The sequence below is a fragment of the Dermacentor andersoni genome, chromosome 11 (assembly GCF_023375885.2).
Source record: "Dermacentor andersoni chromosome 11, qqDerAnde1_hic_scaffold, whole genome shotgun sequence".
Classification (NCBI taxonomy): domain Eukaryota; kingdom Metazoa; phylum Arthropoda; class Arachnida; order Ixodida; family Ixodidae; genus Dermacentor; species Dermacentor andersoni.
In genome coordinates this window covers 109,295,079-109,350,350 of record NC_092824.1, presented here as the reverse complement: position 1 = coordinate 109,350,350, position 55,272 = coordinate 109,295,079, and the positions used below count along the sequence as shown (strand labels likewise).

General features: G+C 47.7%; 2 protein-coding genes and 1 pseudogene across 4 annotated transcripts; 1 reads left to right on the top strand and 2 right to left on the bottom strand.

Moving 5' to 3' along the window:
- Positions 1-1,669: 1,669 nt before the first annotated feature.
- LOC126539454 (uncharacterized) lies at positions 1,670-17,298 on the bottom strand. 3 transcript variants are annotated; one of them, XM_050186301.3, is made up of 5 exons: positions 16,923-17,298; positions 8,984-10,049; positions 6,252-6,352; positions 5,832-5,922; positions 1,670-1,944 (listed from the first exon to the last, which is right to left on the bottom strand). In XM_050186301.3, exons 2-5 carry the CDS (start codon positions 9,898-9,900, stop codon positions 1,818-1,820), a joined length of 1,236 nt encoding a protein of 411 aa, XP_050042258.1. In that variant the 5' UTR covers positions 9,901-10,049; positions 16,923-17,298; the 3' UTR covers positions 1,670-1,817. The 3 variants fall into 3 exon arrangements, with proteins under 3 accessions (XP_050042258.1, XP_054931368.1, XP_050042257.1); XM_055075393.2 differs by lacking the exon at positions 16,923-17,298 and adding an exon at positions 12,283-13,268; XM_050186300.3 differs by lacking the exon at positions 16,923-17,298 and adding an exon at positions 11,720-11,907.
- A 2,728-nt stretch (positions 17,299-20,026) lies between these two features.
- On the bottom strand, positions 20,027-48,178 carry LOC126539608 (neprilysin-1-like). Its single transcript, XM_072285238.1, has 6 exons — positions 47,747-48,178; positions 43,398-43,527; positions 31,222-31,408; positions 25,224-25,527; positions 22,977-24,083; positions 20,027-21,021 (listed from the first exon to the last, which is right to left on the bottom strand). The coding sequence occupies exons 1-6, from the start codon at positions 48,028-48,030 to the stop codon at positions 20,667-20,669; spliced, it is 2,367 nt and encodes a 788-aa protein (XP_072141339.1). The 5' UTR covers positions 48,031-48,178; the 3' UTR covers positions 20,027-20,666.
- Positions 26,254-26,434, top strand: LOC126539657 (U2 spliceosomal RNA; annotated as a pseudogene).
- Positions 48,179-55,272: the final 7,094 nt, after the last annotated feature.

The following is a 55,272-nucleotide window of genomic DNA, read 5'->3' as shown; positions in this document are numbered from 1 at the left end:
GGAGCCAATGTTAAGCCAAGGAGGTTATACATAACCATAGAGTTTCCTACAAAATTACTAGAGGGAACTCTGGCGCTGCAGTCGTTGTCCTACCATGGGAATGATGGGAAGTACATGGATTTGTCTGATCTTCGTGCTTGTGGATTCAGACGTTCTTGTGGCTTTGTATATTAAGCTACATAAATCTTATTGTATATTTCAGCGCAATCTATATTCTTCGAAGTGCGGAAGACGCCGGGAACGCGCACAATTGCTATTAATTGCAACGATTGAGCTTGTCTATGTGCCCAAATCGAAACGCGCCAAGCGTCTCAAAGCACTGGCATGCCCGCGATAAATTCATAAGTGCGTTTCATTCGCTTGTCGATACATGCATCCGTGGCTTAAAGGTTTCAATATCAGGCTTCTGTACTAGAGTCCCTGTGTTCGAATCCTGCCGTCGGGCAACTTTAATGATGTTTATTTAATTATTTATTACGCAATAAACTGATGAAAATGACGAGTTTACAAAGCCACAAAGCCGTTTAAAGCCAAAAGAACGAAGTTTAGGCAAATCCATGTACCATAATTCCAATGCTGGGACAACCGCTCCCATTGTAGCTCACGTAGACACTAGCGCCAGAGTTCCCTCTAGTAATTTTGTAGGAAACTCTATGTACATAACCTCCTTGGCGGGGAGCCCGTCGGTACGGGTGTGAGCGCCACTAATTAGACGTGGCTCGGTTGCGCTAGCTGCGCTATGTTGCACGTAGACCCCTACTTTCATGTACAACAATGGACCCTCGAAAGTATCGAGCAGGCGATATTCAAAAAATTCCCCAGACAACTTAAAAAGGACCCGCAACCCGTATTTTGCTCCAGGTGGGACGTATTTTACAGGTTATAGACGCTCCTTCGCGTCTCTAGCTTAAATGCTACACTTAACTAGCCGATATTTATATAAATCACGTATGCTAATTACAGTAGTGAACAGTAAGGTATGGTATTCTGTGAGCTTATGTGATCAGAATGTTGGTGCTGCGTTATGCCAGATCGCTAGACCATAGCCAATAGTCGCTTGAACACGCACTGCGATCGTACTTTATTTACACCGCGTAGCCTATACCCACCGTATGCATAACTTGCGTATTCCAAGAAGGTATTACAAGGAAACAGTAATATCAACCAGTAGTGAAAATACGTGCGCGCTGGTGAGGCACATCTTAATGATAGGTATGGTGACCGAGCAAAAGGTTTGGCATGTTACTACAGGTTTAATATACAGTGCAGCAAGAGATCAAAGGACGAGAGAAGAGGAAATCATGCATACGCATCCACTCGCACAAAAAAAGGGGGGGGGGGGCAGCAGTTTAGGCTTCCCCACGGGAGCCTCGTTCACAATGAAATTTCATAGTGAACGAGGCTCCCGTGGGGGAGCCGAAACGTAAATATATTTCTTAGAACATTGTGGTCGGTGTACGGACTTCTTCCTTTTACGTATACATCACCCCCACCACACGGGCTTCCGTCATACTCTCGACTTCATTAATATAGTTCACACCTCGCCCTATTGAGTAGCTATTGAATTACGTATTTCACAAGGGTAGGTAACAACAACAACAGCAGATCTTGTCTGCATCGGAAGACTAAGCAGTAACCGGAACCTTTATTGAACTCTTATGAGAAGTCTTTCTTCGACAACCAGGAAACAAAGAGGAAGTGGAGTGTATGTGCATGGCAGTGTTACAAGCGCCTATACAGAAATGGCTTGCAGGGCGCTTCGCAAAGCGAATAAATTAAACTCGTGCTGGCACGAGATGCAAATAAAGCGGCTTCTTTCAGCCGCACGACTTTCGCACGACGAAGCGCAGCGTGCCCCCACACTCCTTGCAGTCGCTCCGGGTGTTGTCGTTCTTCCTAGGAATGTGCCAGCAGCGGGTACAGCGTACTTTGTACTTCTTGTACCTGCGACACAGCGGAAGCACGCACAGAGGAAAGTAAATGCATGGGTAGTAGTGTCGATACCGCATGGCGAGCGTGGCGGGTTTTCAGCTCCCGTAATCACAAATACATGGCCTTAGAGATGTGATCCTGTTAACTCGAGATAACCATATCGCTTGTGTTGTGATTTGGGCGTCCAAGTCGCCACACCTAGCAATGGCTCTCTCGCGGAACATGATCTCATCCCTAAGGCCATGCTTTTAGCAAATGACGGAAGCAATGGCGGGAGCCGAAAATCCGTCATGGTCGCCATGCGGTTCTGGCACAAAATCGCAGAATGTAATTGCATCTTAATTTAATTAAATTCTGCGGTTTTACGTGCCATAACCACAATCTTATTAGGAGGCACGTCATAGCGAAGGGACTACAGATTAATTCTGACTACTTGGTTCTTTAGCATGCAGCCACGTGGTACACAAGCATTTCTGCATTCCGCCCCCGGCATCGATATAAGGCCGCCACGGATAGGATCGGACCCGCGACTTAGCCACTGCGAGCTACCGCGGCGAGTACACGGACGCAAGTAAACGCAATGCAGAATGACATTCGCCCGACGAGCCCTTTCGGGACGCCCCCTAGCGATCTGGGAGGATCACTTGTTCACGCAGTCGCAATGCATTGTTTTGTTCAGTTAAACACGTGATTTGGCCTTATAATAAACCGGCTGGTTGTTTACGCTTGTTCGGGTCACTGTGTTTTACCTCTCGACCCCGTTAGCGTAGCGCGTGCGTACATAGCGCCAAGAAAAATGAACGTACACAGACCAGCCTTATTCATCGCTCCAACATATATAGCATGTCCGATACACCTCAAAGGGGCATTAAAAAGAAAATTCCCCAACGATTACGATACTGCCTAATGCGAAACTTGAACACAGCTCTATACGTGTTTTCATTTCTCAATATATTGGCTGGCATGGACAATCTGTCTCGTGCGGCACGTTTCAAACGGAGCGAAGTGAGGCGCGACTGCCTCGCTAATCGGGAGAGGCAACGCGTAGGTGGCGCGTGGACGCGATTCACAGCAGCCGCAGCAGACAGGCCTCCGTTCATGCAGCGCTTTGTTTCCATACAGATGACGCGCGCTACGCTGGCGCCATCTCGTAGCTGTAGTCGCCGCACTACGCTTCTCTCACGCTTTCGCCATACCTTCCCCCCTCCGCTATCCCCCGCTGCGCTCCGCGTTCGCTTTTTCATCCTATGTCGTGCTCGTTCGTTCGGTTAGGCGGACGCGTGGCGCAGGAACGGGCGCCTAAGAGCTGCGCTCTAAAAACAATATGAGCTGCATTAGCAGACCACGCTTTTGAAATAAAGGATGTCCAAATCCACGCCCCGGCGACACTTGCATATGAGTGCCAAGAAACAAATCTCGAAGGCCATGTTTTTGCATACTGCATGCGCCGGAAGTGATTGCGAAGCCAGAAACACGTCATGGCCAACATCTTTCAAACAAGGGTTGGTAGGACTAGAAGAAATGCACAAGAAAGAAAGACTGGTGGCGACGCCACCTCGGTGTAACTATAGAAGAGTACTTTTTTACAAGGAGCAAATAACGATCAAACTTCCATTTATTCAATTTTGTGCGGAAACCCCACCGCCATACATCAGCGTGAAGTCACGGATTTCGATGAATCTTCGCTTATCAGGGCCGTTGCGGTGTTGAAGACCTCGAAACTTGCCAAGTTCAGTATTTGGCTCGTTTAGAACATAATGCAGTCGAACGATCTTTACCGATTAAAAGAATTAACTAGGCCCGAGTAAATGGCGCAACAAATCCGCGATGTCAAGGCAATTTGGTGCGGGAAAGTCAAGGTTGGGTTAATTATCACCTTTCTTTCGTTTGGGTTTTGTCTAGTCTCTTTGACTGAAATGAAAATAGAAGGAAGATGCCGTCCCTACATAATGATGACGGCTACTCTTCTTCACATAGTTACAAAAATAATTTTAAAAATTCAGAGCCCTTGTGCTACGCGAAGATGGAAGACCAGAGAAGCTGTTTAGCGCACACAGAGGTGACCCGAATATTGAACAAAGGTACGAACATATTTATTGCCACAATCTGTGGTCATCGTGGCAATATAGGTACGCACACACATTCGCGTATCACCTCTGTTATTAAATTTGTCCGTCACGTAAGAAAATGAATGGCTCATTCTTCCTTAAGCAATAGCTCATACGCCCGTAAACACGGCCTCCCCATACGACGACAGACGAGAAGTGAAATTCTACGCTGGAATGATGAGCAGGAACGGAGGCAGCTGTGGAAGATGACGACGCTCGAGCCATCGCTGATGATGGTAGTTTTTTGCACAACGGAGCCAGCTGTGAAAGACGACGACGACGAACGCGCGAGCAGTGACACTAGCACGTTTGCGCGGTTGGCGCCGAGAATTCTTTAACACTCTTTTTTTTTTTAAAAAAAGCTGTACGAAACATGTTTTTCAAGAACATCGGATCTTACCCTTGTGCCTGGGACCTCTCTGGGTCCCACATGTGACAAGAGTAGTTCAAGGGCGCGTTACAGGTCCCCGAGCCCACAGGAGTGTGTGCCATTGAGCTTGGACCCTTTCTGCACTATCACCAGGATCTGCCCACATGATTTGTTTTTGTCAACATTTCGGATATAATTTTTTCCAGATCCTAGTCATAGCAGCTTCGCTGTAAACAGAACATTGTAAGATAAGAAGAAACAACGTCATGGGTCCGAAAAACCTAGAGAACACACTTCTACACATGTGATCATGGCTAAAGAGTTCCGCAGGATCCTGCAATGTGGAGGAACGTTGATGAAAGCGAAAAAAAATTGTCGCCCACCAGCGTATATAGCACGAAGCTACAAAGGAAACCCATAGGGGCTTCTCAGAAAGAAATATTCGCAGCAGAAGAAAAATTCTCCCTCGTCCAGGGATTATACCAGTTACCAGCGCCTTTACGCGAAGGCCGCTCTATCATCAGAGCTAACCAGGAGGTTAGCAGATCGCACAGCGAGGGCGAATAAATCGACAACTCGAAGCAAAGGGACACTCAATATGGCAAACCAGTTCTGCGCGAATTGTTTCTTAAAATTCTAAGGTTTCTTTCTGAGAAACCCGCATGGGGTTTCCTTTGAAACTTCGGGCTACACATGGGTGAACGACAGTTTCTTTTGCCTCTTTCACAAACGAACATACAGAGATAAGAGCCGAGGACCAGTTGGCACCACACTGAGTCCCTATATATACGCGTATACACAGCTTCCCAAAGGTTCTTTTATAGGTAATAGTGGCTTAAAAAAAAAAAAAAGACCGCGCGTAATAATACTGATAGAACAAGATTACTCGAGAGACGATTCTTGAGACTTAACGTCCCGAGGTGACACTTGGGGCTACGAGAAACGCCGCCAATACCGGGCACCGGATAAATTTTGATCACCCGGTGCTTTTCGAAGCGCTCCTAAACCGAACCTCACGAACACTTTCGCATTTCGCCGTCTTGGCACGGACAAGCGCAACCACTGCAATTAGCAGCGATTATGCGCGCTTGCAGAGTCTTATTACCTCCTGCACTAAAAAAAAAAAAAAAAGAGAGAAGTCCGATTTCCTTTGAAATTCCGGCCAATTCGGGCCCCGATAAAGCGCACTAAACGAAGCCACAAGAGCGTCTGAAGTCCCAAGCACGAAGATCAGACAAATCCACGCACTATACTATCGTTCTCGTGGCGGCTCAATGATCGCATCGCCAGAGTTCCCTCTAGTGATTGTGGGAAACTATACGGTACATACAACGGCACGAAACCGCGGCACCGGTTTTCCTTCGAAATACACTCGTGTCCACGAGGTCCGGCGACAGCGCGAAAACAGTGACGTCACGTACCTGATGCCGCACGCATTGCACAACGGTGTGCCATCCTCGGCGTCCCTCCACAGCGGTGTTAACTTCGTGGCGCAAGAGGCGCACTGTTTATCTGGAAATGTGTATAAATAAATAAATACAATGCAGATCCAACCCACACGCTGTAACCTAGCTTACACGTATGGCGAATGAATTTTCGTGAATCGATTAACTGAATGCTTGAAGCCTTACGCTTCATGCGGCTCCAATCTGAACAAAAGAGTTGTGCTCCTTGCGCGTGCATCTTTTAGCGAAATATATGTGCGCACTGGGTGCGTGTAGTCTCAACCATCGCTTAAAACGCAACGACGCTCAAATTTTCTACGGAACTATACGTTGCGCCGAGCCTCTCCAAGAACTATTGCAAATGCTGCCCATCTGACAATGTGCCTCCGTTCTCACCTTGCTGTTCGACGTCCTCCTTTCTGGCGTACTCAAAGTCGTCCTCCGATTCGCTTATCTCGGCGTAGTCCGGTCTTAGGACGCCTCGTCGCTGCATGTTGCTGCAACGGACGAACAACCGGGTTGAACACTTCGAGTTATCACAATCAGTCGGCTGTGTCAAGCAGGGACGTAACCAGGGGAGTGGTATAGGCGGTTCCGACATCCCTCGAAATTATCGCTGCGCGGCGATACACTCTAACTTACATACGCATATGCCAGTATATGCGTGCACATGTCGGAATGTATTGTATGTGTGCAAATAATTTCTGTGTACGGCCCTGGTGTCAAGCACACCTACCCAGAATAAGGACCCCTTTCCATGCAGGTGCCCATTGTCAGAGGGAACATGCATTAGCAAATCATACAAGCGAACTTCCCTCAGCGGAAAGTCTGGAAACGTTCAGCTTTGCGGTAGATGTCGTGCGGAAGATGTCGCTGGCTCTTTCCTATCTGCAGTCTTTGCCCAAAGTAAACGGGACACGTTGAACTGCAACCGCAGTACAGACTTCGGGCTGTTTAAAGGGAGTTCTTGCGGCAGCTAACTATTCCAACGCCATGGGGCACGAAAGGGCCTCTTCCCCATCCACAGGTCCGTTGGGAGCTCGGTTTAATAAAAGCATGTTTGCCGAGCGGCAGCGATGGTGCCGGACAGCCGCTTCGGTTCGACCAGGGGCAACGAAGTGACGGACGGTCGCGGCAGGTCTGAAGTGCCAGGAGTGCCACGTAAACCGCAGCAGACAGCGGAACGCCTTAGAGGGTGAAGGCACAGAGTAGCCCGTTTACTTTTTTTGACAAAGGCTGTGGTTACATAGTGCATCGACAGCACTTCCGCACGCACCAGCAATTACGGTATTCGCAAACTATGGAGTAAGCTGCCTTTATGTTCTCTTTAAAAACGGGCCTAACTACATGTACAGCCGCCGTCGTACTTAGCCCGAACACGCCTTTAGCGCCGTCTTGATTCTACTGCGGGGGGTGCTAGCGTTTTCTGGATGGCTTGCATTGAATTTCCTTGTTTACGAGTATTCTTTCCAAAACACTGAATGCCTGCTCCTTACAAGCAGTGTTTGTCCAAGTTAAACCGCTAGAAATGCGTCTTCTATGTTCGCATGAAGCTTCACGACGGCTGCATACAATCTGAGATAGGCGAACGCAAGTGAAGGCTCACAGTGCCTTCTCGTATCCGCCGCAAAGCCTGAACTCTGAACTTCAGAAAGACAAAAAGAAAACAAAAAAAAGCTGCACAAAATATTACTGCGCATATTCGCCCATCGATTTGTTCTTTCAGAAAAGAAGCCGAAGAACGTTCACCTTTGAACGTAAGCATAGACTGCGTAGAACGGAAAATAAAAATAAGTTCAACTAACTTCACAAACAAGTTAACAGTTGGTCGAACAAGAAATGTCGCTAAAGCCTTAGAAAGGAGCATTGCGCAATCGACTGAGGCCAAGAGAGTCGGACCAACACGTGATCGTCGCATCAGAGCGCGTGGTAGGTTCCAGCGCTTCCACTCGGCAAAACTACCGGAAACCAACAAAAAAATGAAGTAATAAATTTTTGAAAAGAAAAAGATACACGACACGAGCGCTCATGTTTCTTCCTTGTCCCTTGTCTGTCGTGCTATTCTTCGTCAGTAATTATATCTGGGGTTTTACGTGCCAGAACTACGATCTGATTATGAGGCACGTCGTAACCGGACGGGTGGCAATGCGGAATAACTTCGGCTACCTGGGGTTCTTTAACGTGCACCCAGTGCACGTTTGGGGCCTTTTTGCATTGCGGCCGCCGCCGCCGGGATTGACTCCCGCGACGTCGTGCTTAGCCTTAGAACTTTTTTTAATTAATCAAGTATGAATTTTGATTTTTTGTGCAAATAACGTCTGCCTGTTTGAGCAATCCAGCTCAAGGATTCGAATTGTGCAATCTGCCACAGCTGATTTCTAAAAATAGGTTAAACGTATGCGCAAAACACCCGGTATGTAAAGATTTATCAATGCAGCACTTTCAACTACGTTGTTCCTTGCGCGGGAAGACAAAGGCTTTGAATTTAGCTCATCGTGGCATACGCTATTAGTGCATAACGGCTCACTTGGGGCGCGATCGGAGAGCGTTGTTCGAAATGCACGTTCAGCTTGCGTTCAAGCTGAACTCAAGCTCAGCTGAACTCAGCTGAACTCAAGCTGAACGTGCTTTTCGAAAACGATCTCCGCTCGCACCCTGGAATAGAGATTCCAGAGGGTACAGTTCAAGCAGCAGTTCGCAGAAAAAAATTGTACGGCCATTAACCGTAGTGTGCGGTCGAACATTGCGTGCCGCGACCGTAACAAAGGCACAATTGTGTTCCCGTTAGTGTTGCCCTTCAGCCTGGCCGGAACGGTCTACGATAAGAACTGTATATAATCGAGCCCGGTTTGCTACGTATCACCCTCCCACATGTCCGCACCGAGCTATACACAACTGCTTCCGCCGCCGATGCAATTCGGTAACGAGAGATAGCATCAAGCAGTTTTGATGTTCTTTTATTTCATCCATTCGTTCGGACAATATGCAGCCTTCCTGCTTATCGATTTGGGTGCGCTTTCTCCGCACAGATATACTTTTTTGCTTTGCTTTGATGATGGCATATGTGGTCATGAAAAGCGGTGAAAAAGAACACGCCTTATCCTAGAGCGATGAATAAGCCGTCTCACTTGAAGTAATGCTCCATCTTCAGCTTTGGCATTCCGTTGACCAGCTGGAGACGCATGTGAACCACGGCGCCCTTGAAGTTGGGGTCGTCGGCACTGGGACTCTTTTGCGGAATCGCCTTCTTTCGACGACCGCCGCTCTGCGACAAAATCGCCGCAGCACTCGAGCAATGTTCCCCTCGCGAACCGTTCGAGTTGTCCGCGACAGTTTCTGGTCCGTCAGGCATAGGCGGCGACGTCTCGGCGGGTTCAGCCGGTGGCTGCTTCGAAGACTCCGCTGACGTCGCTCTCGCGGGAGGCGAGGCCTGGACGGAGACACGAACTGAATGGCCCGCTGCTTCGGCCAGGGGCATAAGCGACGACTCTGCCAGGGTCTTCAAGCTCAGCGAGGCCACCGACGGCTTGGCAGGATTCGTCGGCTCTGTAGTTGAGCAGGATTCGCCGTCGACTTCCATCGACACGACGTCGCGGTTGCAGAGTATGGCCGCGTCGCGGGCCACTATCTCTTCGGCCAAGTAATGAATCTTCATAAGCCTTTCTGTCTCACCAGGGGCGTCAAAAGGTTCCGAGTCTAGGTTCTGCGGAAACAACTCCGTATACTGCGGCGGCGTAGGCAAAAGTCCAGAGTTGATATCGGCAGGGAAGCTGTCCGCAAGGTACCATGTACTTCCAGTGGCCCTCCAGTGAGCACGGTTCGCCTTGCTAGGGGAATAAGGCCGCAGATACTCATACGGCGGGCAGGCGTACTGTTGATACGGTTCACAATATCGGCTGTTGTACGGAACTCTTCTCCGCTCGTGGAATCCCTCCAAACGTCGCGTGTGTGCCGGAGGAGCTGCCCCGATGAACAACGCAGACACAGAGTCGTCGCCGACGTCGCGACGGAGGTCCGAAGAACTGCGGTCACTACGCGAAGTCATCGCTTCGACGACGTCTTAGCGGTGCAAGTTGCGCGCCCGGTTGGTCTCGCGGTGGATGACGAAGCACACTCTAGACGTCTGGCGTCCCTAGAGGTCGTGGCGAGGTCACGGGCTGGCTGAACCAAGCACAGCGACGGCGACTGGGCTACCTGCGTGTTTCGACACAGCAACGAAATGAATGCGGTCCAATGCTCGGCGCGGCGCTTTTTGGCATTCTAGCGGGCGATAAAGTGCGCAGTCATCCGTCGCCCCGCCTCTGCTCTTTCGCCGAAACACGATTGCGCCTTCACTCAGCTAACTCGCACGCCACATTGTTTTCAGCTATACATTTTTTAAGCAGCGTTTTATACCAGAGCCGGAATCGAAGAAATGGCGAGGTTAAGGTAAAGACACATTTAAGTGCCTAGCCTCTCGCTCAAAGATAGAGAGCTGCTTTGATAAGACCACCCCATAACGGCAGATGGAAGTATTAGGATCCCTCTACATTCGTGACGAAGGCTCCGCCTGCCAGACGCCGCTGCTTCCTTCTGGTGAATAGATTGTTTTCCGCCTTCTGTAAGGTAAACCAGGCAGCAATTCTTAGCAATCGGCACGTCGTTGGGCTGTCGTCATATTATCCAGCACTCGAATACGATGCACTAATCGTCCCTGCCACATTTTTCTTTTTTTTGCGTTACAAGGATTAACGCTTTCGACTTTATGCTTAATGACGACTACGCGGCTTAAGTGAGGTCAACAAAAACATTGTTCATTCTAGTGCAGTCATCCACATTTCTGTGTAGAGTGCTGAATCGGTGAACTGCGATGGCAAAAAAAAAAAGAAAATCTATATGTGCGTTACTGACCGGTCCAAGAGACAATGCTTGTGAGCCGCGGAAGCCACAAGTACGCCTGGACAACAAAGTATTCAGCCCAGCACCTTGAGCCTAGCGAGCTGTCGTGTTAGTACTCTTTATTCTGTAGCCCAGCGCTCCAGCGAGCTAGACGGAAGTGAGAAAGACCGTACATATACAGCTGAAAACACCAACCTGTACAGCCGCAAGCTACACGAGTGAATACTGGAACCTGTGCAAATCGATGCAGGCATAACAATCTGGCAAGCGGCTGGCGCACTCTCTGATTCGCATAGTCCGCTGGTTTAGCCATAGATTTAGCTAAGCGCGCTCCCTAAGCGCGCTCGCGCGTCGTCTGCTAGCCTACACCAAACAGCGCGACATCTGTAAATGACGGAACATGCTGTGTCATGCGCATGCGCCTTGACTTATCACCTGCCTGCAGGCTCTAGCAGACACGGAGAAAAGAAAATAACGAGGCGGGGGCGTTATACGTAACAAAACTGAAGCCAAGAAAAGTGGGCCCAACACGTGATCATGTCGAGCTAAAGCAGGTAAAGTGTAAGCGCACGCTCTTCCTAAAAGACAACGGGTGCGAAAGCAACACACGGATGCCGCACTTGCACTGCGTTGCAAAGAAAGCGACAAATTAAAAAAAAAATTGTGGGGTTTTACGTGCCAAAACCACTTTCCGATTATGAGGCACGCCGTAGTGGGGGACTCCGGAAATTTCGACCACCAGGGGTTCTTTAACGTGCACCTTAATCTAAGTACACGGGTGTTTTCGCATTTCGCCCCCATCGAAATGCGGCCGCCGTGGCCGGGATTCGATCCCGCGACCTCGTGCTCAGCAGCCTAACACCAAAGCGACAAATTAATACCTTGCAATGAACGGCCGAAGTTGCACTATAGCATATCGGGAGAAACGAGCACAGAGCGGACGGTTGACAAAGCACCCGAACACGTGCGCGTTGATTAGAACCTACCGAAAATCAGGCCCACTGGGCTGAGTCCGTCGAGCGCAGGGCGATGTGTTTGGCCGACCTTTTGAGCATTCTATTGAGAGAGAAAAGGCGAAAGGCATGGATTCACGGAGAGTCGGCTTGCCAAGGCTGGCTGCATGGCGTATAACGCTCCCTCCTAGTCTACTTCCCTCCTCCGTGCTAACGCGCAGTGCAGAATACGGCGCGAGCGCGATCGGGGAGTGCACCCGCTAAACGTACAAGCTACAAGGGTTTGCGTTGTGCGTTAGCCGCTCGCCAGAGTGCTCTGCCTGTACCGCGCGGGATGGGTTCCCGTGTTCAGCTTGTGACTGCCGAGACTGTAGCTCGAACTTAGCAGATGTAGCAGTGCTATTACTCCATCTTTGCTGTGCAGCCCATCTTTCGAGCACTCAAAAAAGAAGTGTAGTCGACCACACAGATGCTAAGCCGAAAACACGGGCGTGTACGAGGGTTGCTGGTTCTGGCAATTGTTCTGGCGACAAGATCGGCGTTAACGATGCCCTTAACGTCCTTCGACAGGGCTATACGATAAATCCTGCACTTACAGAATTGTCGAGTCTCTCGCAAGTGATGGGCGCCACGATGCAGCTGGGAAGCGACGATCTCGATCTGCCGTCGGTCGGTCGACGTACGGGGCTGCGTCCGTTAGCGCAAAACGCCCAGTCATGGGCTGGCATTGGCCGAGGATGGTTAACTCCTGTTTAATCGCTGCGCGCTCGCAAGCCTTTTGGCGGTACAGGAACTTTCCGTCGCCCTGCCGTATTTACCACGGTGATAAAGTTCGTTCTTTTTTTCCTTCCTTTTTTTTTTTCTTTATTTGCGACCGCCCTTCACGCAGCAAACATCACATGCTGCAACGTGTTACACATAGCAAAACTGACTTTTGGGGAATATGATGACACGAAATTCTCGGTCGCCGCTAACGTCATAAACCGCAGAGTGGTGGCAGTTACTATTAGCATAATTAAATTGAAACGCGAACAATTCCGAAGCTATTCCAATACGTTCAGTATCCAGGTTCTCTTTCGTTTGTAACAGTTGCTTGGTTCGACTCCAATACGTACACTTGAGACGATTCCATGCTTAAGAAACCGGCCACAGAGTAATTTCACGTCGCACTTCCAATAACGCGTAATTACGCGTAAGGTGGTCTGGTCAGCTATTTTCTGTTGACGTTTCAATTTATACTCGTGGCAATACCACACGATGAGAGGGGGTATCTCGTTCCTTGACTTCTATACACAACGCCCTGTCTGCGTTCGCAAAAAAAAAAAGAAAAAAAAGAAAGAGAACAAGAAAAGCGACAGCCGTGCAGCTGCTTTGGGCGCAGCGAGATGCAGCAAGTTACGTGAAAGCAAAAGCTTCGTATCCATCATATATAGCTGCAAATAGCTAATGAAGATAAACACGTAGAGCTCTAGCTGGTTTAGGCATGCGGGGCGAAGAAAGGGGACAAAACAGACAACGCATGCTACGTGCTTCCCTTTGAATTGCATTGAAGCTGACAGTGCGCTCGAAAATGTTATATGTGAGTTTTCACGGTGTCTTCAAAGAATTAGCCCACTCAACGACTTCATATTTAGAGCTAATTGAACGTAGCGGGGTGGAGGGGGGGGGGGCTAAACTAAAATCACTAAACCACCGTTTCCTGCCTGTTTGCAAGGAGGCGTTATGTGAAACGCTCAAAGCATGTAGGTTAATTTCACTCTTTGTAGAAAATTACTTGCACATCTGGAGGTGGTGGACGGAGCTCGGAGAAACCTCAATGAGGTGGCAAATGAAGCAGCACGAGGACTTTCTAGCCGTGCTCTTCAAGACCGAGCAACTTACACTTCACCCGGGGAACACAGGGATCGATTATTAACATATAACGAAATCACAAAGCATTATTATTTAAGCAGAAGGGAATACCCATTGCCACACGGTAAGCTTTGCAGAGCCCAAGCGGTCACATTACGTTTGCTACAGACAACATACCCAAGTCCATATTTTATTAACAGGATCTATCCGGAGAGGGAAATTCAAACCAACTGTAATAAGTGCAATGGCATCATTACTCTTGACCACATGCTTTGGCAGTGCCCCGCGGTCTTCACAGACCGTGACAAGGAACAAGAATGGTGGCGGCAAATGCTACACAGTGAATCACTCTCTGACCAATTACGGGCAGTCCAGAAGGCCCGCGATGTGGCTGAAGGGCTCGGCCTGACAGTCCCAACGTGGGAGCGGCCCGCGTCAACGTATGGTTGACCTTCAGGACCCAATAAAGTTCTCCATACCATACCATACCGTTCCGGAGCTTTAAAAGCGTAGTTTACGAACCCGCACAGGAAGTTGGCCAAAATGAGACGCAGGTTAAATTTAATGCGTGGCGAAACCTTCTCGCTACTAGCTTAATTAGCAGCGTTGCAAATAATTACTGTGCCATCGTTTTCCCCACGCATTTTTATGCGTTATACGACGTCCGTAGTTTGTTTGCTCTCTGTTCACGCTGTCCTCGCATTCGGTAAAAATAAGGGGCACGTCATGGGTGACGTGTAGGCAAGGTCCAAAACGTGTGGGTAATTGCGGCTTTAGCAATACACTACGTATTCAAGGTCACCAGAGCGTTATGTGAGTATTCTTCACGAACGGCTCAGAATTTAGACTATATATGCCGCCCTTGGAGAACAATAAACGCCACCGTGATCAAATGTATCAAAGATGGCGGGCACACGGTGGCAAATCTGCACGCCAATTGAAATGCGTGTGAGGTAAAGTGCAGGCTTTGTAGAAAATTTCTTTATCAAGCGCTCGAAAGATTTGTACGGCGATCTCACGCTATGTTTTCCAGTGTCCAGGAAGAACTCAACGTTTCGCTGAGCTTACATTTGGTGGAATTGTAGGGGGGGTATCTGATGCGTAATGTGTGGTGAACTTTAATTACTTGGGAATTAAGCCGGTCTCGTGAGTGGGCAGTTTGGAAGGTGCGTGGTCAGATGCGGTGAATAATCTCCTGCACAAATCCGACTTACTTAGGAACGTCGTAAATAATGGAATGAATTTCCCAATTTTTTTCTCTCTATTTTCTTATGTTAGTCGATGTTTGCATATTTATAGGTTTACCGGTGTCCTCAGCGAACTCAACGCGACACCTTGTTTATCTTTGGTGAAAATTGGTGGTAAATTATGAGTAACGCTTAGGCGAAGTTCGAAGCATGTGGCTTAATTACGACCTTAAGTTACGTATGCAAGCGCTGCAGTGCGTTTTATAAGTGCGTTTTGCTAACGGTCGCTGAATTTAGCCCGCTGCCACGGGAGAAGTAGTACATGTTCCATCGAGATCAGATTTAGTGGAAACGGGGGGATCATTATGGCCGATGTCCAAGCGAAGTTTAGTATCGTGTCGATAAATTAAAGCCTATGGGAAAAAAATATCCTCTGGCATTTGCTCGAAAGGTTTATGCCGTCGTTATCCTCAATGTTCTGCATTGCTTTAAGATAACTGTATGTAGCACCAAGTTCTCATTCAGTGTAAATGGGAGCAATGCTAAGGGTTATGTGCGGAGCAAGCTTAACGTCTCGTGCCTAATTAGGACCGTTGCTAAGGATTACTGAACCATGGATTTCTCCCTATATGAGCAGTGACCCCGCTGAACTAAATGAGTTTCCTTATTTATATTTCGTGTAAATAGGGGACGTGTTATGGGTGACGCATAGACAAAGTTCGAAGTCTGCGGGTCAATCACGGCCTTTGGCAGTATAAAAGCGCTCCAGAGCTCTACGAGTTTGTTTTCAGAATAGCGTATGATTTACCTGTCTGTGTACTGGAAGAACTAAGCAACAGCCTCCGAGATCAAATTTGGTGAAAATTCGCTTCTAATCTTTTTCTTTGGAATAAAGAGTCTTAATGAGACTCTTGAACAGGTTGAGTGTGTGCTCTTGTCTGTGGATGTGTTTGCCATTTGTGTGTATCTGATCGCACATCATGTCTTTCACCTACACCTGGAGTAATATGCCAGGCTGTCAGCCAGGCGAATATCTCGAGCGTTCATTAGAAGATTGCATTTGTCTCTCTGGCTTAAGCTTTATTTTCTTCGTCGCCCCATGGTGAGAGTGAAGCTGATGGTGAGCAGGCAGGGGACCTGACTACGGCTTATGTTGGTTGTCGCCAGTACAACACAGAGGACACACAGACATATAGTAAGCCCTGCAGTGTTTCGGGTTCTTTTACTCCCGTGTAGATGATGTCCAAAACATGGCGTCTATGGTGTGCCTCCGGCTTGGCAATTACTTCCTGCGCGTACAGTTAGCAAACGCCTAGCCTTTGAGATCTGTTTCTGTTACTCAGAGGCAATCATCGCAGGTGCGTCGATTTGGACACCACCTATTCTAGAACGCTCTTCCACTCAGCACTGCACTTCAATTCAATTGCTATGAGATACCCTTTGAAACGGGGTGGTAAGTTGCGCCACCACTCTCTTGTTCTTATTATGTCTAATGTCCCGCCTCTCTTTTTGCATGCACACACACACACACACACACACGCACACACACACACACACACACACACACAAACGCGCGCGCGCGGAGAATTCCCAGCATCAAACTTTCTGAATCACTAACCAGAACTCTTTTTGTACGACTCCATTGTTTGTGGCCTCCTTACTTTTCCGCCACCAAATCTTCAAAGGCCGCTTACTAATATCTATTGCGGACATGTTTACTTTTCCTCTGCTATATCCCTAAACCCAAGGGCTTCAAAGAGGCCAGAGGAGCATAAAAATAATCACAGTGATTTCATTTGTGAGAAAAATGGCTGATGCTTTGTCATTCGTTTCTTTAAACACAGGCAATTAACTGCGCGAAGTGCTACACTGAACAACGTAGACTCTTAAATGCAATCTTTCTGCGAAATTTGAGCAACAACAGCGCAGGGGTAAGCGCAACATCTTTTTTTCGCACATACAAAGCGTAATATGCACGTCTCTGCATACCCACGCACAGCGCACTAACCATCATTCCCATGGCAGCTGAATGATCACAGCGCCATGGTTCTTTCTAATGAATTTTTTTTTTTGCAGATAACTCTAAGCTTAGTACAATGTCACTCATTCTACAAAGACGTGAGGGCGCTGCAAGTGCCCCGTGCCGAACCATGCAGCAGCACGGCCGGCGCGTCCGCTATGCCTCGTCGGACGCTTACCTGTCGCAAACATTCCCGTCAAGCGTCAGAGCGTTGGTGAGGTTGTAATCCTCATGGTGCACCAGATCGGCAGCAAGGGAAACTTGCTCTGCGAAGCCGCCGCAAGAGGCGAGAAGTCGCTCGCACCCGTTTCTTGCATTGCAGCAATCCTTAAAGATGTTCTCTGCCTGTGAAGCGACGTCATCGACGCAGCAAGAGCTACGCCGCACGGTTGTCGTTCGCCCGTGGTTACCTTACACACTGCGTGTGAGGGGCGCTACAAATAATTGAGGAGGAGACAGGCGATAAAGCACCAAACGTGGCACACGAACAGGAAAGACGAATAATCAAGCGCGCGTGGCGCGTTCACCGGGAACGCCGGCTGATGAACGACGCCTTGTACAGCGTCCATTATGCGTAATACAAGGGTCCTTCTATAAGCTTTATCGAAGGACTATGGTGATACGAACGCGTGATGCGTGTGCACGTGACATTTCGTCGCCAATCGATTCCCTCGCCCTCTGTTTCGCATGAAACTTTATTCTAACACCAGCGCAAGTGTTGGAGTTGACTCTTGTATATCCACTTCTTGAACGTTTTGAATTCAGTAGAATAAACCCGTCTCTTTTCGTGCATCCAAGCTCCTGCGCGGAGCGTTTCTCTTGTCCGAGATAGATAGATAGATAGATAGATAGATGGATAGATAGAGAGAGAGAGAGAGAGAGAGAGAGAGAGAGAGAGAGAGAGAGAGAGAGAGAGAGAGAGAGAGAGGACACTTCGAACATACACGCCAATTTCAGCAGCTCATTCACACAAGGCGGTGAAGCTGCATAAAGGCGTTCTCACCCTCCGGAAGTCACCGACGTTTGTTTAGCCACACTGCCCGGTTATATAACAGGGCCGCGTCCGAACGCAGCAACAACGCATGCTGCGTTTCTGCTCCATTCGAGCCTGGCCCTGATCACCGACGCTAGCTACCGGGCTGCCGCCCCGCATTCAAGGTCTTTACGGCCGTTTTCTGGCGTTGCGTCTCTCGGCGTCGTCGCATGAACGCCGCCAGAGAGAGCGCCAACCCACACGAGTGGCACACGGACCAGCGCTGATTGGTCTGCGCTCATCGAGCTGCTTCCGGCGGTGGTGGCGCGATCTGAGAGATACCAGATACCGCTGGTGGCTCCACGCCACCAGCGGCGTTGCAGCGTCGCATTTGGTAATGCCGGGCATTAGAATTTGGGTGAGTGAGTGAGTGAGTGAGTGAGTGAGTGAGTGAGTGAGTGAGTGAGTGAGTGAGTGAGTGAGTGAGTGAGTGAGTGAGTGAGTGAGTGAGTGAGTGAGTGAGTGAGTGAGTGAGTGAGTGAACGAACTTTATTCAGTCCAGATTTGGGTAGTGCACGAAATGACACCGTTGACTGCCAATGTCACAAGGCGTCGCTGTCACCACACGGGGAGAGATTTCTATAAAACGAAAAAAAAACGAGGCGGGAAAGTGCACGTTGTGCTGACAATGTTCCCAGTATATAGTCTAGGCACTATAGTTCCCACGCTCGATCACGGCAGCCGACCCATGCGCAAAAGTCGGCGTACGCACAGAACGCCTGTGTAGCGTCCGTTCGGCGTCTGCTCCGATCCCCCGGATGGAAGGATGGATGGATGGATGGATGGATGGGTGGATGGATGGATGGATGGATGGATGGATGGATGGATGGATGGATGGATGGATGGATGGATGGATGGATGTTATGAGCGTCCCCTTCGGAACGGGGCGGTGGGTTGCGCCACCAAGCTCATGTTATTTTATTGTCTAATGTTCTACATATGTTAAAGAAGAAAAAACAAAAAGAAAAAAATCCCACGATGAATTCACATAACCAAAGTTTCTCAAACCCTATTGTGAACTTTGTTCTTGTACGCCTGAAGTTGAAACCGAAAGTAAGAAAGTAAGATTGATCAGAGAGAATACCCGTATGATCAGATTTATGCATACTGACAAGGATACATAGAACTCCATGGAAAATGCATGGGGTATCCTATAGCGTGGGCCAACTGAAATTTGAGGGTGGGCCAACTTGAAATCTGGGGGTGGCTTAACTTATATTTTGGGGTGGGCCAACTTAAATTTGGGGGTGAGCCAACTTAAGTATGCGGGCGGGTCAACTTGAAATGTTGGGGTGAGCAAACTGAAATTTGGGGGTATGCTTACGCATACCTAGACAACTCCAGTCGAGTTTCTGCATACTTTTCTCTTAAGCAGAAGAAAGTGTTCAGGGAAAATCGTACACTCAAGAAACCTACAGTTGACTCCTCTTCCTTAATATAACCTCGAGCCAGTCAAAGCATGTATACTCTCTGTGCAAGCTGTTGAATAATTCTGGCAACAGTCGCTCAACCCTTCCTTGATTATAGAGGCTAGAACCTTTCTAGCTTCCATAACTTTAACTCTATAATATAACTACATATTATATTTCCAAGAGGTAAATCTGACGCCACCGTTTATATATGGAGTTTTCTAACGAGCGCTGTGCCGTCATGGGAATTACGGTATATGTGTGTGCGAGGCTTGCATTGGCTGGTGTCGTACGAGGCTTCGTCTAAAACTTGATATTTGGCTATACAGATAGCGCACTCTTAAAATAAAAATCTTCGTGAAAGGTTTTCATTCACCCATATTACATTTTTCAATAAAGTTTACTCACCGACAGTACATAATCAAGCGAAGAAAAAGCAAGAACAGACGACGAACTGTCCCAAAGCGAGTGGGAATCTTGTCGTCTGTCCTCCGACTTTGGCGGCCCGCTGATACTTTTTACGTTTCGAATAACTGCACATCACAATTACAAGTCTTCATAATTAAACAAAACGCGTTTTTTGCGTGCGTAATACTAAAGCTAAAACATCTCTTGCTGTTTTAATAGGTAATGAATCATTGTGAAAGACGAAATGGTGCAAGCCAGGCGCGTCTTCAAGTTGTCCTGGCCCTCCGAGAACGATGCCACTCCGAAGCCACCATATACCGCCATTGTCATGCATACAACAGCGCAGCAACGCCATACTTCCGTACAGGTAATATAGCGAGGAACTATATGCTCGACACCAACCATCTCTTTCAGATGGTTGCCACGTGTTTATTATAATGATTTACCATACCGTGGGCACATACCCACAATAGGGATTGACGATGACCAACTACAGCTCTTTGAGGTGATCGCCGCGTGCTGATGATGATGATAATTTTGTTCTATGGCACATACCGACAACGAGGGACCGGCCTATGAAGCACGTTCACGTGTAGCTAATGATGGTGCTGATTCATATGCAATGGCGCATATCCATGGAAATTAGGTGGGGTGATATTAGGAAATTTGCAGGCGCGAGGTTGGAATCGGCTAGCGTAAGACAGGAGTAATTGGAGATCGCTGGGAGAGGCCTTCGTCCTGCAGTAGACACAAAAATAGGCTGCTGATGTTGCATGTTGATGATGATATATATAAATTCACGCAATTTTTTTTTTCAATTGTGGCTAGACGAGTAGCAGTCGCATAACAATAAAACAGGTTTCGAGACATCAATACCATAATTGCACGTACTGGCATCATTGTCACGCACACACATAACCAGATATGAGTACAATATAAGCTAAATGAAAATAAGTTTTAAAAAGAAGAACGGCGAATCTAAACGCTACGGTAGATGTCAGTGTGGCGATGTCCGTGACGCAAACGTAATGCGCCTGCTACGCGCGAGGACGGCGACGAGACGAGAGCGCGGTCAGAAGAGGTCGCAACGCACTTTCGAGTTCATGACTGTGCCCGGCGCGCAGCTGAAGGCGTCGGCAAACACCGGGGTGTTCATCAGAGGAACGTTACAGCGCATGTTCAAAGGCGAGTACAGGCGCACCCACTCTGCGTTTTTGTCCTCGTCGTCGTCGTCTTTCGCCTTCCGCTTGGGAAGGCTCTTGGTGCACCACTTGAAGCAGCTGCTCACGAAGAACGCCTGCAGAGCGGTGAACCGGTGCCCGCCCAGCATAACGTCGGCTTGCGGACCGAGTTCCTGTAAGGCGCGCAGCACCTTCGCCATGCCGCCGCAGTCGGCGAAATTCTCGGAGAGCGCAGTGTCGCCGTACCTGCGTGCAAACGACATAGGCCGTGGTGCAGTCAACTGACAACTCATTAGCGAGAGAGTCGACAAGTCATATTGACGACGACTCTGCCTTTAATTTACTGCAGTCTTGACTATTGCTTTAATACGATTAGTATTCCTAGCCTACTTCAACCAATTTGTGTCTACCCGTCTAGCCTCTTTAAAATTGTGGGGTTTTACGTGCCAAAACCACTTTCTGATTATGAGGCACGCCGTAGTGGGGGACTCCGGAAATTTCGACCACGTGCACCTAAATCTAAGTACACGGGTGTTGTCGCATTTCGCTTCCATCGAAATGCGGCCGCCGTGGCCGGGATTCGATCCCGCCTAGGCTCTTTATGCCGCTCTCCGAGTAATAATGAATAAAAAAAAAAGGAGAGAGAGCGCTTGGTACTTGACGGATTCGAACCCGCGTGAGATGGTTCGCTTTAAGCAAAGCTGCAAGGCACATCAGCGCTGCGCCACGAATGCCCGCAGTATGAAGCAAAATTCTCAGCGTTACAGTACTTAGGACGCGGCCGCTGTGTCCACGTGATCCCTCATGCCACGTCACGCCGACGGTGGCGCTAGCTTTTCCAGTGGTGGAGCTCGCCGCCAATACGAGTCCCGCTTCGGTACACGCCTCGCACATTACGCGTTTTGGCAGTGGAGATACAGTGTGATGCTACATTGCTTGAGTGCTAATTACATTATCGTCAATTAACGGTCATTGTGAGACGGGTTCTACCGGAAGTTTGTGGTATTTAAGATAAAGAATAGAATATAGTGGCTGTAAAGAGCAGATGATTAACTTAGGCCATCAATTGTGAAAGAAAAAGAAACTGAATATCGTGATATATCTGAGAACTGCAGCATAAAGTTGGCATCTTTGTGACTCAGGAAAAAGTGCAACGACGGTATCACAAACGTGTAAACTGCACCTGCTGATACGTCTGAAGCACACACGACGTATTATACATTACTTTGAATTATACGACTAATATTGTTACGTGTAGCTGCAAGACTTTTGCGACCCTTGAAAACATTGCTTCATGTTCGAATAAGTATGTTCTAACACATCTATCGAATAAGTGCACTGAAGATGCCCCAACAAATGCAGTTTGCTGAACTGTGATATCTATTCTTGGGGCAAAGTGCGGATTTGTAAACGTAGTGATTCAGCTTTTCCTTTTTTTTTTAAGAACTTGCCGATTTTTAGCACTTCTTGAAGCCGAAGTTCTGCCTCGTACGGTCTGTAAATGTAGTTTTTTTTCCCTCTTAAATTCAACGCGTTTCATTCTATTTGGTTCAGCAGTGGTCTAATGGGAGCATTTAACAAGCATGACAGCCACTGATTCACTGACCGACCTATGGACTTCTGTATAGGATATCTTTCATGATCATACTGCGACGTGTTTTTTTACTTGCAATGTTGCTTTTTTTTTGCCTTCGTTTACTTCTACGACTCAACCCACGATAGCACAGCTTTACCTCTGCGCAAAACACGCGTGCTGTTAGAAATTCGATACGGAGCGATACGTTACATTACGATACGGAGCGGCACCAAGATGAAGACCACCTTCCTGTTCACGTAACATTACCTCGCGGGTGTTATACATAGTTCATACTGTGGCGGTCCCGTCATCGAGTAATATCAGAGATGCAGATAGTGCATTCTATTCCCTCAATGGAACAGCTTACATTCTTGCCCTTCTCCGTCCCTGACCACCTGATCGTTGCTTTCACGCGACCGCCTTATTAAATTCCAGGAGACCTGCGGTGTTGTTCTGGACACCTTCAAATTCCTCCATATACTGTCAAATTCTGCAATGGCGGCATTTTGAGCCAATCAGGCCGTCACAGCCCTTCGGTCCAATGAGAGCTGACAAAGATGGCGAATGTGACAATATGGCGGAATTAGACTATTTCCAGAGTAGCACACCTCTAGTAGTTATTTACTTAATGCCATGCGTCCACGGTGCCGCATTGTAGAGGTCGCGCAGACACTGGATGCGCTGGTCGAACAGCTTCCTCGATTCGGGACTCCACCAGTCGTCCTTCAGGCCAGACGCGTTGAAGACACCGAGGACGGGATCGAAACCATGCGTGACCTCGTGACCCACCACGTGACCCAAGGCGCCGTAGTTGACCGACTCGGGCATCGCGAGCGCATAGAACGGGGCGAACATGATGCCGTCCATGATGAAGACCCAGTGGTATACAGGTAGGTAGAATGCGTTCACCAGGATCATCGGCTGCTCGGGGTCCTCGCTTCTGAACTCGGGGTCGGGCGCCTTGAGCCGCGCCAGACGCCGCGTCGCCTGGGCGTCGTGCACCGCCGTGAACATGGCGGCGTGGCTGGCCGGAAGCCTGGGCACGAAGGCGTAGTGCGCGCGCAGCTGCTCCTTCGAGGCGGACAAGTCGAACGGGTGGCCGACGACGCGCCCCAGACGCTGGATGTGCCCGAGGCCCCGCTCGCGCGTGGACTCGTCGATCCAGGAAAGGTTGGCGATGATGGCCTCCGTGGCGTTCCAGAGGGCCGCGGACATGGCGCGAATGGCGGCCAGCTTGCCGTCCTCGACGTACCACTCCACGAAGAGGTCCGCCATGGCATACGAGAGTTCCTGGTTGGGAAAGACCAGGCACGTCATTAGGCGGACAAAGGTGGCGGGCCATCCTCCTATGCCTGGGAGGAGCGCTTCCAAGTAGCTGCCGGACATGGCCGGCGCCAGTTGGAGAGCGACAAGGAAGGCGACGTAGCCGGACACCGTCTCCGAGCCGGAGTACTCGCCGAGCAGAAGGTCGCCGACGAATGCCAATATGAACTTGTTCTTGACGATCATCTGGTCGTCGGCGCTTAGCTGTCGGTCCGCGGGCAGTAAGCGATTCACGGCGTGCAACAAACGGACGGAGCTGCCCGCCTGCCCCGTGAACGAGTGCGCCTCCGAGAACTTGACATACTCGAGGGTCGCATTGTTTCTCAGCGCCAGCAGCGGCATCACGCTGATCGTGAGGAAGCGGCTGTCGAGCTCGATCACGCGCGCGATCAGCTGCGGATGCGGTACCCTGCGAGCGAAAAGCGAAGCATTAAGCAGTTGCGCTCCAGCTAACGCTTGCTCCAGCTTAATCTGACATCGCAATTTCGTCTTATGGCAACGAATAGCTTTCTTGTACACACATAGTTTACACTGGCGTACTGCTTTCAAAACACTACAAATATAGATAACTGTCAGGAATAAGTATATATTACTCATACGATGAATGATATCACCAAAACTAGCTAGATCTATGTGACGCGCAAACTCGGCAGTTATACATGCTGTCTAATTGCCCTCCCCAGCGACGGGTTGCTCGAAGTAACGGAAGCTAACCTCGAAGGCCATGCTTTGATGTGCTGAGGGGATCGGTAGCAATTGCAGGAGCCGAAAAGACGTCATGGCCTCATTACTCTGCGAACCATGCACCTATTTGTGCAATCTTAATTACGAGATATAGTGACCTCCGACATTTTCAGCAAGCGGCGCAAACGCACTGAATATCTCGTAGGCAGTGCCTTTAGACCCTTTCGCTATGTGCAAACATAGGCTCTGGACGGCTTCCTGTTTTGCTCATTGCTGTAGCCCGCTAAATGTAACGAGCAGGAAAGTATGGATGAAGAAAATGATAGGAGGGAGCATACCGAAACTTGACTGAAGCATCCCTGGTGGCCTAACACATGATCGCACGTCAAAGTTCGCAGTTGGTTTAAGTGTTCCCGCTCTGCAGGCAGAGCCACGGCAGGGCAGCTGAACAAGCGCGCACCGAATAAAAACTACTGGCATAGCTACTTGGAACCAAACGTTTTAGCAAATCTCGATTCTTACTCCGTGATCTCAACTCAAGAGGTCACGTGTTGGGCCACATCTATGGCTTCACGGAGCAGTCGCTTGCCAAGTCTGACTGCGTGATCGTAATGCTCCCTCCTATACTTTTCCTTCCTCCATGCGAGAAAGACATTGATGTCGATATCGAGTAGTCGGAGTGCGTTAAAATCTAACCCAGTAGATTTTCAACACTTTTCCTCTTTACGTAACGACAACTTAGAAGTCAAGATTGCCGTAAGTTCTACGAAGAAAATTTTATGTATTCGTCTAAAGGCGTAATGAGCATGTCTTTTATCTCAAAACTTAAATATACGCGGCGGACGTGCTTTTATTCTCGAGGCACGTTGCTTCAACACACCCGCCCGTGAGCACAACCGCAGATTCCACGAACGCCTTCTCCAGTAGTTCCATTTCTATCAGAACTTCTCGCAGAAGTAGCCAAGCGACGATAGATTGGATATTAATGTCCCAATGGAGCAGGTAGAATCCGGGCCTGCTCAAGTCCTTGTCCGGCTGCAACTGGAAGAACACGTGCACGTCTCTCTTCAGGCTCAGCTCCACCAGCGTGTCCAGAAGAGACGCGGGCAACCGCTGCTTGTCGGGAGGCCACGACAGGTTGTAGCTGGCCAGGAACTCCTTGAGCATGTCTGCGAAGCCGCAACTTTTGTTTCAAGTTTGAAGTCCAGTGCCTTCTCTACTACCAATTTAGAGGGGGGAGGGGGGTGCGCTGAGTTGAAATTAAATCTAAACGAGTTCCAATGGGAACAGAAAATGCAGTGCCATTCGACTCTGTCAAGGTGGATGACCAGCGAAGCTGTGTATGTGAGCCCATTAATGCCGAACTGTCCATTGCCGTGCATGCGTCAAACGCCGTACGCACCTAAATGGAAGGCGAGGCGCGACTAGTCGCTCTTCCACGATGTTGAGCCTCGGAAGATGACGAGGCACCGGAGGGGGGGAGGGGGGAGGCGTACATACCCATGTATTGTTGCAAAACGCGGCACGACACATTTTGCTTACGAATCCCGGCACGTAGAACAGACACACGCCTTACCGCACTGCGAGGGCACACACTGCTTCACAGTAGCCAACGCGATCGTGCGTTGGTCGACGTCTCGCAATGCAGTTATGGTTGTGAGGTCATTCGAAAACCACAAGCGGTCACACAAAACACAGGTCGCACAAAATTGGTTACCCACAAGACCCTCTGAAACCTGGCCGTTGCTCTGGCGAAACGTTCCAAGTTTGCGGGCTCGGGGCCACATGGACGGTTCGCATTTCTTTACGGGACCGCCACCCCGGGAGTGCGGAAGGAAAGGAGATACGCAAGCACTTGGAACGCCGATCAAAGAGAGGGCGGTGCGAACGTAGACATGGCCGACGCGAGTCTAAGTGCAGTATCTGTTCTTATCAGCTTAATATCTGATACGGGTTCTATTTGGACCTAAGATTTTGAACTTATAGTTTTGCAATTTGGCGGAGTGCTTAAGGCCTGCTTCACCTCCTCCGCGGGTCGGCCTGGTATTGCGCTATCTGTACGCAGAACTGTTGTGGACGCAGGAAAACCGCAGCGGCGACTGCGCGCATGCGCAGTACGCAGAAGCACGCACGGTCGCTTGCGTGCGCCCGCCGTTTTTCAAAAGCTGCTTAGCGTCCGCTGCGGGTTGTGCGGTCTTTGCTGGACGTTCTCGCGTGTACACGAGAGCGGATTCTTCGACATTGCTCCGACCGAAGATATAACTCCGGCTTGTGGTTTGACTTCATGGCGGCTGATATTGGACACACAGGGTGTGTTCCAGTTCTGGCCTGCATCGGATACAGTCTACGTACACAGCTAACGAGACAGCCGAGAAAGCTTCGAGGCCATGTAATTGAACGCGTTTCTAGCCGTCTAGAAGACGCACGGAAGACGGTTCTGCGACGTGACGCCCCCTCGCGGCGGCAAGAAAAACTTTAGAAAAACACACATTATTTCTGTATTTTAAGTATTTGCGCCTGCAAACCTATGAAAAACACGATGTACCTTACATTAAGGGCGTAGGATGGCATGTCTACGTTTTCTTGTGCGCAGACAACCTTCTTGTCGGCTTTCCAAACCTCCTGCTCAGCCGCCATCTTGTTTGGACAGGAAAGTAGCCTGCATCGTTTTTCACTTCGATGCTGTTTTCGCGAAGCTTTCTACTTCGACGTCTTCGTGAGAACTGGAACGAGACTTAAGTTGGCCGCTGTCCGCTTCGCCGTCTACTAATTTTAGCCGTCCACGGCGAGCATTGAAACACAGCCGCAGTTTCAGAAGCTGGCATATGGCGGCACTGAGTTGCACACTAACGGCTCCTGCGCGTGCAAGTCGGCAACTTCATTCGCAACTTTTCCGTCCTGCCAACTATTGCCGTCTCGTGCGCGCGCCCTTCGCGCTACGTAAAATAGACCTCGCGCGCTGCGTACGTGGGTGGTTGCGGACGCCCCACTAAAACTGTCTACTGTTAAACAAATGGAAACTTGCGCGGACGCAAAGAGTCACATGATTGAATTACAAGCGGCATGCTTGCAAACGCACCTCTCAAATCGCGCCGCGCGACAAGAGCGACCGCCGAATTGGAGCCGCATCAAGTGCGATAAGGTCCCATCGTGACCAGCGCACTGTGTGTTTTAGGAGCGAGTGAAAGTGCGCGAGAGTGAGACAAGATAGTGGCTTCATGATTGAATCTAGGGTCATTTCCTTCCTAGATCTCATGAGTGCCGCCTTCCCGCGCGAGTAAAGGAAAAGAGGGTGAGAGGAGCGAGCTCGCGGCGACTAAAACCCCTCCATCCACGCGCCACCGCCGCTTTCTTAAGTAGCGACAACCTTTGTTGTGCGCCGCCTTTTCCCCTCACACCAAATCCGGTTCCGGTATTTTCGGTTCCGGCATTTCCGGTTTAAAAATTTCCGGTTCCGGCCTTTCCGCTTCCTGGAGTTGCGCTGCGGAAATTTCCGCTTTGACTGCTGTTAGACGATGTTGAAACGCCCGCGCGTGCTTAGCAGAGCTGCGGCAGTCACCATAAGAATAATGCAAAGGGGCAAGCTGTTGTATCCGCTGAAGTAGTAGTTCGCAGTCGGTGTTTTCCAAATGCACGAAAAACGGCAGTGGTCTCCAAGCGCCCAGGCACTAGATTCCACTGTACGTTGTCGCTCGTGGCACAACCCGTCGCAGGTGGACGCGAAGCCGCGAACACGAGCAGATCGCTGGCTACAATAGGCGGTGGTTCTTGGATGAAATCACATTCACAGTTTAAACCGCAGCTGGTGCGATTAAAGCCTCTCCATCGACGCGAAAGCAAACAACGCTAATAAAACATACCGTCACTTCCACTCGGAACAGGAAGCTGCAGTACGTAAGTTCCGCTTGACGCCGGAAGCTAAGGGGGTGAGTGGGAGAGGAGCGTGGAGGATGAGGGCAGGTTGGCGGTACTTAACCTGGTCGGCGGAAAGGTGTATGGAGGAGCGGCGACCAAGAGCACACGAGCCGAGGAGTCGGAGTGAGGGTAAGTTTGCGCACATCTCCATTACCGGCGCGCGTCTCCGCCGTGGCTGCGCATGGCCTTAAGAGCGGTTGAGCGCATGCGCAGCCGCACACCCTGCTTCAGAGGTAATCTGCCGCGTGCGCAAAAGAGTAGGCGTGCCGAGACGGCGTGCCATCACGTAAGCGGTCTTCCCGCGCCTTTAGTAATGGATATAGCGTAATCGCGAGTTTTGGCGACCCGTTGGAGCGAGAAGCAGAAGCAGCATTCGCGCACCGCAGTCGGCGCTTTTCGTGATAGCGTCGTCCCAGTGCGGGCGACGCTATCAGCCGCGTGGCTGGCTTCGCTTAAGAGGAAGCTTTAGCTCGGGTGCTCCTATCTAAATACTTGTAAAAGGAGAATTAGTTTTTCTCGGCAACCACTGCACCAAATTTGACGGGGTTTGCTGCATTTAAAGGAAAAACTTAAAATCTAGTGACTGTTGGTTTCGAATTTTTGAGTTAGGTCGTAAATTTTTTATTAAAAATTGGCAAAAATTGAAAATTTTCAGAAAACGAAACTATCAAGTTTACAACTCTGTAACTCAACCACTAAAAATGATAATACAATTCTGTGAATTGCATCTAATAGTACATCTAAAGCGGACAAAATTGATATGTTACACATGAATATAAAAAAATTTAATCATAGAGAAATACAACTTTTGCAAAACCGTTGTAACCAACGTAACAAATTCACGTAAGATGTAAAATGACATATTGAATTTGTCCGCTTTGAATGATCTAATGGATGCCGTTTACAGAACCGCGATATCAGTTCTTGATGCAGAGCTATGAATTTGTAAACTTCGTGCTTCTATTTTTTTCAAACGGTGAAATATTTGAAAATCGTTTTGAGAAAATTCAAGCCCTAAATCGAAATTCCGCTTCCTACAGTCACTAGAATTTAACTTTCTCTTTCAAATGCAACAAATTTCATCAAAATCGGTCCAGGGGTTATCTCATAAAAACGTTTTTGCGTTTTTACATGTATTTGAATAGGCCGCGTCGGAGTTCGGCCCGAGCTAAAGCTTCCTCTTAATTCGTACCACCGACATGAAGATATCGTCGAGATGGCATGAAACCGTATCATTCGTCACCGATTCCCAAATTCACCAAAATGAATTGTTTACTCATTCAAGTTCGCTTATTTCGATTGCTCGATAATTCGCATAATTCTGCGGTCCCTTTGCTTGTAAGAAAAATGGATCGGCGACAGCACTTATTTGCATAAAAGGTTTATTCCTAATACAAAGAAATTTCGATATAAGTATGATGGTGTTCACGTTTGCTGTGCGCGCTGACACAATGCTCGTTAATTTAGTTAGCAAGCGAATGTATGCAAGCTGATACGGCTGATAAGAGTACTGTCCTTACTTCACATGGCTGTTTGCTAATTCAAAAAAACTAGATTGCGAGGTTTTACGTGCCAAAACGACGACCTGATTATGAAGCACGACGTAGTGGGGGACTCCGCGGAAACGTGCACCTAAGTCTATGTAGACGGGTATTTTCGCCCTCATCGAAATGCGGCCTCCGTGGCTGGGATTCGATCCCGCGACTTCGTGCTTAGCAGACCAACACCATAGCCACTAAGCAGCCACGGCGGGTTCTGTTAATTTGATATCGATTGCGAAACTACGACATTTTTAAAGGCCGCCTGTGGCAGATAGCGTGATTAATTGTAGTCATTGTACTCGATTACTCAAAGCGGCGGACATTACTCGCAAGAGAAATCTAGATGTATGATCGAATAATGAACAAAACATCACCAAATAACTATTAATAGTTAATTTTAATAAATTACATTACTGCACATATTGCAATTTACGAATTGCAATCGGTGAGTCCGCTAGGCGCTAGTATTAAAAAAAAAGAAAAAAAAAACACCTGATATACTTCCGTAAGGGAATAGCCGCACTCTAGAAAGCCAAACAACGTCGCACAGTCGCCTGCTCTTTGCCGTAAAAATAAATAAATAAATGACTCGCCATCCCGGCCCTGTGAAGGTGGATGTTCAGCGAAGCTCTGGAAAAGAATGACTACAACTGCTGAGGTGGGTATGCAATGCTTCATTGCTTTAGAGTAATGATAGTAATACTAATTTCGAGTAGTAATAGTAGTAGTAGTAGTAATGGGAGTAATGGTAATTTTAACAGCACGACGCTGCTGGTCACATTGCCGTTTCCTTTTCGCCTTGCCGCTCCTGGTATTCCCGCTGCTCCTCAAGAGTCCTAAATATGCATTGCCAACCCCCAAGAGTGCTGCAACAACAATGAAATCAGCTACTAGGCTGGTTATTTTGTATACGAATTGCTAGTGACGTCATTCCCTACGTCGCAAGCTGCCGTCGCCATGGCAGCTTTAGCAACAGTAATCTTTACCGGGAAAACGTATGCAGGGAGCGCTACGTGCTTGGCATAGTTATCAGGAGCTCCTTAATTATAATCAATTATGTGGTTTAGATGCTTGTTTAGTGCTTGTTATTTATTGACACGAATGCTGTTATGTATGTTGTATGCGTGAATCCTAACGATTTCGTACGCACTTTTCGCTTCACTTTACCGAGTTCTTGAAGCCTGCTTCACTTCCGCCGCGCATCGGCGCGGTATTGCACTGCCTCCGGGATCGGTCCATATTTTTTGCCCACAGAGGACGCGCCGAAAAGTGCCGACCAACAAGAGGCTAACAAGTTCGCTGTAAAACGGCTCGCGTTTTATTCGCGCAATTACGTCATAGTCCTCGGCCATTGGATACCGCTCTCTGCGTTCCTCAGCCAATCAGGAGAGGTGAGCAAAGACGTACCGATATTGTCCACGCCGTTCCACGCCTCGTAGATACATCGTTGCGTCATGTACACGGCCTTGAAACGCGGGCTGTCCTCGCCTTCGTCCTCGCGCATCGCGTCCAGGTCTTGAATCATGATCCTCTTGTAGAAGGACAGGACGATGCGGATTTGGAGGCTCGCGAAGGCGTTGGGAAAGAAGGAATGCTGCGCACGAGTGACGCCGGTAAGAGGGACGCCATTGAGCGCGAGAGAATAAGTGAACATAACAGTTACCTTACTTATCTAGCTGGCTTCGTCGTCTGAGTTGTTCATGTCATTTTAAGAAACAGAAAAGATGACGTGAGAACTTGGCACCGCTAACTCTCCATGTATGCGATAACATACTTAAATCATGATAATTGTGACGTCTGTTCAGCTGGGCGCCCCCTTGCACTACCCTATCGATCAAATAGATGTTTTTATATCTCGTATTTCTTAGCATACGCTGAACAGACCTCGAGATTTAGCAGTGATAGGCGGGCTAGTTGGTGGTCGATATTGGAATGCATCACGTAACCGCGCAAACAACAAGGACAAAGAAGGAAACACACAGGACAGGCGCGGATCCGCGCCAGTCCTGTGTGTTTCCTTTTTTGTCCGTTGTCGTTTGCGCGGTTACATGGTGCATCCCGAGTTTTAGATATCTCCAAAGTGGGGAAAGTCCGCCTAGAACGCTAATACGAGACCGATCGTTTTGAATCGAACCTCTCTCTTCCACCACGGTTACCCAATGCTCTACCCATTAAGCCACCATCGCGCTTCTTTTTTCAAGAGCGAAGCTTTACTTTGCGAACCTCGCCGGGTTTCGTGAACATGGCTGCGGCCTGGATGTGCTCTTGCCGAATAGGCCAACCAATCACAGCGGAGTACGCGCGCCGCCCGCACCACTGGGTTCCTTGCACCACCACCAGATGGCACTTGCCCACACACATTGTGTAGGCACACATAGTATTTTCAAAAAGCCGTGCAATACATGGCGAGAAAGACGAGAAAGCAGGCAGTGCGCGGGGGGTCCCTCAAGGCAGGTGAGGAGGCGGATGAGAATGGAGAGGGCATCGAATCAACCGGCACACAATGTGATGTCGATACTAGGCTGCAGAAAATGGAGGCTTCCCAGTAAGAGCTTCTCAAACAGGTGCAAGAGCTCAAAAATGAGCTAAACAGGGAGCGTGATGCACGGAAGGTAGTTGAAAAGAGACATGAAGCAGCCGAGGAAAACCTGAACAGGGCCGCCATTGTGAACGAGAATGTGCGTGACAATGGAACGCAGACCCCCGACGTGACAGGCGAGGGAGTGTCAACAAAGTACGTGGAATGCATGCAGCGTGATGAAGGGTTAGTCGGAAAGGGAGGCACCTACCTTGAGGCCGCCACGCGGGAAAAGCAGGAGCCCAGGCTACAATGCCCATTGTCGAGTCCGAATCACGGGGAAAAGGACAAAGGGAAGCAGGGAGAGGCAGGAGAGAGAGAAACGGTGATTATCGCCGGCGACTCAAACCTGGCTGGGTGCTCAAAAGCAATTGTGGAGAGGGTGAAAGGCGATAAAAGAGTGGCGGTAGGGACATTTCCAGGGCGGACACTGGGTTCTGTCATGGAGCGAGCAAAAGAAAAGCTCGCGGAAAATGCCCACGTGCGCAACCTTGTCATAGTAGCAGGTGGGCTAAATGACGTCCGAAACAGGAAAGGGACAGGACTAGCCCAGCGCTTGGCGAAGGGGGTGGACGACTTCCGCGAGCTATCCCCTCAGGTGCAGATAGTGGTGTACATGGTGCCGGAGGTGCCTGTACGTGACGGTCACGTACAAAGAGCCGTAGTGGCTGCTAATGAGGCAATATGGAAAATTAGCCGAGAGAAAGGCTTCGAGGTTGCCGAAGTAAACAGGGAAGTGAGAAGGTATGGTGGTTTTAAACGAGACGGGATCCGCTTCAATTACAGGCTCGCACGAGAAGTGGGCTGGCGACTTTGCAGAAGCATCCGCTATCACCGTCACCTGACCTACGGTCCGGATAACAAGCTACTGGCTCGGCGAAAGTTGCATGACGCCGACAGCATCGACGACGGACGCTGGAAGCATATAAAGGAACGGACCACCGGAGGCTCTGACATTTCTCACGCAGCGGCGGCAACGGGCGCACGCTTCAACGTTGCCTAATTCTTTTTGCCCAACTACTTTGCAGGTTGGTTGCTTTTCGGCCTTTCTGTACTATAAGTTATTTCTTGTGCTACCGTTGCTGCTGCTGCTGCTGCCGCTGCCGTTTTCTCTGTGATGTCTAAGGAAAGCTTGATCGAGTGCCTAAAGTGTCATGGCCAAGTGTCTGAGGGTGATTTGTTCGTAACGTGTGCTTCCTGTGATTACCCTTACCACATTGGAGATTGCTCTGGCCTTAGCGCCTCTAAATTCCGCAAACAAAAGGACTCTTTGAAGGCTACTTGGAACTGTGCAACCTGTGTAGTGGCTAGTAGTAGAAGCGCATGTGTCCCTGGTGAATCAAACGCCTCCAACATTGAGCGCAAACTAACTGAGCTTAACGATAAGTTTTCCATGCTCCTTCCGCTTGTCGCAAAAGTAGACGCCCTTCCTGAACTGGTCACGAAAGTTACCGGCATTGAATCATCACTCGCTCTTATCTCTGAAAAGTACGACCAAATAATGGACAAAGTTAACAAACAAGAGAAGGATGTTACTTCCCTGAAGAAGCGCGTAGAACGCATTGAATCGGGTACCTCGCCAGTAGTTGAGCAAATGAAGCATCAACTGAATGACTTGGAGCAGTACAGCCGACGCCTGGACATTGAAATTCACGGTATTGTAAAAACTGAGAATGAAAACTTGCTCGAAAAGATTAACGACCTGGCCCGAACACTGGAACTGCCCGAGATAACGAGCTCTGACGTTGACGCCCTTCACCGACTGCCAGCACGGCCCGGTAAAGAATCTGTTGTAATTGTTCGGTTTCGTTCAGCCACCCTTAAGGAAGCGTGGTTACAGAGCCGCTCTGTCCTTAAGTTAAAAAAAGCCTAACATGCGTATCTTTGAAAACATGACTGCTTTCAACAAACATCTCCTGTGGCTTGCGCGAAAGAAGGCTGAAGAAAAATGCTACCGTTTTGTGTGGCAAAAGAATGGGCATGTGCTTGTCCGTAAGGACGAGGGCGATGGCGTCATTCGTATCCGTAACGAACATGACCTCGACAAAATGGTATAGGTGGTTAAGCCTTTGTTCTTTAAATGCGATAGCGATTTCCACTGCCCGTCGCAAAGGATTCCTGCCGTTATCATGATATCGCATCTTTCCGCAACGTTGTATCTGTGCAACAGAAGCAATCAAGTTTTTTTTCTTATTACCATTTAAATGCGCAGAGCTTAAGGAACAAAGAGGAAGAACTGCGCACTTTTTTGTCTTCTGTACACCACAAATTTGATGTACTGGCGTTTAGTGAAACGTGGTTTACTTGTGACTGGGATGTCGTACAGCTCGATGGCTACAATTGCGAGGCACTATGTAGAAAAAACAGGCGGGGTGGTGGCGTGGCCCTTTACATCAAAAATGAATTTTCATATAATGTTATACCCGAATACTCTGTTGTTAACCCAGATTTTGAGTCGCTTTTCATTACAGCTAACGTATTCACACTTGCAGTTATCTACCGCACACCCTCTGGATCCTTAGAAGGGTTTTACCGCTTTTTTGAACCAATGTTGCAGTATTTTTCATCTTTCACATCGGCAGTAATTATTTTAGGGGATTTCAATATAAACATTTTGAACCAAACGGATTTAGTTACAGAATTTGTCGATATTATAACGTTAAATGGTTTTTCGAATGTTATTGATGTTCCCACACGCATAACGGCCACTTCTGAGACTCTGATTGACTTATGCCTCACAAATCTCGATAAAAGCGATATTAATGCTGGTGTACTTACTACTGCTATCAGTGATCATATGTCTCTTTATTGTTTTGCTCCAAAACGCTCGGTGCATAGGGTGACACCCATAGCTACAAGCATTACTGTTAGGCCTATAACGTCGAGTTGTATTGATAATTTTCGACAACTTGTATCGTTGATAGACTGGGGTACATTAATGCAAGAGACTAATCCTAATGACCTCTATGATGGATTTCTTGATAAAATTATTGGAGCGTATGATCGTGCGTTTCCGATCAAGATAATTAAGAAATGTAAGAAAGCAAGAAAACCTTGGATAACCCGAGAGCTATTGCGTCGAATAAAAGAAAAAAATAAACTCTTCCATAAATTTATAAAACACAGAGACTTGGCAATGCTTGTAGAATTTAAAAAGATCAGAAATAAGCTGAGCTCAGATATTAAGAAGTCCCGAATTTCTTATTATGCTAGTAAATTTGCCGAAATATATTATGACCCTCAGAAAACCTGGCGCACTATCAAAGACTTACTACGGAAAACGCGAACTGACGTCCCCCAAGAAATGAAAATAGATGGGCAGAGATTAACTGGTAAGGCTCTCGCTAATGAGTTTAACCACCACTTTTTGGCTTTTGGAGCGTCGGAAGGGACCACCTGTGAGGATTTTGAAACATATATGGAACACAATTTGCCACAAACTTTATTTCTTTACCCGGTTACCGAAGTTGAAATTGCTGCTATAATTAACAATCTTAAAAGTAATGTTTCGTGTAGTTTTGATGGCATTAAAGCAGCCCCAATTAAAGCGGTCTCGGATTTGCTATCCGACGTAGTTTGCCACTTAATGAATACTATTTTGTTGACAGGAATATTTCCGGATAAAATGAAAGTTGCTAGGGTTTCAGTTCTGCATAAAGGTGGTCCTCTTGACTGTATTTCTAACTACAGACCAATATCAGTACTTCCGCTGTTTTCCAAAATAGCAGAGAAAGTTATAAATTCTAGAATTTCTCAGCATTTATGTAAGCACAACCTAATATCTGAATATCAGTACGGATTTCAACAAGGTATATCGACCGAGTCAGCATTATTAAACATTAGAGAAAAAATTGTAACTAATATAGAAAATCAACTGTATACAATAGGCATTTTCCTAGATTTTAACAAAGCCTTCGATTCTATTAAACATCCCATACTGTTTGCAAAGTTACCTTATTATGGAATAAGAGGACTTCCACTTCAGTTACTGCGTAGTTACCTGACTAACCGTACTCAGTTTGCTGTAATTCAGAATGTACAGTCGGATATGGAATTCATAAGTTATGGAGTTCCGCAAGGATCTATATTAGGACCAACAATATTCTTGCTGTATATAAACGATATTGTCAACATCCCCCTGACCACAGACATTGTCCTTTACGCAGACGATACAAATGTTTTTTTTTACATCTAATAACCTTTCGTCTCTCACTCGTACTGTTAACTTATGGCTTCAAAATTTGTCCTGCTGGTTAGATGCAAATAAACTCTTACTGAATGTTAGGAAAACCAAATACATTGTCTTCTCATCCATTAATAAACCAGTTTACCTTGATAGTTCAATAACGTTTAGATCATGTCCATTAGAGCAAGCCTCAGAATACAAGTTTTTAGGGGTAATATTTCATGAAAATCTTCGATGGACAAGTCACGTGAATTTTATAAAGGGTATCATTGCTAAATCAATTGGAATGCTAAATAGATTTCGGACGTTGTTGCCAATAAGATTAAAACGGCAACTTTATTTTAGTACTGTACATTCCCGTATACAATATTGTCTACTAGTTTGGGGGGTTACATCAAAGTATAATTTGGAACGACTATAAATAATGCAGAAGAAAAGTATACGATTCATTCAAAACCTGTCCAGTCGTGATCATACATCCCCATACTTTGCCGAGAACCGGATACTTCACACAGAAATGTTATATAAACAGCGTTTCTTGGAATTGACATTTATCGAATTAAAAGCAAATCGTGAGCTGTTTTTTCATACATATACAAATACGGAGACACCATATTATTTCAGAAATAAGAACTTTGTAAAGATTAAAACGAGAACTAGATACGGTGTGCAATTATTAAAATGGCAAATTCCGAACCTACTGAATTGTTATCCATCGTTTTTAGATACAATGGAGAATGCTCCCTCCTTGCTTGCTTTCAGAAAACTAACCAAAATGTATTTCCTCCAACAGTTGTAATTTTGTTGTACATTTGTTTTGTTCTCTTCAAATCCAATTGTAGTCCATCGGCCTTAATAGTTCTGTGTCTTGTTGATGATGAATGTGTTGACGACTAATTCTGTCATTCTTCCTTATCTTGCTTTATCGTGTTTGATACTCTGTAGATGCATTTTTATTTGTATGTGTTTGATATTATGCAGTGTGTTTTGAAGCATGTTGCGCTCATGTTGTGTGCTGCGCGTGCTGTCTGGTGTCAAAGGCCTAGTCAGGTGGCTTTTAATGCCGCCTTTTGCCTTGGCACCAAGACAAACAAACTTGGTGGTCGCGCTGTTGCTTATTTAGGGGGCCCGCGGGTGCTCAGGAGGCCAGAGTAGGTAGTAATGAAGATGGTCCCCTAGGGGAACCTCAGAAGAGCATCGCCGTCGATAACGGAAAAAGGAGGAAAACAAGAAAGAGAGCTCGCCATGCAATAGGCTACATAAACATTCAGGGCGGCAGAAGAAAGGAAAAGTGGGGAGAGATTGAGGAGCAGTTAAATAGAGAACAAATAGGGGTGTGTGCGGTTACAGAAACGCATCTTAGAGACTCGGAAAAGAATTATGGTTGCGAAGGGTGCAACAGAACTAAGTCGGAAAGAAAGGGAGGGGGAGTCGGAATGCTCATCCATCAGGGAGCCAAATGGAAAAGAGTAAATGCAAAATGTCAAGAGCATCTTTGTTTATCAGGTACAATGAGTGGGAAAAAAACTTGCCTGGGCGTTACGTATTTGTGGACCGTAAATAATTGCAGAGAAGAATGAAGAGTTAGTGGAATGCATAAGCGCTGATATTAAGGGTTTCAGGAATGGTGCTGAAATTGTCCTATTAGGTGACATGAACGCCCACATACAGGATTTAGATGGCTATACCGACAACAACGGGAAGTCAATGCTAGACCTTTGTGAGCAACATAACCTAGTTATTGTGAATACAGGGCCTAAGTGTGAAGGACAGATCACGTGGGAAGTGGGAAACCGGCAATCGACCATCGATTACTGTCTGATGACAGAAGGAATTCATGATAAGTTGAGAGAAATGGTCATTGATGAGGAAGGGTATAGCAGCATAGGCAGTAACCATAAAAGCATCATTTTGAAAATGGGATATGTAGTTCGGAAAGAGAGCAAGGAGCGCAAAATGGCCAGTCCAAATTTGGACGCTGAACAAATAGAAAATATAGTCACTTGAGTCGAGGAAGAACTTGGAAAATGGCCATGTAAAGAGTGGGAATATGGTGAGCTTCTAAGTGTAATAACGACAGAAATACGGAAAGAGAAACAACATGTTCGTTGGAAAGGAAAAAAGAAACCGAAAAGTTGGTGGAACCGGGAGATACGAGAAGCGATCGCCGAACGACAAAAAGCATCCCCAGAGCACAGGCAGGCAAAGAAGGCGCAGTTGCCGCAGGATGAAGTAATCAATAAATGGGAAATATACCGGGAGAAAAAGTCTATGGTTCAAATACTGGTGCAAGCAAAAATAAAAGGTGAAAGTGAACGTTGGTTGTCGCAAATATGTGAGAAAAAGAAGGCCGCACCTAGAGTATTTTGTAACTACATAAAATTATCAGGCAGGAAGTCGACAACATATCCCAGACGAAGATGGAAACAAACTGGAAGGGGACGCGGCATTAAATTACATCCGAAAAATAACAGCCGAATCTTTCCAAGGCAATTACCAGGTTGTACTTGAAGAAAAAAAAGAGCCTGAAAGAGAACCAGATGGAAAACGAGCTGGTGCTGACAAATTTTAACTGAAAAAAAAACCAAAGAGAAAATTCCTTAGCGCACAGCCACGTGGCTAGACGAGGTTCCCGTTAGGTTGATAAATGAAATAGGACGAAAAAGTACGGAAGCTTTGGTGAAAACAGTGGAAAAAACTTTAAAAGATAGACGAATACCAGACAGTTGGCGACAAAGTAGAATGAATTTAAATTATAAAGGTAAGGGGGAGAAAGATAGAATTCATTCGTATAGACCGTTGACCATTACATCGGTAATATAGAGGCTAGCAATGCAGGCAATCAAATTAAAGCTTCAAGCATGGGCAGATAATAATGGGATTTTGGGAGAATTTCAGTATGGCTTCAGAATAGGCAGGCGTTTATGTGATAATTTATTTGTTCTTACTCAATGTATTGAAATATCAAAAGTAGAAAGCAGACCGTTATATGTGGCCTTTTTAGACATTACAGGAGCCTATGACAACGTAAACCGCAACATTTTATGGGATATTCTGGAAGGGGAAGGCTTAGGTGACGATTCTCCACAGTTTTTGAGAGAGATTTACCTAGAAAATATTGTTTGCGTTGAATAGGAAGGGATGAGGAGCGAGGAGAAAGTTCATATCAACAAGGAACTGAGGCAGGGGTGCCTTTTATCACCGCTGCTGTTTATGATGTACATGGTGAGGATGGAGAGGGTGTTAGAAGGAAGGAAAATCGGGTTTAATCTCTCATACAAACAGGCGGGTACAGTAGTAGAGCAGCAACTCCCAGGTTTATTTTATGCGGACGACATTGTGTTGCTAGCTAACAAGCAAAGTGATTTGCAACGTTTGGCTAATAGCTGTAGACAGGAAGGCAACAATTTAGGTTTGAAATTTTGTGTTAGAAAATCAGGTGTTATGGTATTCAATGAAGACAGTGAACAGACAGTGGAGATAGAGGGCCAGGAAATACCTCGGGTAACAGAATATAAATACCTGGTATATGGATAAACGAAGGCAATAGATATATGGAAACACAATAAAAAACAATAGTGAAGGGGAAGAGAAATGCAGCCATAATGAAGCACAGAGAGCTATGGGGATACAATAGGTATGAGGTCCTCCGAGGTATGTGGAAAGGTGTAATGGTTCCAGTACTTACTTTTGCAAATGCGGTTGTTTGCCTTACATCAGGGGTACAATCAGGACTCGATGGGAACCAAAGGTCAGTGGGTCTCCTCACATTGGGCGCTTACGGGAAGACTACAAATGAAGCTGTGCAGGGTGATATGGGCTGGACTAGTTTTGAAGTGAGGGAATTCAGCTCGCAGTAAAATTGAGTAAGAAGAACGGCTGAGATATATGAAAGAAAGTAATTGGGCTGGGAGAGTGTTCAGGTATCTGCACAGGCAAAACATTGATTCACAGTGGAGGAAAAGAACTAGGAAGCTTACCAGCAAGTATGCTGCCTGTAGGGTGGGCAACAAAGCAACAAAGAAGGTCAAGCGGAAAGTCAGAGAGGCTGAACTAATCTCATCGGTGGCGGCAATGTAAAAGAAACCTGCCATGAGTAAATACTTAAGAGGAAAAAACGAAATCAGGAAAGAAACAATTTATGATAACTCAAAGGGAAGCTCATTACTTTTCGAAGCCAGATCGGGATGCCTTAGAACACGCACCTATAAAGCGACATATGAGAAGGAAGAAGAAGCACGTGCTTGCTGCGGTAAAGCTAGGGAAACCATGGAGCATGTTTTATTAGAATGTGAAGACGTCTACCGAGCGGTTGATTTAGGCACCACTGGCCTCCTTGAAGCCCTTGGGTTCAGCGAGAGCAGTGGAAAAGTAAACATGTCCGCAATAGGCATTAGTAAGAGGCGATTGGAGGATTGGTGGAAGAAAAGTAGGGAAACGAAAAAAAAAAAACGGAGACATACAAAAGCACAGTTCGCAATAGGGGATCAGAAAATTTGGGTGTGGGAGTTCAGGACATTTTTTTCTTTCTTTTTCATTGTTTAACCTAGGTAGGACATTAGGGAGTATAATAGCAAGAGCTTAGTGGCGCAACCCACCGCCCCGTTCCAAAGAGGACGCTCATACCAGACCATCCATCCATCCATCCATCGCGGCGGCAGTGGCGCTGGCCGTGCGGAAAAAAAAAAGAAGGATCCAGACTCGTCCGCGGCTGCACGGTAATGAGGGAGTAAACTCTGCTAGCAGATAGAACGAATTCGAATTGCGCTACGTACGTAGGGGCATGCTGTGTCACTGAAACCATGGTGCGTTCAATGCGTTCGTCATATTTTCTAGTAGTCAACAACTCCGCTTACGAAAAGGCTCCGTATAATTTGTGTGCGCCCGCACTTGTATGTGTGCCCGTGCGTGCGTGCGTGCGTGCGCGTACTCGTGTTCGACTCTTTATGGACTCACACAAAGCTTCGCTGTATATAGATTCCAACTCGTTGGATCTGCTGCATGTTTTTTTTTCTTTTCTTTATTTCCCGCTAGCTCTAGATAGGTGTTCGCGGTCGTATATCGCATTCCTTTTTTTTATGTATTAAGGCATCGAACACTGACACTACATCTTCATCGCCGTCAATCGTCTTATACACATCCCTTACTTTCACAACCATTTCCACAATGCATCCGTGCATCGCATTTATAGAGTTCGTGACAGCTGGTCAGTCTCTAGAAGCTGTGCAAGAGTATGTGCATCCTTAGCCTCTGAGATCGGAATGGCGCGGGCGCTAGTACGATCTCGGAGGCTACGGGTAATACATAACGTTTCCTACTATAACTTTAGAGGGACGAACTTTGACGCAGGCGCCACGTCTTGACAACGAATGGCAAATATTGACCTTGTTAAGAACGGCCCGCTGAGGTGCAAGTTTTGCCAGCCAGTTGCTACAGCGGCGTCAACTTTTCTGGGAAAGCCACCATTACGCTCTAGCCTCGGCGCCGTTGTGACTAAACGCGATCGGCGGACCAACTATTTCTACTGAACCCCCCACCGCCGACCTCATCTGCTATGAGAGGGGCAGTTGCCGAGGGACCGTCTTCGGAGGCCCCAACCCACGCGCCGTTCAAGACGCAAGACAATGGACAACCGGCGGCCGCGCTGCGGGGGTCAGCTCGGGGAAGCGGATGTGCCGTTCCTGACGTCAGCTCCGAGTTCTGCGAAAGCCGTCTGACGTCATATTGACGTTCGGGACCGTGAACCTCGCGCAAAGAAGTGTGTGTGTAAGCCCTCGTCTACGGTGCCTGGTCGAACGTTTCCCTCACCTTGGGATCGGGGGAGGACCGAGTGCTTATAAACCGCTTTTGTGCGGCTGCTCAGTGTACTTTCTCTCGCAGTCATGCTTTACTGATGAACTGCCACGTCCTTATGTAGACAATGTAAATAAACCCATATTCCTCGTTCTCGATGAGAAGCAGTCCTTCCTTTCAACAACGTCCTCAGCGTGGATAAGTTGGACGACGGCATGGGCCAGCAACCATCTAATTGATGCCCGACTCCAATCTTGACAACTGGTTACGAACGGTGGGATTGACCTCCCAATCCTCACAACCTTGAAATTCTGCCGCCAGTGATGCCCCATCGAGAGTGGCCGAGAACAAGCTGCGAGCACGCGAACGCTGCTAAGGAAAGCAAAAAAAACTTACTTCAACTCTGGGGTCTTATCTGCCACAACCACGACGATATGAGTATTAGGCATTCCGTATATAGTGGAGAACTCCGGACTAATTTTGACCACCTGGATTTTTTAACGCGCATCTAAATCACGAATGCCCACCAGTGTTGGTGCATTTCGCCGGCATTTTTGCAGTAATGGCCCTTTCTTGGCTGTTACAAAAAAGTGGAGCCGCTCGAATCTTCATTCTTCACGCTTATAATGTGCAAGTGGTCTCGGGAGATTAAAATGCACTCAGCCCCTTATTGAGGAGCTGCGCTGCTTGGCTGTTACAAAAAAGTGGAGCCGCTCGAATCTTCATTCTTCACGCTTATAATGTGCAAGTGGTCTCGGGAGATTAAAATGCACTCAGCCCCTTATTGAGGAGCTGCGCTGCTCTCATCCTTTTTCGTAATAAACTTCCACCTTCCAAAAGAATCGGGATTTAAAGCGGATGGAAACATTAATTGGTCAGCAGGCTAGGTGACTATTTGTCACCATCCCGTTTTGAAGGGGGTGTCAATACATGGTCACAATCATCGCCATCATAACCATCATCATTTTTGAACCGCGGCCACAGAATTGCGTACGGCGATGTAAAGATGGCGGTGTGATGACTCACCGAGGCGGCATCGTACTGTCCGCACACGAAGTCGTAAAAGTTGTCGCACGGCTTCTTGGTGTCGTCGATGGAGTCGCTCATCTCCTCGATCCACCTTTCGCACGTCGGTGACTGGCAGCCAACGAAGTACCTGCGAAAACGCAAGGCCTAAGTGGGAGCTTTGGCTACAGGAAGCTCCCATTTAAATACATAGGAAAGGAGAAATCGTTTTCCTCGGCAACCACTGCACCAATTTTGATGAAGTTTGTTGCATTTAGAAGAATACCTTAAAGTCACTCCTGAAAGCAGATTTTCACAAGTTACGCCAGTTTTTTTTTTTAATTCGTGGAAACTGCGAAATTTTCTGAAAAATCGAGAATCAAGTTTACAACTCTAAATAAACGATATCGCAATTCTGTAGACTGCTTTAATAATGCATCTAAAGCGGCCAAAATTTATGTATTGTATACACTACTCTGAAACATATCGTTAAACTGTGCGTAGGCTTTTGCAAAACCCCTTGCCAGAATTGCAACAATTTTACATTAGCTCTAAACTTGTCTATCAAATTTGTCCGCTTGAGGTGCTCTAAGAGATGCAGTTTACAGTTTGATCATTTCTAAGGCGGCACACTTGTCGAGGCATGGGCGAACACTAAATCACTCAAGTATACAGCCTCTCGTGCTCGTGTAATCTACCCCTGTATTCAAAACGCTCCTCCCCTCAACTTTCCACCTAGACTCAAGAAAGTAGATGGCAGCGCCGTCCCTCGACGGAAGTGGTCGCTGCGCTTCGTTGTCCGTCCATTGCAATTCCTGAGAAGCGTAGTGCCTTCTGCAACTGAGAAGCGGCGCTGTGCTCCTACTCGTTGTGGAGATTTCAATGGCACATAACTGACCTTTATGGATAGCCTTTTTAGATAGTAAGGGAGCCTACGACAACGTAGACAGGGAATTGTTATGGGATGTAGTCAATCACGAAGGCATAGATAGGCATAGATGACGATTTCGTGGAGCTGCTGAGGGAGCTAGATATACAGAGTATTTTTGATGAGCATACACCTTAGAAGCGCTCGGATTTAAACTGGACGGAAGTGTCAACCGGTCAGCAGTCGAGATAAGCCAGAGACGTTTAAAGTATTGATGGTAAAAAAGAGCAGGGAAGACATTGATACAACCGGCTCCTTTACAGGCATACGTAGCGGTATACATAAGGTAGATAGGGATGTTTTGAGGAAGAAAATAAATATTAAGCATGGCGGTACAAAAATACTGGAATGAAAAACATCTACAGTACACCTGATTAAATCAAGCAGGCTAGACGACTATTTATCGCCGCCCCTTATCAAAGGGGATGAAAATAAAACAACATCATCATCATTATGAAGTGGAGTAACAGCTTCGAGTTGCGGATTGTTTGTGAATACGGGAATTTAGGCTCGTCCACGTCTGAACAAGTGCGCTGCCTCATAAATGATAAATGGCAAACCAACTACAGCCCACCAATACCTCCTGAGCGGTTTACGAAACTGCGATATCTGTTGTTGGCACACAGTAAGGGATTTGTAAACTTCGTGCTTCTAAACCAATTCGCGGTAGCCCAGTGGCCGTGGCATTGAGCTGCTGAACTCGGGGGTCGTGGGTTCGAATCTCGGCCGCGGCGGCCGCATTCCACCCGAGGCGTGGTGCATTGCGTTCGGTACATGCTAAAGAACCCCAGGTAATCAAAATTAAACCACAGTCCCCCACTGTACGGCGTGTTTCGTAATAAAATCGTGGTTTCGGCGTGCATAAAACCCGAGAATATTTGTGTTCGTGCTTAATTTCTGTTGAAACTAATATTTACGTTCATCCTTGGAAAAAAATATATCGCAGAACCAAATAAAATTCTGCTTCTACAGCTGCTAGAATTTAACGTTCTCTCTCTCAAATGCGACAAATGTCATTAAAAACGATCCAGCGGTTGTCTCATGCATTTGTATAGGGCAATCGTAATTGGCCTCGAGCTAAAGCCTTACCATAGTTAGAAAATCCACTATGCGTGCATGATGTCACGAGAAGAAGAAAAAAAGCTCGATACAGTTACTAGATTAATGGTTGGTGAGTGAAGCTTATCAGAAAAGTTTTGACGCAACTCGTACGAGTCAGAAAAGGCGAAACGAGAAACGGCACAGTAAAGTTGTACGTGGTGTCTCAGCAAACTTGCATTGTAAACCCTAAATAAGTGCTAGCGCAAGCAATGGCGGAGATCCGGGGTGTTGCGACCTTGACGTGGTCCCGTAGCGCTCGTCACCCGTTTCGTGACAGAGCGTTGCCAGCTCTCTAGTTGGTAGCGAAGACTCCGAGTCAGGCGTCGGTGAGAATAACAAAAGGGACTTTATACACTATATACAGGTCATTATACAGGGCACGATCGGATCGGCACGTGGGCCGAGCGCTAACAGCAAACGCGTCTATGCCCGCACGGCGACGTCCGTCGAGACTCCAACGCGTAACACATCTCACTCCACTCGAGAGCGGCTTTCGGCTCACGGTGGTTCGGTGGATCCAGTTCTCCAGGCGGCGGCGTCGGGGCTTATAAAGCCCCGAGAAACGATTGTCACACAAACGGCCCAATACAAGGCCAGCACTCGATGGTCGTCCGAGAGGTCCAACCAGCGACCGCGCTGGCCACCCGCTTCAAATTTGCCGCGCGCGGTGACCTCCAGGGGAAAGGAAATACGGCGCTGGGCTGTCTAGCACTTTGCCGCACGTTTGGACATGTCGCTCCCCGATGCTCCTCCACACGATGCCGCTGCCTGGCAGCGCAGCATCTTAACTTGTCAAGGGAGCGTTAGGGCGCTGTGCCTTTCGGCGCAGCCCCGGGTTTGTCCAAAGGGCGTTCGCCGGATAAATTCTGCATCTTGTAGATTCGGAATCCGGGCTGGTTGTACGGGCACAACAAGGGGTTCGGGCGCCTATATTTTAGCCCATGCCGACACTACAGCGCTGGCACAACTTAGCGGGCCCTGATTGTACAACGAAGTTTAATTCCATCAAAAACTGGCCGGAAGCGGCATTCTCCGGTTCCAGTTGTGAACTGCCGCTTGATGTCACGCGGTCTGGGTGTTCCAGCCTGTTTGCCGCTGGCGCTCGCGGCGCTTGGTCACCATCAACTGACGTGATATCACGTGACAATATCTCGCAGTGCGCGTATATTTCTGTGTCCTGGCCCCAGGGTTTCCTACAGAATACGCTTAAGAGAAAATTGTAGGAACGACAGTTCTGCTGCCGGAAATTATGGGTATCACATGGGCTGTCTATAATCTTCGTGCTTTTAGTTTTTACAACGCTTTCTCTTTCTAAATTTTCAAGCAAATCTTTCTTTTTTTCTTTTAGCGCACCAAGGCAACAAATCTTTGCGCATATGCTTCAGCATTGCGAACTGTCGCGATTCTACCGCGATAGTTTGTTGAACGTAATCAATCCGAAAAGTCACAGAGCCGCTAGAAGCCAGAAGGACCAGGTCTAGGAAATCGATGGACCATCCATCATTCCTTAACACACACACACTTCATCTCGTTCCATGTAAGTGCCAATTATCAAGTGGAACATTTTTGGAAATATGTTCCATAGCGTCCCGGTATAGCTATAGCATCACGGTATCCTCTAGTCATATTTATTAGAAACGCTATAACGGCACGTAGACAGTTGTGTACGATATAAGTTCGACTTTACTGTGCCGCCGGTTAAGGAAGCTCCAAGACTGCACGGTGGCGCCAACATACGAGAAATTGGAGAACTAAACACCGTGCCGAGTAGGTATTAAAAAAATTGGCAGTGGCTTAGCTCGGCTATGCCAGGATATACGTAGCGAAAGCTAAGGCATAGCATGTTTGGCCTTGGTTAATCTTGATTGCAAGTCCGGGGGAGTCTGGTTGTCTAGCTATGTTGAGGCGTTTAGCCAGTCGTTCGGCCCGCTGTTCGCCTGTTTCCTGGGCGATTCGTTTCCTCTTAATCTCGTTCTGATGTTGATTCCAGGCCTTCTCCTGCTTATCAGAATTGTCGCCGTCCATACTGCCGCCTCAACTGTGGTTGCGGCGTACGCGAGCTCTCCTTTTCAATCCTCCGACATGTTATCGGGCATGCGACGCAGCTGGCGAAGCGAGCGGAGGCGAGCGCAACGTCGAAGAACACGTTGTGACGTGATGTGCCTCCTCGCAGCACGGCCACGGCGAAATCGCAAGTTCGCGGCCAGTAAAGCTCTCGCTTTAAAACATCGACAGCGCATGTCAGCATCGCCGCGCAGCCTCGGAGCCCCTTCGACCACGGACACCCCCGAGTTGCAGCTATCGAACGCGACCATACGTAACAAGTCCCCGGCACACTTACCGAATTCCCGCGGGTATGGCGAGGCACACGAGCAGCGCTGTCGAAGTGACGGGCAGGACGCACCTCGCGTAGCGTCGCCACCGGGGCTTGTAGCGAAACATGGACGACTGCAGCCAGGACGGCGGCTCGGCGGCGGCGGCGGTGGCTTCGGGAGACGACGAGGAGGACTCGTCCTTCCTGCCGACGCTGGTGGTGGTCGTGTCGGTCTTCTTGGAGACGCTCTTGACGGCGACGTCGCCTTGACTTCTGGCCGCCGCCGCAACGCTGCCACGAGCCGATGACATCGTCGTGGCTGTTTCCTATGGGAGACATACAAAAGAGCGTGACGTACGTGTTATGATCAATCCGTAAGTCAGCTCACATTTCAACCAATCGGCGAGGCAGCCAGACAGTCAGTGTTAACTATTCAGAATGTTGGTCTATATCAGCCAGAAAATCAGCCTCCCAGTCGGTAAATGCCGATCTGTCAGTCACTCAGTCGGGGAATTAGTCAGCCAATAACCCCCTTTTTTGTTAATCAGTCAATCAATGAGTACGGGTTTGACGAGCTTTGTAGGAATCGTAGCGGGACACGCCACTCCTGGAGGTTTGGCCACTCAGTATTTAAATTTAAATTTAAATAAAATAAGATAAACAAAAGAATCCGCCAAATATAATTCACCGTTCTATTAGCAGGTCCGCGTGCTTTCGATATGACTGCGCATATTTTCAGGTTTTATGCAGGAAGCAATTTTTTTGCTGTTGTTGTTACGCAAAACGAATGCTCGCAGGCTTGGCCAGCCTTGCGAGGCTTATATAAAGCTACTTCACAGGTGGTTTTATACATCCCTTGTATTTATAACAACAAATATATTCGGCAACATAGCGGACGACAAACCAGCAAGGCAGTCACGCCAAAGTCGTGTAAGTATATAGGCAAAAGAAGCTTCGTTTTGAAAAGTATAATAATAAAAGAACACTCACTGGCGGCTTCGCAACTGAATTGCGAACGGTATCTACTTGGTTTTGCTGGCTTAGAACCGCCTTTTTCTTTTTTAATACTTGCTCCATGACAGCTGGGACATCCTGTACATAGGCTCCTGAGACGGAGCTACCTCAGCGTTTATGAGAACCAATTCCAAGCTCCGCTATTACGAGGACCCCGATTATCTGCGAGATATGCTTACCTCCTGGCTCGAAGCTAGACGAAGTAATAGCAGCAGAAAGAGGAGCAGTGGTGCGGGAGTCGCAAAACGTCGACGGTTGTTCTTCTTTATGCGGTTGGGACGTCACGCGCCATCACGTGCCTTTAGCTGGTTGGTTGGTTGGCCCTGCATGAAAAGGCACTGATACCCACTACGGAGGATCCGCCAAGAAACCAAAAGTGAAAGAATTCAGTAAAATTAAAGAACATTGAATAAAAAGGAGTCGGGAACTAAAATTCAGACGCTCTATGAACTTACCGAGACACGTGGCAACATTCTTTCGTCTACAATTCAGCTATAGGTGTGGCCTTCACCAACCACTTCCCACATAAAATATGGCCTGAATCAGCATCACGTGCTTCTGGTGATACCAGATGAGGACGCCTCACGTGGCCTGCTAACTTGTCCACTTTAGGCCCAGCGAGTGCGAGAACTGTAAAGAAACCCATGGCAATTAAATTTTAGTTAGATTAATCCGAAGTCCCCCACTCTACGGTGTGTCCCATATAATGATATCGTAGTTAATTTGCAAGTTTTAGAGCGTCAGGAACATTTACGCTGTGCGAACTACCTAACCGCGATTTTCCACGTCTGACCACTTTCGTGCGCCGATCCCGAAGATAGTGCAGTCCATCGCAGCGGTAAAGATCGCACGGTGGTATAGCCGGTTTAATTAAATTATGGAGTTTTACGTGCCAAAACCACTTTCTGATTATGAGGCACATCATAGTGGAGGACTCGGGAAATTTCGACCACCTGGGGTTCTTTAACGCTCACCTAAATCTAAGTACACGGTTGTTTCCGCATTTCGCCCCCATGGAAATGCGGCCGCCGAGGATGGGATTCGATCCCGCCACCTCGTGCTCAGCAGCCGAACACCATAGCCACTGAGCAACCACGGGTGGTGTAGCCGGTACTGGCGGGTAAAGTGATAAGGGGAGCGTTCTCACATTCTTGCCTCGTGACAGCTAGCGTTCCGAGAAACTGTCGTTTGAGACGCTGCGCCTCTGGCCACAGACTCTGCGCGGGGTTCCGAACTGCGTCTTGAGGATGCGGCGCTCGAAGTGCCGGTTCCCTCCCGCGTGCGGCTAAAGCATGACGACCGGTAACACATAGTGCAACGCAGCGCGAGTAATAATATAGTAATACCCACCTCCCAATGCATGCATGCCAAACGCATTATTGGATATCAACCGGGGCTGCTTCTTCGTATGTTTTTTTTTTTACTTTAGAACTGACACGCCTGCATTTTCGACAGTTAATGAAACCGTCGATTCATTTGCGCAATTCCCCCCGTCATCTTACAAAACTTCGCTTACCGATTGCAGTCATTCATCCGCCTTTCTGCATCTGTTCCTGCTAAATTATGTGCCTCGTGTAGTTGCTCGGCTTGATTTTCTCTTGCCGAGTCCTCTAATACATTCATTCATGGTTTTGTTTGTCCTGCAGCGCGCACAGGCATCGGGAACGCTTTGCTTTTCCGCGGATATATTGTAGCGTGCCACAAACAGAACAAAAAATTATGCAGATCCAACACACTATGAGAATCCATGTTATGCGAAGCATTTTGCGGGTATAGCCATGGCTAGCCATCGTCATGTTGCATGGGCACGCGATCGAGATTAGCGCAAGCAAGCGAGTTTGCGCGTAAGCGAGTTTCCTCTGCATCAAAGACGCAGGAATACAAATAGGCAAACTTGTAGCAGTTCGTTAACCGCTTCGCGAAAGCTTCGCTTCACGTAGATTTCAAAATGTGCGTCGAGTGAGCGGGCGAAAAAACTTTATTTCGGATCGGAACGATTCGCGTCCGGCGAGTTAGTGGGCTGGGGCACCCGCCGAGGTCACGGCCAAGAGTTCTTGCCTCCCGGCGGCTTCCTTGGCCCGCTGGACTGCCCAGAGTTGGTCTTCCAGGTCCGAGCTGAGCAGCGCAGCCTGCCATCGCGCGCGGACGCTGTCGATGGAGGCTTCGCTCACATTGTCCTGTATTTAGTCCCTGGCATTCCCATAGCATGTGTTCTAGCGTGGCTCTAGTGCCGTTGAATCTGCATATTTTTTCTCTTCACTGTCGCAAATGCTGTATACACTACTGATAACTCAGTGATCACAGAGCAATGTTGACATCCAAATTTCTCTCATTTTTTTTTAAATTATTGTTACGATAGTGTTACTGTTGGCGTTAGGCGACGAACGCGCGCCACAACTGGTTTGCGAGAGAGAACGCGCCTTTCGAAATATCACCTTTTTTTATCGGTAGTAAAAAGTCCAACTGCCGACGACCGACCACCGAGCGCGAAAACGAACGAGAGTTGCACTGCCATTCCACTTACATTTTTTTTTTTTTTTAGCAAAACACCGTTTCATGCATTGAAGCGCGAAACAAACTGGACGGCGAATGTATTTCTTCGCAAAGTTCGGGAATCAATATCTCAAAACTGGTCTCATTTTTAGAACTGGCTCCAAATGAATCCGCCTTGCGACCCCCCTGGCTACAATTTGTAAATTGCAGGGTGACGTATGCAGTAATGAGTTAAAAACTTAATAAGTAAATTTGGTTGATTAGTCGGTTATGCATTTCGATTTCCCGTGCAAATAATATCCGCCTGTTTGAGCAATGAAGCTCAGGTATTAGAATTGTGCTGTTATACCAAACGTAATTTCTAAACATTACTTAAAGGTCTTCGCAGAAACACCCGATGCACCCGATGGCGCGCATCCTCTGAAGCCTGCGTATACTCAGCTTCCCCACTTCTTTTTCAGTGCCCGCATCTTCTTGAGCGTGCGCATCCCAGTTTTCCTTTTTAGCGCTGGCTCGTGACACTCATCGGCAATAAATATACATCATCGTCCTTGCCTTAAACGCGCACCCCATCTCAGTATGTGATATCAGGGCCTACTACATCGATTCTCTCGCACCATGGCATGTGTGTGGCTGTGCGGCACATTATTCGTGCATGTTGTTGAATCTGCATGCAGTTGACTCTGGGTAACCGAAACTCGCTTGAAATGGCAGACAACCACCCGCTGAACCTGTCGTGAGATTTAAGTGGAAACGAAGAGACCATGATTCACAATGATAGAACCAAACATTGTGCTCGTGGTTTAAGCGGGAATCAGAACTTTAAATAGGCACGAAAATTCGCCAAGAACGGTATAGGTCCCGAGGATTTGCGGTGAAACTTTGCTAATGGCTAAAAATTCCTGACCCCAGATTACACTGCATCTAAGTCGGCTCTTGTTACGTGCATCGTGGGTATTGCTTAAAATTGAATTCTTCATATTGTGTACGGGATTGCGCTTTATACGATGCAAAAACGATCTAAGGAAAGTTCACGCTTACGAGCGCATGACAGCGAGTTGAACAGCAGCACTGTGGCGTCCCTTACAGCTTGGCAGCGCAGATTATGCTGTTTGGCACGCTAGTTAACTAGCTTTCTCTCACCTCTGCCTTTTCCAAAAGATATGTTATCACAATCACGAGATTAAATCGCATGGGATACGCAGCCTCCTCCTTTCATATCATCACGCCTTGATCGCCAATGTGAAGTTCATGTCCCTCTATAACATATGATGTAGCGTAAGGGCAGAACCACCAAGAACATATATACAGATCACGTTAACATAATAGTTTACATAATCATTAAGTAAGGACCAATTAGCTCAGCAACATGTCCTTCATATTCCTCTAGAAAACACCGTAACATATTCCCACTCTTTTCTACTCAAAAGTTGCCATGACTGGAATCACCTGCCCGCCTCAAACGCCAGAATGACTAACCCTGAAAGATGCCGTGAAAAACTTAACAGGCCGATTTGGTGTCCTTTACTTTCTTACACTTGTTTTTTCTTGCCTTTGTATTTTTTTCTCTTTGGTGCGTGTACGTGTGAATAACGCAATGAACAGTACGTCACCATCTTCGTCATTTCATGTACTTTATGGCACATGCTATCACATCTTATTTTCGGTTTTTTTTTTTTTTTGCTGTTGCTTTATGTGATTTTCTGTTTTCTGTAAAGGGCTCCTTACGAAAGTTATAAGTAAGTGTTCGTTCTGTGCCCCTCCCCTCTACAACGCTGTAAAGTATTGAGGGCACAATAAATAAACAAAGAAATAAATAATAATTGCTACTGAACAAGCGGAGTGAAACCTTTTTGCGAGCAGCGGTCAGGACGCACCGCTTGCGCTATCGACCCAGAAGACAGTACGTCGCATACCAGAAGCTGGTGAATATCGCAAGAGTTCTAAATCGACTGTGCAGGCCGAGGATAACTGGTACGCACTTTTAGCATTAGACGAGCGTTGTGTTTCTGCATGTGATGCCAGGTACGCTATAATGGGCAAGAAAATTATGCCACAACCGTCTTTTTTTCCCCTTGTATTTCTCTGCTGACAAAGCCTGACATGGTCTACTTCATACGATTTCCGCGTGCAGCAGGTGCGCGCGTGAGAGTACGTGCGTGTGAGAGCACGTACGCGTAAAAGAAGACGTGCGCTTGAGAGCACGTGCGCGTAAAAGAACACGTGCGTTTGAGATTACGTGCGTGTGAAAACACGTACGCGTAAAAGAGTACGTGCGTGTGAGAGCACGTGCGCGTAAATGAGCACGCGCGTTTGAAAGCACGTGCGTTTGAGAGCCCGTGCGTTTGAGAGCACGTACGCGTAAAAGAGCACGTACGCGTGAGAGCACGTGCGTTTGAGAGCCCGTGCGTGTGAGAGCATGTACGCGTAAAAGAGCACGTGCGTGTGAAAGTACATGCGCGTAAAAGAACACGTGCGTTTGAGAGCATGCGCGTGTGAGAGCACGTGCGCGTAAAACACGTGCGTTTGAGAGTACGTGCGTGTGAAAGCATGTACGCGTAAAAGAGCACGCGCATGTGAGAGCACGTGCGCGCACACCAGCTCAGGTGGGCCACAGATGCTCCATCCTTAACTCGACAGACATCAAACATCGCCTCCATCCTCATGACGTCACTCCGTCAACGTCTCGCAGTGTGCATTGGCATAAACTGTTGCCAGCATTTCGGCATAGCTTGTGAACGGTCGTAGTCAACAAACATTTAAAAAAGAAGTCGCATGAAATTAAAATTCATGCCAACACAAGGACGACAAGCCAACATTCAACAGCAAGGACGAGCGCTTTCGCTTGTCCTTGTGTTGCTCCTATTCTTCGTCCCTGTTTGTTTGCGCACAAAAAGTTTTAAGATGAATCTGTTCCAACTAGGCCGACTCGCAGTTATGCTTAAAGTTGTGATCTGTGCGGTTCGTAAACCTGAGAATTTACGAGATTGCACGTCGCATATGAAAATGACCACAGTTGTGCGCATCGCTCTTAGTTTGTGTAGCATTTAATAGCATTTCTAGTTACACCACGCTTGACGAATGTTTCGCTTCTCATAGATACAAACATGTGCGTTGGATCTGCATAACTGTTTTCACTGTATAGCAAAAAATAATTTCAGAAAAGCGATGAGTAAAAATAAGACAGCCGAAGCTTTTCATGTGATTTTCGCGTCATCCTAATAAACGAAACTTAGGATAAACAGAAGACGAGGAATAAAATAAACTTTATTAAAAAGAATGGTCCGACACTTTTGGTTGTGGTGGCCTCTCCGGTGGCGGCTCGAAGTCCTTGGACTACAAAAAGAATTTTCTTGCTCCGTCGAGTTTCGTTTAGGCAGAGCCTTCTTCGGCTCATTTAAATGTATTTGCGTTCGTATTTGCGAATACTCCCTACTGCGCCCTTATCAGGTCTCAGAAATTGCTCATACGAACCTTTAAAGGGATACGGACACAAAAATTGGTGGGTGGTTTTTTGCGTCAGAACAAAAGTTGAACTGTTAAAAATGACGAATACAACAAGCTGCTTAGAAAAAAAGAACGAGAAACACCTTTCCTTTGCGATTTTCTGTTGCGCCTTTCCTCCAAGCGGCCGCCGGGAGAAGCTGAAATTTGACGTCATGACACCCCCGCGCGCCCGCGCGCGCAGCCAAGGTCAGCCACAGCCGGCGCAGTCTTTCCGGAGTGTCGGTCCCTTGCAGCGTTTGTTTATCGCTGTCGGCTATGTTCGCACCGTGGTCCGTCTGAAACATTATCCCTGTCAGCGCTCCATGCAGGTGGTGCGTCTTACACGCGTGTTCGTACGGTCGTCGATCGGTACTGACGCATTCGTCGCGGCGGAAGAAAATGCCCAGACATTACTGCGCACACGGCTGTTATAACAGCATTATCGGTCGTGACACGCCGTCGCGCACGTTTCCCATAGACGAGAAGGTGCGTAAACTTTGCATACGTGCCTGTCAGCCACCACAGTCAGCATGGAGACTTCTAAAAAATGACTTCATTTG

Coding starts and splice junctions, on each gene's coding strand:
- LOC126539454 (XM_050186301.3), bottom strand. CDS start 9,900: ATGACTTCGCGTAGTGACCGCAGTTCTTCGGACCTCCGTCGCGACGTC. Junction 5,923..6,251: donor GGAGGACGTCGAACAGCAAG/GTGAGAACGGAG, acceptor ACACATTTCCAG/ATAAACAGTGCGCCTCTTGC. Junction 1,945..5,831: donor TGCAATGCGTGCGGCATCAG/GTACGTGACGTC, acceptor GCTGTGTCGCAG/GTACAAGAAGTACAAAGTAC.
- LOC126539608 (XM_072285238.1), bottom strand. CDS start 48,030: ATGTCATCGGCTCGTGGCAGCGTTGCGGCGGCGGCCAGAAGTCAAGGC. Junction 31,409..43,397: donor GACAGTACGATGCCGCCTCG/GTGAGTCATCAC, acceptor ACTCGTGCGCAG/CATTCCTTCTTTCCCAACGC. Junction 24,084..25,223: donor GGCGGGTGTGTTGAAGCAAC/GTGCCTCGAGAA, acceptor TTTCGCTCGCAG/GGTACCGCATCCGCAGCTGA.